We start from the raw sequence: 72,089 nt of genomic DNA on the forward strand, positions 1-72,089 counted from the left end.
TGATGCTACAGTCATGGAGTGAGAGTTGCTACTAACCTCAAAATGATGCTGACAGTAATGTACTGAGAGTTTCTGCTTACCTCAAAATAAGGCTACAGTGATGTAGTGAGAATTGCTACTCATCTCAAAATGATGCGAAAGTGATGTAATGAGAGTTGCTACTAATTTCAAAATGATGCTAAAGTGATATAATGAATGTCGCTACTAACCTAAGAAATGATGCTTACAGTGATGTCGTGAGAGTTGCTACGAACCTCAAAATGATGCTAAAGTGATGTAATGAGAGTTGCTACTAACCTAAGAAATGATGGTACAGTGATGTGGTAAGAGTTGCTACTGTGCTAAAATGATGCTGACGGTCATGTAGTGAGAGTTATTAAAACCTAAAAATGATGCTACAGTCATGTAGTGAGAATTGCTACTAATTTCAAAATGATGCTAAAGTGATGTAATGAGAGTTGCTACTAATTTCAAAATGATGCCAAAGTGATGTAATGAATGTCGCTACTAACCTAAGAAATGATGCTACAGTAATGTAGTGAGAGTTATTAAAACCTAAAAAATGATGCTACAGTCATGTAGTGAGAGTTGATACGAACCTAAAAATGATTCTACAGTGATGTGGTGGGAGTTGCTACGAACCTCAAAATGATGCTGACAGTAATGTAGTGAGAGTTTCTGCTTAACTTAAAAAGAAGCTACAGTGATGTTGTAAGAGTTGCTACTAACCTAAAAATGATGCTACAGTGATGTACTGAGAGTTGCTACTCATCTCAAAATGATGTTAAAGTGATGTAATGAGAGTTGCTACTAATTTAAAAATGATGCTTAGTGATGTCATGAATGTCGCCACTAACCTAAGAAATGATGCTACAGTGATGTAGTGAGAGTTGCTACTAATCTCAAAATGATGTTAAAGTGATGTAATGAAAGTTTCTTCTCACCTAACAAATGATGCTACAGTGATGTGGTAAGAGTTGCTACTATGCTAAAATGATGCTGACGGTAATGTAGTGAGAGTTGCTACTAACCTCAAAATGATGCTTACAGTGATGCCGTGAGAGTTTCTACGAACCTCAAAATGATGGTAAAGTTATGTAATGAGAGTTGCTACTAACCTAAGAAATTATGCTCCAGTGATGTTGTGAGAGTTGCAAAAAACCTCAAAATGATGCCACAGTAATGTAGTGAGAGTTGCGACAAACCTCAAAATGATGCTTACAATGATGTCGTGAGACTTGCTACGGACCTCAAAAAGATGCTACAGTGATGTGGTGAGAGTTGCTACTAACCTCAAAATGATGCTGACAGTAATATAGTGACAGTTTCTGCTTACCTTAAAATGAAGCTACCATGATGTGGTAAGAGTTGCTACTATGCTAAAATGATGCTGACGGCAATGTAGTGAGAGTTATTAAAACCTAAAAATGATACTGCAGTCATGTAGTTAGAGTTGCTACGAACCTCAGAAATGATTCTCCAGTGATGTAGAGAGAGTTGCTTAAAACCTAAAAATAATGCTATAGTCATGTAGTGAGAGTTGCTACTATCCTCAAAATGATGCTGACAGTGATGTGCTGAGAGTTGCTACTAACCTAAGAAATGATGCTACAGCGATGTCGTGAGAGTTTCTACTACTTTCAAAATGATGCTGAAGTAATGTAATGTATGTCGCTACTAACCTAAGAAATGATGCTGCAGTGATGGAGTGAGACTTGCTACTAACCTTAAAATGATGCAGAAAGTAATGTAATGAGGGGAGTTCCGGTTTAGCTGATGGAGAGGTGAGACGCACGAGGAGTCGCTCTCCCAGACTTTTCGCAAATTACCCGCAAACTAACTCGAAAACTTAACACAAGCTGGAGGAAAAGATAGATGAGCGGGAGAAGGAAAATCAGAGGCCAAAAAACCAACGAAAATAAACTCGAAAGACCGGCTGGATGTGATGAGACGACTAAAGCTAACAATAATATAGCAGATCAAGCTAGCCCTGACGGCAGCCCTGGGACGAGCACGGAGTCCGCAGAAATCGTCAAGGCCATTAACGAGTTAAAAACTAAACTCAAGGGGGACAACGACTGCCTGAGACAAGAATTCAATCACTGGGGTCAGGAAATCAACGGCAAACTCGACAACCTTGTGGCCGAAATTCAGACTGTGTCTCACCGAGTCGGAGAAGCGGAGTCCCGTATTGAGCAGGTGGAGGGATGGGCGGAGGAGGCGACAGCGGCGCTGTGCTCCTGCCTGGACCAGCAAAGGGCTTTGCAGTCTAAACTAACTGATCTTGAGTCTCGATCCAGACGAAACAACATACGTATCTTTGGTGTGGCGGAAGGAGAAGAGGGAGAAAACTCAGTACCAGAGTTTATTGAGTCACTCCTGAGAAGCAAGCTGCCTATACCGGAGGAGCTGAACCTGAAAATACAACGCGCGCACCGGTCCCTGGCGCAGAAGCCCCCTCCCGATAAACTCCCGAGACCTATTATCATCAACTTCCAGGAATTCACAACTAAGGAGTTGGTGCTGAAAGAAGCATGGAAGAACAGTAAGACGGGAAAAATAGAGCTGAACAACAGGATCCTTTACTTCGACCACGACTACGCGGCAGAGATCGTCAAGAGGCGCAAAGAATATAACGGGATAAAGAAGGCACTAAAAGCGGGAGGGATCCGTTTTCAAACTCCATACACAAGTATGAAGATCCACGGGGATACGGGAGTCCGGACCTATAGCAGCGCACAGGAGGCTTGGCTGGAGTTGAAGAGACGCAGACTAGCAGCAGGGCTGCCGGAGCCGACCGAGGGAGACAGCCGACTGGGAGCACGGTTGCGCGAGAAGTTGGGATCCTGGCAAAAGGCGGTGGACCAGCGCAAGGGAGGATCAGATGTGGCCCAAAGAGCGCGAGACAAACTACAGAGTTTCCAAAGTGAGCGCACCGGTCAGAGAGGAGGTAACTAGAGGAGGAGAAGCCTCATGGAAAAGGAAAATATAAAGATACAATATAGACTGTTAGGATGACAGTGTTCAGAATGACTGATAGATTTGCATCTTTGCCTCATAACGTTCATTACTGAATGTCTGTGAGTAGCGGCTCCATATAAGAGAGGATACGTTGGACTTTTAGGATGGTGAGGTTAGTTAATTTAGACTGTCCAGCCACCCTATCCTTAGGGCCCTCTTTTAGTGAGAGGCTTTACCCTCGACTCGCCAACGGAGTCAGAGATGAGGAGGTAAGACATCCTCCTCGTAGCCTGGAGGTCTGTTCATATTTTTGTTCAACTGTTACTGTTCATGTTAAAGTTTTGTTTTGGGAGGTTGACACTACTAACAAACTCTGTGCTTGGAACATGTATGACAATGTCATATGACTTAAAATTTGCTTCTTTAAATGTGAATGGTTTGAGTAATCCGGTCAAGAGGAGTCGGGTGCTTGCGAAAATAAGAAGAGATAAGACACAAGTCGCATTTCTACAGGAGACACATATGACACAACAAGAAGACGAAAAATTTAAAAAATTTGGCTATCTAAATTCGCATTTTAGTTCATGTAGAAATAGTTGAAAGAGAGGGGTGGCCATATTAATTTCTAACTCACTTAATTTCAACCCGATCAACGAAAAAAGAGATAGAGAAGGTAGATACATAATAGTTAAAGGCAGGATAGATAATATTTTGGTCACATTTGTAAATGTGTACGCCCCACCGGAGAGCGATAGAAAATTCTTTAAATTACTGATTGAGACTATAATCTCAGAAAGCGAGGGAATCCTAGTTTGTGCCGGTGATTGGAACACAATTCAGAATTACTATTTAGACACAACTAGCACAAACAGGTGTAGAACTCAAAGATCAAAAGACCTGAGAATCCTGATAAAAGAGTCAGGCTTATTTGATGTCTGGAGAAATTTACATGCCCAAAATAAAGAGTACACTCATTATTCAGCTACTCATCAAGTGCACTCCAGATTGGACTTTTTTCTAATGAATATCATAGATAGGCATAGAGTAAAAGAGTGCTCAACAGGAACAGCCGATGTATCGGATCATCATATAGTTTACTTAAACATTCAATTAAGTAACAGGCCAAAAAACACACTTTGGAGACTAAATACATGAATTTTAAATAATAAAAACCTGGTAGATGAAATCAAGAAAGAAATTGGTCAATGTATAACTGATAAAAAGAATGGCCAGGTTGATCCAACTATCTTATGGGACACGGTCAAAGCGATAATGAGAGGGAAGCTAATCTCAAGAACAGCATTTTTAAAAAAACAGAGGGCAAAATATGACGAACTAGAGAAAGAACTGAGGAAACTGGAGAAACAACAACATAGAGACAAGAACAAGGACTCAACATCTCAAATCAAAGAGATTAAAAAACAAATAGAAGGTATTGTCACCGACGAACTAGAAAAGAAATTGAGATTTACTAAACAAACTTTCTATGAATCAGGCCCAAGGGCGACAAGATTGTTGGCAAGGCGTCTCAGGATACAACAAATTACAATTTCAATACACAAGATCAGAGACCCCTTAACAAACAATATAACATATGAACCAGAAGAAATTGATAAGATCTTCAAAGGTTACTATGAGACTCTCTACTCACAACCTGAGATGACCAATGAAGACACTATAGGACAATTCTTAGCATCACTGGACCTCCCCTCTATAGGGAGGGTTCAGAATGAGAACTTAATTGCACCAATCACAAAAGATGATTTAGATAAAGCCATAGGTAGGTTGAAGGCTAAAAAGAGTCCGGGGAGTGACGGCTTTCCGAGTGAGTGGTATAAGATGCTTAAAGAAGAACTAGCCCCAGTAATGTTAGAATCATTTAATTGGACACTTGAAAAAGCAGTGGCTCCACCATCATGGAGGGATGCCCTTATATCAGTTATTCCTAAAGAAGGTAAAAATAAAGAACATTGCGAATCCTTTCGTCCGATCTCTATTTTGAATGTGGACTATAAACTGTTCACATCTATCTTAACCAAAAGACTGGAATGTTTCCGACCTGACTTGATACACGAGGATCAGACAGGATTTATAAGGGGTCGACAAACACATGATAATATCAGACGAACGCTTCATATCATAGAACATGCCAACAAACATAATTTGAATGCTGCTCTTATCAGTCTTGACGCGGAGAAAGCATTTGACCGGGTCAATTGGCTTTTTCTATATAAAGTGCTAGAGAGAATGGGGTTTCATGTACAATTTATTAGGTGTTTACAGTCCCTGTATTGCAACCCGTCTGCCAGAATAAAGATTAATGGCCACCTGACAGACAGCTTTAAGCTGTTTAGAGGCACCCGCCAAGAATGTTGCGCTAGCCCCGCCCTCTTTGCAATTTTCATAGAGCCGCTTGCCCAAACCATTAGACAGGACGAAGAGCTCACAGGAATCTCCATATCAGGAGACGAACACAGGATAGGGCTTTTTGCGGATGACATTATCGCATACCTCCAAAACCCAAATACAACATTTCCCAAACTTCTAAAAATCATGGAGGACTATGGGCTAATGTCAGGGTATAAACTGAATATCACCAAGACACAGGTCCTCTCTTTAAATTACAAACCAAATAAAGCCATAAGAAAGCAGTATAAATTAGGATGGGACGCAAAATCAATAAAATATCTGGGAGTAATCATTACTCAGGAAGTCGATACTATTTATAATACTAACTACAAGGTAATGAATGATAAAATACAGAGGGACATGACAAAATGGTCTCCATTAATACTGGATTTCAGTTCAAGGATTGAAGTGGTAAAAATGAACGTATTACCAAGGTTGCTGTATCTTTTCCCATCTCTCCCAGTTCGAGTACCACATTCACAATTCGAAGTTTGGGATAAACTGATATCCAGGTTTATTTGGGCAGGAGCTAGGCCGAGGATAAAACTGAGGACCCTCCAAATAGACAAGGAAAATGGGGGACTAGCGCTGCCGAAATTAAAAGAGTATTATTACGCGGCCCAATTGAGGTATATTGTTCATTGGTGCTCCCCTCATTATCAAGCTAGATGGAAGGACATTGAGATGAAACTGGGTCAAGCCCCTCCCCAAGCCAGGCTAGGTGGAAAAGAACACATACATTTCAGAGAAGAAAATTCAATACTGAAAGAAACATTTAGAATATGGTATGAGGTGGTTAGAAAATACAACCTGACAGACGATAGTAAACTTCTAATATGGCCATTTCAAAGTCATACATTTAAACCTGCAGAACTTGATAGGACCTTTGGAAGGTGGGAAAACAAAGGAATGACAGCTATGTGTACCATTGTAGAGGGACAACATCTCAAACCCTTTGGAAAACTTCAGAAGGAGTTTGATCTAGATAACGGAGACCTTTTCCGATATTTACAATTAAGAAATTTTTTTGACTCAGAGATTAAGAAAGGAATTTCAATAGAAGGAAACAAGTTTATAGGGGTTTTTACAGGTGCATATAAACAATTACCTTCAAGAATTGTCTCTAAATTGTACCAAGGTCTGCAGGAACTAAATGGAAATAACACACTACATATAAAAATGAAGTGGGAGTTAGAATTGTATTCTGAATTGTCTGTGAGTGACTGGCAGTCTATGTGCAGGACCCAACACACTTCAACCAGCTCTAAACGATGGAGGGAATTCGGATGGAAAAATTTAATTCGCTTCTTTATTACACCTCACATCAAATCTAAACAAGTGGGCAAATAGCAAAACTGGTGGAGACAATGCGGACATCAGAGTGCCAGTCATCTACACATCTTTTGGTCATGTGTGATAATAAAAACATTTTTGGAAATGGTCCTTCAAAACGTGGAGGAAATCTTGGGCTATGGAATTCCTTGTGACCCCCGAGTTGTTTATCTGGGACTGATACCAGAGGGTATGGTAGGAAAAGAGGACATTTACTTGTTCAAAATTCTGACACTTGCGGCTAAAAAAGCCATCACAAAGAACTGGCTGAAAAGTGACCCTCCTGGGCAGTCACTATGGATGGATATTGTGTATCAATTATGTTCCATGGAAAGACTGACATATTGTCTGAGGACTAAAGAAGGGATCCATCAACAACGATTTAAAAAATGGTATTTAGTTAAGAAAAAGTAGTGTCCCCCCCACCTCCCCCTTTTGTTGTTCCCCTTTCTTTTTTTGTTTTGTTCTTCTGAATGTTTTTTCTACTGTTATATGCAAAATGAAAAATAAAGTTTAAAAAAAATAAAAAAAAAACCTCAAAATGATGCTAACAGTCTTGTGAGCTTCATCAAGACACAGGCCACTATTTGTGGTCATGCATCATTGTGTCTGACCAATGGTCCAACTTCATCAGTCAGTCAGTCAGAGACATTAGCATTTGTCGGCCTGGCCTGCTGCCAAAGACTAACACTGCTTTAGTTGATTTACCTGTGCAGCCATGTCACGGTCCTCTCGGCCACCTCCACGGTCAGACGCCAGGTTAAACCAGCCAATGGCGTAAGAATCACTCTCAGAATCTGAAGCGCTCGTAGCTGCAGGGTTTTTCCACACAGCTTTTGTTGAGAGACAAAGTCCATCACTTGATTAACTCTCACCAACAGAAATGTGCAGTTTTCCACTCAGGACAGCTGCTGCATGCTGCTGTTTGTAAAAAGAAGGTCCAGTGGATCCGTTCAGTTCTACATTATTCAGCAGAGAGATGTCACCATTGAATAATGACCATATTTCCTAAAATTATAGCTCAACCACAGAGGGACCAGGCTACTAGAATGACCTCTGTTTACTAGAAGTGCTTCTCCTATGGTGGTGAACTCCTCAGCTGTCAGTGGAGTCAAATCTGTCTTAGAGAGGCCAGAGGTTCCCACACTGGTTCCCTCTCATCATGCAGCCCTGACAGCTGTGTGTGCTGTTCCAGCGTGTTGGCACCTCACTGATGAGTTTCAGGGTTGGCCCTCCCATCTGTTGCTGCACCTGAGCCAGCTTCTCCTTGGCTGTAGTGCTGATCTGAAGGATGTGACAGTGTTCCTGGCTTTGTGTCTGATGATGGAAGTGGGGATCTGATCACAGGATTTTCTGACTCCTAGATTCAGACGATGTGCAGTGCAGACTGAGTGGTGAATTTGGAGCTGTCTAGTGGATGCTGTCATGTTTGGTGCTGCGTCGCTCACAAGACACTTCACTTTGTTGGTGATGGCCCAGTCCTCCATCATGCCTCTTTGGACTGGGGCCAAACTGTCAGCAGGGTGACTTTGTGGAAAGTCTTGCACTCCCAACACAATCATTCTCACGAATGCAGTGACAGGTCAGAGCCAAGGGAGCCTCCATGTCCACAGATGTCCACATGGCAGCTGGACTTCCTTTTTCACTCCTTCCCGTTCCTCCTGGTACTTTTTGGTCACCGTTTGTTTGATGGTCTGAAAATGACACCCAGAGTAAATCAATACATTGAAATTAGAGATGAAATAAACTGGAGATATCAACGACTGCTTTAGATCATTTCCACACAAACCTTTCTGGTTGGCAAACATATGAGGCTCAAGGACCTGAACCAGTTTCCTGAACCCTTCCCTCTCAACAGTGCTGAGGGGCTGGCAGTCCTTCAGGATGAAATTCAGCAGAGCCTCATCCAGCATCTGCTTCCTGGAAGCTGGATGGTTAAAGATGAAGGAGAGAAGAAATGAATAGGAATTAATGATCAATGAAGCAACTGTGAGTCAGTTGGAGAGTGGCTGTATACCTGAGTTCATCCTGGTGGATCTGGGACTTCATTCTCATGCCTGGCCCCATCATGCCTCAGCACTGAAGAGGTGCTTTTGTTGAGATGAGACGCTTCTGTCCAACAAATGCGACATTCAACCTGCAGAAAAGAACATGAGTACTCAGCTAAAAGTTCCTTTCTTCATGGTGACTGGTGTTTCTTAGTCTTAGACCACCAGGTTTCCAATGAGGTGTATCGGATACGTTGTTGTGTGCCGCTGAAATCCGTCCAATTCCGGCGTTGTTTCCTCATGAAATGTGTTTGCCTTAAAGCTCATTAAAGTGTTGAACCACAATATCGTTCACCATAACTGAGTCAACTTCAAGATAACCTACTTCTACATTCCAGTCCCGGCTGCTCCTGTTCTGCTGCAGTCCAGAAAACAACAACCCGATACAATTGGCGCTCCTTCCCACAGCTCCGGCCCGGATCCGCATGGTTCCGCTGACTGACTGTGAGACGCGCTCCCTCCAGAGTGGCACAGCCCGATGGGGGTCCTTATCTGGCACGGGGGCGTAAAACAGGTGCGACTGGAAAGCCTGGTTTATTCTGCGTTGAGGGAACGCGTTGCTCTGCAATTCACTGCCAAGCCGCTAGGGGGTGTGGCTTTGTCTTTGTGTTGTTTACGGGGCTCTTGTCGGATTCCTTGGTTTTCTTCCGGTCACAGACAACAATTGTTGGCCATTTGTCAGTCTTTGTAGTGCCGCGAATAATCCTTTCTTCAGCTTGGTCCATTTTTTCTTGAAGCTTTCACCACAGAAACTTTGAAAATGGCGGTGTTGTTGTGCTGCGACTGAACCGGAAATGACGTTTTGAGCGGACTAATCACAGTCCTCGACGTTAACGTCACCACACGTCAATGCGACACGGAGGCAGGATTTTGTTGGGGTTTGCGTCGACGCGACGCAGAAGCATAAATCAGGCTTTAGTGGTTTCGAATCTCACGCCAAGCCAGAGAACCAGGTCTTGAATCAGTCACGTGGTCACTGCCGGTTGGCGAGGCTTTGGACGTCACTAAATACGTCATCAATACGCGTTTTTCAAAACGAAATCCTGGATCACTCCACTCATCACTACCGCTGCTACCAGGTTAGCGAGTCTGGAGTGGCACAGAGAACAGAGCTTGGACTCTGCTCGTTTTGAAGAAGAAGAAGAAGAAAAGAAGCGGAAGGCCTCGGTCTTCGTCTCCTGAAGGCTGAGTGGCGCCGGTAGAACCTCAACATGTGCACCGCACAGCTGCTGCGGGTGTCGGTCCAGGAGCGGATCCTCGCCGCCGCTGAAGACTTCCTGCTGCAGCTGGGAGAAGGAGACTCAGCGGCTGGAGTCCCGGTGCTGAGAGCGCTAGGTTCTAGAGGAGGCTTCTGAAGCAGTGGTTTAATGACAGCTACCTTCAAGGACTGTGGTTCATATCCTGTTACTACAGACAGAGGAATCAGATTGAATAAAGAGGTGCTCACTGAGGGAAGACTTCCTTAGGCAGCCTAGTAGGAAACAATCTAAGAGACAGGATGAAGGTTTTGATGAGGTCATCATTGAATGAAGTTCTGGACTGTTAATTTGATGAAAGTGGTCTCAAGAAATATCTGGTTTAGCAGCAGTTTCTGTGTTTACTGAAGCGGCTCTGGCTTTACTGAGGACCTTCTTATGCATTTTAAGACGATTCTGCCTCTTTCTTTAGTTGCCAAGTGTTGAATTCTACCACAGAGTTGTTCTCTGTTGTTGAATGATCTTTTTGAAGGACCGATGGAGTCGTTAGTGTGGTGGTGTTTATTGTACTGCTGTGTTGGGATGTCGAAGTCTACGTCAAGCATTGTGACAGCCGCCAGTCACGAGCTCCAAGTCTCCAGTCACGAGCTGCTAGTCTCTAGCCTCCAGGTTTTCCTGGTCTCTCACCTCCAGTCTCTCATCTTCAGCCAAGTCTCCAGTCTCCAGTCTCTTTAACAAACCTCTTTTGTTCACCCTCCTTACCCTCCTCTTCATTTGGGTCTACTTCCCTTCACCCTGCCTCCTGCCAAACAAAGGAAATGCGTCACCAAACAAAGGAAAAAGCAAGTTTCTGCAGCAGTGAGCCTGCAGTTTTATCTACCATGAGATCAACCTCCAAATGACTCAACTCAGAAACAGGCATCTCTGTTGTTGTCATCCATCCAGTTACTTAACAGTGAACTTAGTTAACAGAAGAATAGAAAGTTTATTAAAAGACAAGTTTATGAGGACAGTTAATAAAAAGGTTGAAAGAGAGTATTTTTCTTAACTCGCTGTACAGTTTGAAAGCTGTCAGTGCTGTAGGGGAGAGTCTGCTTGCTCTTCTCTGGCTGGACGTAGGGGAGAGTCTGCTTGCTCTCCTCTGGCTGGACGTAGGGGAGAGTCTGTTTGCTCTTCTCTGGCTGGACGTAGGGGAGAGTCTGCTTGCTCTCCTCTGGCTGGACGTAGGGGAGAGTCTGCTTGCTCTTCTCTGGCTGGACGTAGGGGGGAGTCTGTTTGCTCTTCTCTGGCTGGACGTAGGGGAGAGTCTGCTTGCTCTCGTCTGGCTGGACGTATGGGAGAGTCTGTTTGCTCTTCTCTGGCTGGACGTAGGGGAGAGTCTGTTTGCTCTTCTCTAGCTGGACGTAGGGGAGAGTCTGCTTGCTCTTCTCTAGCTGGACGTAGGGGAGAGTCTGTTTGCTCTTCTCTGGCTGGACGTAGGGGAGAGTCTGCTTGCTCTCCTCTGGCTGGACGTAGGGGAGAGTCTGTTTGCTCTTCTCTGGCTGGACATATGAGAGCGTCTGCTTGCTCTTCTCTGACTGGACGTAGGGGAGAGTCTGCTTGCTCTTCTCTGGCTGGACGTAGGGGAGAGTCTGTTTGCTCTTCTCTGGCTGGACGTAGGGGAGAGTCTGCTTGCTCTTCTCTGGCTGGACATAGGGGAGAGTCTGCTTGCTCTTCTCTGGCTGGACGTAGGGGAGGGTCTGCTTGCTTTTCAGAAGTTTGCTGGACCTTCACTTGAAGGTCATGATTTTCCTCTTTCAAACAGCTTTTTAAATCATGAAGATTTCCCAGGATTTCCCACTGAGCACTGCTCCTTTTCTTCTTTTGTGTTCTCACTGCACATAGAAGACTCTGAACTTCACCGTTCAGACTGCCAGTCTTTGTGGGGTCCTGGTCCTTCCTTGATTCGAGGTGGGCCAACTCTGCAGTGAAGGTCTCTGTCGCCTGAGATGCAGTAGAAACTCGTCTCCTCAAACATCCATTTTCTGCCTGTCTCTCCTCACTCTGGGATCTCAGCTGTTCAAGAGTCGTCTTCTTCTCAGTGAGTTCTTCTCTCATATTGTTCTTCTCTGCCTGGATGGAGTTGAGCTCACACTTGAGGTCACACTTCTCCTTGTAAACCATCTTCACCTCAAGCTGAAGATTGTGGACTTGTGTGTTCAGAGCTGGAACCTTCCTCTTGTGTCAGCTTCCTGTTCCCATCTCTATGGTAACGGTCGGTTTTGACCCACGTCTTCAATCAGCTGTCAAATAAACTAAAACAATTTTCTATCCTCCAAGTTGTTTCCATCTCTTGGTGAACTTGTTAGGCTTCCTTATCCATGGAAATATTGATTGATTGATTGATTGTGTGTGTTTAGATTCATGTGTGACACTTCTGTGTGTTCTCTGCAGAGATGTTTCCTGCAGTTGAAGCACAATCCATTTGTCCTGCTGTCCTGACTGCTTGGGCAGTCCTGACACCTTTTTCTTCTGGAACCAGATCCTGAGTGGGGTTGTGGCTGTGGCTGTTCTGGTTGGTGTTGAGGCAGGGCTGCTGAGGAGGACGCTGTTGCACTCTTGGTGGATGTGGGTCCACAACACAAATGCATTCTATGCAGACACATCAAGGATGGTCTTTGTTGTGTTGTTGTGCAGGTCGATGGGAGAACGAGGCTGATGAGAGTCCCTGAAGCTCCCATGACTGGGAGAGGAGCTGCTGGCAGTGTTGCTGACAGTGCACTTCTGACTTCAGGTTTGGCTCTGATTGTTGCTTTATCATCTTATTTTGATAACTGGGTCTAAACCAATCCTTATGATTTTATAATTCAGTGAAAAACATTTTTTCTTTTATTTTTTTGAACTAGAGGTTCCTGACAAAGTCAAAAATCCTTGATACAATAAACAAATTGATGTGGTTCTTTGATGCATTTAAATCCTAAAACAGGTCACACAGGAGGAAGGTTAAATCATGTGACCATCATCATAACAGCTGCTGACCTTGTTTTAACTATTTGATGGTGCTTAATATTGCCAGCTTGCTAACATTAACTAGCTAACGTTGCTAGCTAGCTAATATTATTTTCTAACTTCAGGCCTAAATTTGGGATTGACTGTTAAAATTGTTCACCTCACCTTTGTAACACCAGGTTTTGTCTTGATGATGTCATTGTAACTGCCTTTCTGATTCTAAAATATAAATGCATCCAAGAATAAAAATGTAAAACTGCCCCTCCATGGAAACAACAAATTTAATATATTGACTTTAATGTCTGTCTTTGATCTCTAAACTCTGACTCTGATGTCATTGGTGGTGACTGAATTCTACCACCTGACAGACTGGGAAGGCTCATATTGGTGATGTCATCATAAATATATGAAGGTCTTGTTTCAAAGTAACTTGTTATTTTGTTCTCGTTGTCATGGTGACTCATGGTATCAGGGCTACATTGATGTCATTTTGTCGTGGTTGTGCACTTGTGACACTCAAAGTGAACACACTCAGTTGATGGAAGCAACTCAGCTCAGCTGTTCTGAACCTGATACTCAGAGTTTCCATCTCAGTGTCAACTCAGGAGTGACTGAGGAGAAGAGTTTCAGAACAGCCACAGTTGGGGGACTTCCGTCCAGCAGCCATTTTCTATCCCTGTAAGGGAGTGAAGGGATCTGGAGCTGCTGGGTTCAGGTGGATACAGAGCACAAGATGGAGGTCAGTCAGGACCCCAGAAGGAGACCAGCATCTGGAAGGTGGAGATGCTTTAATCTGACACCGTTGTGTCAACAGTTCTGAAATCAGAACAAAAATAAACAGTAGTATTTCCACCTGCTACTCCTGCATGTATTCAAGTGAACAGGAACACAGATTCATGCTCAACTTCTCCTGTGTGTTCATCCACAGTCACCAAACAACAACCAGACTGAAGAACTCCTTCATCCCCCGAGCCATTAAACTGTTAAACTCCTCACTGGAGGGGGGGAGGGCCAACAGAGGGACTGTAGGAGAGGGCTGAGCACCATTAGCTTGCCCCGATAACAACCGGACACTCGTGCAATATAAGAGACTGTACATTATTATTATGATGATGATGATTATTATTATTATATAATTATTGTTACCACTGCTATTATTATTATTATTATAACTATTATATTTTTTATTATATTATATCATCATCACCATTATTATATTATAACATCATCATTATTAGTGTGATAATTATTATTATTGTTATAATAACAATTAAGAACAATTAATATTATGATTATTCCTGTCACTATGCACATATACATAACCATCCAGGTACACACAGGCACACGCACATGTATATATGTATATATATATATATATATATATATATATATATATATATATATATATATAGTCTTTGTTTTCTCTTCTTTGCTATTTTTAGTCTAATCTATGGTAACAGTGCTGTGAATGTATGTTGAGGAGAGTGCAATTTCCCTCGCAGAACGTCCAAAAGGGATTAATAAAGTAGTCTGTCTGTCTGTCTGTCTGTCCAAACCAGACAAAAGGGGGTTTGCTAGCATGGCTGCTGAGGTAGAAAGGCTCTGTTTAAATTGAGTCCTTTTTCCATTTCTTTCCCGGCTTCTTCAAGCGGTGCTGTCGTCACTTCCTGTGACCACGGGAGGGAAGGGGTCACCTTTCAGAATAAGTTTGAAATCATTGTTACTTCCTGTTAAACATGCCTTTAGCAGACCAACTCACTGACCTGTTCAGTGAGGTAGTGTGGCTGAGTGGTCTAAGGTGCTGGATTAAGGCTCCAGTCTCTGAGGAGGTGTGGGTTCAAATCCCACCACTGCCATCATGTCCCAGGTCTCTGGAGAGGTGTGGCAGGTCTCTCCTCTCTGTGCTAGAGGTGTTGGCTGCTTTTATCACTCTGGGAAGAAAATGTCCTGAACTTGAGGTGTTCTCCTCATCTTGAACTCTCCAAAACACCAATGTGCAGTAACGCTGAGCTGCCTTCAAGCCAACAACATGGGCACAGTGTACCCAGAGCCACAGGCTCCTCCCAGTATATGCAGCACTGCCAGTGACCTCTGCTCCAGTGTAACGGAGACTCTCCAAACGGAAGCTGATCCAGGACCAGCTCAGGAGGAGCCATGGAGCAGACAGGCTCTCTGATTTAATGCTGCTGTCTGTTGAGAGGAACATCCCAGTTGACTCCAAAAAGGCTGCTGATGTCTTCAAACCCAGGACCAGAAGAAGAACCCTCCTCTGAGTCCACAGACCTGAGCACCGCTGCTCTGACTACCAGGTTACCTCCTGGTTATCAGGGTGAAGTCATGGTGAGGTCGTCAGTTGTTCCTTTGTTTTTATTCCAGAGGCCTGGGAGTTAAACACTAAATTAAATAATTTTAATTCTTTACTTGAAGTTTCCTGCTGTTTAGCTGGAAATGTTTGACAACTTCCTCCATGCTGGTGCCCCATCACACACAACAGGTGCACTTGTCCTCTTTTCACCTCTGACCCTCAAACATTCCACCAGTGAACGTCCAGAAATTGAAGCATCAACAGTTCAGCAACAATGAATTCTTCAAATCACCTCTGAAATAAGAGATGAATCTTTACCTGCTGAGGCTTCAGAGCCAAATTATGAACCTTCAACACTCACATTCGTGTTCTTGTCTCAGTCCTGCTCTCCTAAATCAAGACCTGTTCAATAAATGGTAGAGCAGAGTGGTGCAGAGGAAGAGAGCTGGGCCAGAACCCAGAGGTTGATGGATCAAAACCATCCTCTGCTAAAAGAAAGGAGCAAAATAAACCTGTTAGTTTAGAAATGTGGATCTGTTAAAAAGAGGTGGAAATCAGAATTCAAACCATTGAGAGAGTTAATAACATTCTACTTTACCACTGAAGCAAAAGTAGACTTCAGAAGGTTTTAGTGATTCAACATAGCAGCTAAGTTTCCATTTCTATACTGATTGTCTGCAATGGTTCGTGGGGGTGGAGCCTATCACAGCTGACATCAGGTGAGGAGGGGGTTCACCCTTGATGGGTCGCCAGTCCATCCCAGGACCAACACAGACAGACAGACAACCATTCACACTCACAGTCATTCAGAGTGTCCAGGTAACCACTACCCTCTTGATGTCTTTGGACTGTGGGAGGAAGCTGGAGAACCAGAGAGAACCCTCACAGAGACGGGGAGAACCTGCAGGAGGGGTGGAGATCGATGAGTCCTGGAGACGTTCAATAATGTCCACAACTTTGGCACCAGGAAGACAGCAGGTGATGGCACCTGGGAGTTCAACAGACCTGATGATTGAACCACCAATCACAAGGATTTCAGCCTCCATTGTAAACAGAGAGTTTAGATGAGAGAGAACCTGCTGTCAGCCTCACCAGTCAGGGCAGTGGCAGAGGCAGCAGAGTTGAATGAAGCAGGATCACCTGGCAGGTCTCAGCTGGAGGTGATGACATCACTGGCCTTAGTCCTCACCAGTGTTCTGCCTAGCAACAGGGACGATGGGGAGAAACCAGTAGAAGCACTCTGAGAGTTGGAGACAGCAGGAGAGAGACCACGACAGAGTCACCCATGGGAAACTGTTGGATCCACTCAGGACCGGCTGCTCCAGAGAGGTCCAGGCACCTGGAGCCACTGGATCAGTTTGATCTTTGAGCAGAGCAAAGTAGTTTGACACAGGAAGAAGGTCGTCTGGAGAGAAGAGAGGAAGAGAAATCAGTCTCCCTTCTCCTCAACGGACGAACACAGGAGAGGACTGACATCAGATGGACAGAGAGCAACACTGCTGGACTCTCAGAGCTGTTAAGGCGTCCAGCTGCAGCCAGGAGACAAACAGGGACGCTGTGAGGACATCATCCAGGAGGCTCTCCATGGTGTGGAGCTGGGGTCTCAGACTGGAAGCTCTGGCTGCTGAGTTGTCCAACCAGCCGTCACATCACCTCCTGAGCTCTCAGCCTCCTCTTGACCAGGTTCTGGATGCTGACTCAGCAGGAGACAGGAAAGTAATCAATGTTGAAGGAATTCTAAAGCGTCCATCAACCTGCAGGACAAACTCCTTCACTGTGTGGGAGGTTCAGAGTCCCTGGTTTGATTGCAGCTTTGACCTGAGCAGGTGTTCATCCTCATCTCAGTAACAGGGGACACTTTATCACAGCAGTGGACAAACATCAGCATTCATCACCCAGCAGCTCCTCTGATCAACAGAACAAGCTGAAGTATTCTGAGAAGGAGGGCATGGATCCCTCTACCTCTCACATGCTAAGCTAGCACTCTACCTTTGGAGCTAAGTCCCCTTTTGAGCTTCCATTTGAGTTTTCTGTTCCCATCTCTATGGTAACGGTCAGTTTTGACCCACATCTTCAATCAGCTGTAAAATTCACTAAAAACAATTTTCTATCATCCAAGTTGTTTCCATCTCTTGGTTTCCTTGTTAGGCTTCCTTATCCATGGAAATATTGGTTTGAATATTTTGTTGTGGGCCTCTGGACCTTTTTTTAGTCAGTAAACCCTCGATTTCAATTAAAAAATGATAAAATGAACCTTTGGGTTTGGCATAAAAGTCTTTTTTTCAGCAACAGAACTTTAATATAAACACTAAATGAAAAGCAGAACAGGCCAGAACACAAACTCTGCTCTGCCGTCCTTCCTGGTTACTGGGCATGGACTGCTGGAAGGGGCATTTTCCTCAGAAAGTGACAAGACGTTCATCCACTCTCACCTCTGGCCCTGGGTTGAATGTTGGTGCAAGGAGCTGCACCCATCTTTCCCAGACATCCCCAATGGGGGCAAGCTTGTCAGTTCTTGCTCCGGTGTCTCTGTCGTCAAATCTGAGGACTCTTGATGTTTGTTGAAAGTTCTGAAGTGGCCTTGTGGCCCAGAAAATATTTCTGCCTGTCGATGCGTCCCAGAGACGATCAGTGGCCTCACTGCAGGATCTGAACACTCCAGGAAGAAGAAGAACACCAATAGAAGCATCCAGGTGTCCCTCATCAATGTCTTTCCACTTGTCACCATGGACTTTTTTTCCTTTGAGGTTTGTCACAGCAATGCTGACTCTTTTTAGTGACAGTGGCATGAACAGAACCATCAACCATAAACAGCTCCAAACATGTCTTGATGTCAGTGCCTCTCGTCACAGCAAACCTTGTGATTCCAGGGCTCATTTTGATGACATCAGCAGCAGCTGCCCTGCCATGTACATCAGGAGACACTGAGCTCCAGCCAATGTTCCCTCTAGTTTTTCATGTGTCTGGTTATCCTCACAAGCTCCCTGAGCTCACTGAGGACCACTGTGAGCACCGTCTGAGGTAGGACCTGCATGGAGGGCAGAGAGAGAGAAGAATCAGGGACAAGGATCTGTCGGTTTGCTGCTTTATGAAAATATTGTAAATGATTATTATTCTTCATAATATTGTTTTAGTAACCTGCTTAGGAGTTGTGAATGATGCAGAGTCCATGGGAAACAGCTAATGCTGTGGTACCCCCCCCCCCAAGTTACTGTACAAACCTCAGAAACCTTTTGCCATAATAAGACAAGATGTTGTTATAGAGATGTAAAGATAAACCTATAGGGATGTACATGTATATAGATGTAGACAAGTCAAGTCAGTTTTATTTGTATTGAACCAAATCACAACAAAAGTTCTCTCATGACTCTTTACTAGTAGAGCAGGTCTCGAACCAAACTCCTTCAATGAACCTCCACCCAACAGTTCTCCACCAGCAGCACATCCTTCAACAGTGGTGACAAAAACCTTCCTTTTAACAGGCAGGAACATCGAGCAGATCCAGGATCAGTGGGGATGGCCTTCTGCTTTGACCGGTTGGGGGGAAAGAGAGCAGGAGAGCGGGGCAGAGACAAAGACAGAGAATGGAGGAAGACCGATATACAGAAGGAAAGAGAGGGACAGAGATAAAGAGAGAGAGAAGGGAAGAGACTGATGGACAGACGATGAGCAGGTGGAGCTACGGGTGGCAGCTTGAGCCTCTTCAGGTCTGCAGCCTCCTCCAGCAGCACCGACATCTGGGATGAAGGGAGAGGGAGTTAGTGACACATCTGAGTATGATTTATAAATGACAAATAAAGGAGGACAGAGAGGAGTAGAGAGAAGCCCAGTGCACCATGGGAGATCCCCCAGCAGCCTAAGCCTATAGCAGCATATCTAAGGGCCACCCTAAGCAGCCCAACTATAAGCCTGATCAAAAAGGAAGGTCTTTAGTCCGCTCTTAAAGGTCGAGAGGGTGTCTGCATCCTGGACTGAAACTGGGAGACGGTTCCACTGGAGGGGAGCCTGATAGCTGAAGGCTCTGGCTCCCAGTCTACTTTTAGAACTCTAGGAACCACCAGTAACCCTGCATCTTGGGAGCGAAGGGTTCTAGCTGGATAATAGGGGACTAGGAGCTCTGTCAGGTAGGAAGGAGCCTGATTGTTGAGGACTTTGTATGTTAGAAGGAGAATTTAGAATTCTATTCTAAATTTGACAGGTAGCCATGCAGAGAAGCCAGTACAGGAGTACTGTCTACTAGTTCTAGTCAACACACGGGCCGCAGCATTCTGGACCAGCTGGAGAGTTTTCAGGACCTACTTCTTCTTTTGGTCACAGGTTTGAAGATACCTGTGGAAGTGAAAGGAAAGGCTGTGAGAGCCACACCTCTCCAGTGACCTGGGACATGATGGCAGTGGTGGGATTTGAACCCACGCCTCCTTAGAGACTGGAGCCTTAATCCAGCGCCTTAGACCGCTCGGCCACACTACCTCACTGTGCTGCTCTCTGAGTTGGTCTGCTAAAGGCATGTTGAAGAGGAAGTAACAATGATATCAAACTTATTCTGAAGGGGGACCCCTTCCCTCCACGGTCACAGGAAGTGACGACAGCGCTGCTAGAAGCAGGAAAGAAATGGTAAAAGGACTCAGTTTGTACAGAGCCTTTCTACCTCAGCAGCACTCAAGGAGCTGAACAATGTCCTCTCATTCACACACTCACACACTGATGCTGAAGGCTGCCATGCAAGGAGCCAACCTACTCATCAGAAGTATTTAGGGGTTCAGTCTCTTACTCAAGGACACTTTGACATGGTCACTGGAGAAAGTGAGGATCAAACCAGCCACCCTTTGGTTGCCAGACGGCCACGCTACTCCTGAGTCATGTGACCTGGATAAGATGGTGAACTACAGCTGATCGCCACGCTAGCAAACCTCTTTTGTTTGGTTTGTTGTTGTTTAGTGACTGTGGATGAATACACAGGAGAAGTTGAGCATAAATTTGTGTTCCCTGTTCACTTGAATATATGTAGGAGTGTGAGGTGGAAATAATACTTGGAGGAGAATGAGAGTTCAGTCTCAGCGCTATGACCTGTGCTGACACTAAAACATGTCAGCCCACAGAACAAAGATGGCAGTCCTCTGGGAGAGCAGGTACACCACACATACATGAAGAAACCCTACAGGAAGCAAATATGTTGCCAGAGACTTTTACTCTGTTTTTGTTGTTTACCCAAGTACAGGATTGGAGGGAGACTGATGGTCGCTGTTTGGGTTTTTGGAAAACAAGGAGGCTGTGGGTTCAAGCTGGATTCTCAGAGATTTCCCCAACCTCTACATTTGCATCTACACTGTCATCTAGTCATGTGACTGAAGTCATCCAGTCACGTGACTGAAGTCATCCAGTCATGTCAGTGATGTCACTTGGCAGGACTGTCATTGCCGTCTCATTCTAGAAAAGAATCCAGACTCCACCTGTGGCTCCATGATAACTGATGGACCTCTGGTTGGAGGCTGGACGATGATGTTTGGACTGGAAGGAAAACTCCTTGTCCAAATTCCATTGTGTTCAAGTTTAAAGTCCCACAATCAGAAGTAGCTGAAGCTGACAGGTGGAGGTTTGGAACTACAAGATGGTGATGTTTTCTTGACTTGATGCTCTGACTGTCAGGGTGGATGACAGCTTCTTCTGCTGCTGCATCTGAGTGGCTAGGATTGGAGGTTTTACCTCCCAAGGTTGTCTGGTTCCAGGGGAAATTTTAAAATTCCAGTCCCCAACCTTGGCTGTTCTGAAACTCTTCTCCTGAATCACTCCTGAGCTGCAGCAAGAACAAATACCAGTGCCAACCAGATCAACTTAATGGCTGCTAACAGCCTCAGACACTTGATTTCCATCAATCTGGAGCCAAGAAGGCACTCACCTGTGGTTCTCCTCCAGGAGGGTCCAGGTTCTGCCATTGGGGCTCCTGGTGCCACTGCCAGAGAGCCTCAGCTGCACACTGCAACATTTCAACAGGAGATTGACATTCCTTCAAATGTCCTGACATCTTATTCCAATGGTTCTGTTCCATATTTATATTTCAAAATAAATCATACAATGAGGGGTGCACGGTGGTGCAGTGGTGCAGTGGTCAGCACTGTGGCCTCACAGCAAAAAGGTTCCGGGTTTGAGTCCCAGCTCTGGCACAGTATCTTTCTGTGTGAGTCTCCATGTTCTCCCTGTTCCTGTGTGGGTTCTCTCTGGTACTCCAGCTTCCTCCACAGTCCAAAGACATCAAGAGAGGACGAGGCTGATTGATTCTCTAAATTGACTGTAGGTATGAATGTGAGTGCGAATGGTTGTTTGTCTCTGTGTGTTGGCCCTGCGATGGACTGGCGACCTGTCCAGGGTGAACCCCACCTCTTGCCCGTAGATGCTGGTATAGGCTCCACACCCCGCGACCCTTACTAGTAAGGAATAAGTGGAAGATGACGACAACGATCACACAATGAAAGCTGCCACAGCTGGTTTAAGAGAGCGAACAAGCTAAGAGATCTGAAACCAGTAAAAAATGCTTTTCTGTGTGCAAACTAGTGAGGGGCATGGAAGGATATTTTACCACCAATACAGAACCCAGACTTTAGTCATGTGATGAGATGGCGACTCTGATTATGAAGTTCATGGACAAAATGTGAATTGAAAGAAAATACATTAAAAAATACGAACTAAACTAAATAAATAAATAAAGAAGCAGCACAAATAACGTTTTCTTCTGCACAAATTTACTGGAATTAGACTGTATTTTTGGTTAATGAGTAGATGAAAGAGTGTCACATATATATTATATACATGTGATACATGAACGTGGCTTTGGACAAAAGCTCAGTGAAACTGTAGGATTGTAGAATTATTTAAACGTACTAAGTGGACTGTTTCAGGTTTCTTGAAGACGCTTCAGCTCTCATCCAAGAGGTGTCTTCAGTTTTCTTCACTGATGGGAGGATTTTTGCTCTAAGGGGGCGGGACCTTCTCCAGAGGTGATTGACACATGCGAGCTCTGGATTTCAGAGTTGTTTTGGTCAGGTTATGTAAGGGAAGTTGACTCAACTGGTATCTGTGTCAGTTAAAAGCCTCACAGTAATTCCATAATCTAGGAGCAGAAACTAGAGACACTCGCGACGAGGATGGGATTCGAACCCACGCGTGCAGAGCACAATGGATTAGCAGTCCATCACCTTAACCACTCGGCCACCTCGTCTGCCGACAGCAACCCTGACCTCTGAAACAGCTGAACTCTTTGGAGCCCATTTGTCAGACATGGACCCAGCAGGAGCCACTGAACACAACTCTGACATCATCAGGCTTCTTCCCAGCAGCTTGGTGCTCCAGAAGGAAGAATCCAGACCATCGCTACATCATCAGAGTGAACACCAGCTGATGTTGACCAGTTTAACAAGCCTTTGACTGCTAAATGACATCCAAGCTCAGATTCTCTTGTCCTGGTAGAACAAGTCAATGTTGAAGAAGACGAGAGCACCAGTCTCTTTCATCCAATGCTGGAACAGCGTTAGACTGAAGGTCTGAAGGTCCCTGGTCTGGTCCAGGTTTCAACAGGGGACCAGCATCAGCCAGCATTTAAATGTGGACAACAGTGGAGGTGAAGCCCACATCAAGGAAACAAGCCTCCTATCACTGTCCTGTGCTGAGTTTCTTTAAAAAAAAGTGAGACAACCTCAAGATTTTCTGTTTCCTCTTGTAGGATTTTGCCACAGAGAATCAGAGCCAATCAAAAGCTTGTTGGACTTTAACGTTGGAGGACTGAACAAGTCATGACATCATCAGTTTTACCTTCACAGGTGCTCAATTTACTTTACTTTCAATTTTACAGAGGTAGAACCTGAAATCGAAGCTGTCTGTCCAAAGAAGTGAGAGCTTCCCAGGTTGTGATGTTCTTGTCTACAGACTCTGTCTTGTATGGAGCTTCAGTCTTTAATGAAAAGACTCCTCCATTAATAACATCACTGTGCCTCTGCAGTGAATCAGTCACTCCATCCATTTTCTGTACCACTGATTTGTTAAAGGTTATGGGGGGGGTGACATTTGGTGAGAAGCAGGGTTCACCCTGAACAGGTCACCAGTCCTCAGGTCCACTGAACAGGTCCCCCATGTGAGATGATGGCGTTGAAGGCAGAGGAGAAGTCCAGGAAGAGAAGGCGGACATAGGAGTTCCTGCTCTCCAGATGGGTGAGGGCTCTGTGGACCACTGGTGAAATGGCGTCATCAGTGGAGCGGTGTTGCCTGTAGGCGTACTGGTGGGGGTCCACAGAGACATTGATGGAGACCTCTATGTGGGCCTTGACCAGCCTCTCAAAGTACTTCATGACTACTGGGGTGAGTGCAATGGGTCGGTAGTCATTTTGGCCTGTCACTGTGGAGCACTTGGGGACAGGGACAATAGTGGCAGTCTTTAGGCAGGTGGGGACAGATGGCAGCGCCCGTGAGGTGTTGAAGATGTCCGCCAGCACCTTGGACAGCTGTTGTGCACAGTCCTTCAGTCCTCACCCTGGGATGTTGTCTGGGCCTGCAGCTTTGCGAGGGTTGATTCCCTGAAAGGTCTTCCTCACGTCTGCTGTGGTCACACTGAGGGGCGTGTCGTCAGGTGGTGGTGTGAGTCTGGTGCTGGGGGGGGGGTGTCAGGGTCCTCGAAGCGGAGAAGAAACTGATTGAAGGAGTGAGGCGCTGGACCTGCTCTACTTGTGAAGTGTCATGAGATAACATTTGTTGTGATTTGGCGCTGTACAAATAAAACTTACTACTTAAATGGAAACTGTCTGGGGGGGGGGGTGTAGCCTCCATCAGGGATGTGTTTGATGTCTGAATTCTGTCTTTGATGTCTGAATTCTGTCTTTGATGTCTGAATTTTGTTCATTGATCTCCTGCTTCAGTCTTTGATCTCTGAGTGATCCTAAACTCATCAAAGTATCACATCACCTTCACAATCTGTAAAGAACCTGGGTGTCATTTTGGACTCTGAGCTGAATTTCATTCCACACGTCAAGAACATAACTAAGAGAGGTTTTTATCATCTTAAGAACAGAGCCAGAATCGCCCGTTCCTCTCAGGCCAACACGGAGGTGCTGATGCATGCTTTTATTTCCAGTCGTTCAGATTCTTGTGGTACCCTGCTGCTCTCTGGTCTCCCCAAAACAACCATCTACAATCTGCAATGACTCCAGAATTCTGCAGCACGTGTGCTGACGAGGACCAGAGGGCGGGAGCTCATTACACCAGTTTTAAAGTCGCTGCATCGGCTCCCCGTGTGTTTCAGGATCAATTTTAAGGTTCTTTTAGTAGTTTTTAAGTGTCTTAATGGTCTTGGCCCACCTTATTTATCTGAACTGCTTTTGTCATATCAACCTTCGCGGACCCTGAGGTCCTCTGGCACCAGCCTTTTAGTCATTCCAAGAGTCAGAACTAAAACCCACGGGGAGGCTGCATCCAGCCATTATGGCCCAAAGTTCTGGAACAGCCAGCCAGAGAACATCAGGACAGCAGAGACTGTTGATGTTTTTAAAAGGAGGCTCAAGACTCCCCTTTTTAGCTTAGCTTTTAACTGACTTAGTCTCTCTTATCCTTTGGTAAGAGAGCTCTTAAAACTTTTAGATTTTATATATATTTTATGTCATTCTGATACTTTAATATGATTGTAATTTCTGTTCTTTCCTATTCTACCTTCTTTTAGTCTTTTAGTTTTTAGCTCCAGTGTTTCCTGGTGGGGGCCCTCCACACTGGGAGGTGTGTCTGGTCCGCCTGCGGGGGCGTCGTCCTTGGGATCGTCCAGGCCCGGAGAGCTGGGGGGCTCTGCATTATATGTGGAGTGTACCCGGTCTGTCCGGGTCGGGGGGTCTGGGTGGCGGCGCTCCCTGTGGTTGTGGGCTGTGGCACCTCCTGGTGAGGATGGCTCCCATAGGTGGTCTTTCCTCACTAGGATTTTCAGTGCCCTGCCATGTTCCTACTGACAGTCAGTGTGTGGTTGTGTGTATGCGTGTGTGTGTGTGGGGGGTAGTGTGTGCATGTATGTGGTCATGTGGGTTGGGAAGGCCGGGTTCTTAACATGTATTTATTGTATTGTTTTATATTTTATTGAATGTTGCCTGTTTTCTCTCAGTTCTGTGAAGCACTTTGTGTTGCAGTCTCTGGATGAAAAGTGCTGTACAAATATAAATAAAGTAAACTAAAGCAGACGGACGACTCGAGAATGAGAGAGGAAAGAGTAAACAAAGCAGACTCTTTTGAGGTCTTCTCCTTGGTTCCTTCATTTTTTGAGAAGACACTGGACTCAACTGCTGTCCATGATTCTGGATTGTGTTGATTGCGTTGTGAACAAGGATTTGGCCAGGTTTTGTAGGCGGGATCACTGGTGTGCGAACACACCTGACGCTGTGGAGAAAAGATGGCGAGCCACCCACAGGAGAGAGACAGTCGGAGTGGAAAATGGCGCTGCAAACCTCACCCACCCAGGTGACACTGACCCTGACGGTGGGATTGTGGTAGGACAGAACTGACAGGTTTCACAGAGACACCTTGAATTTCTTTTGGACTGATAACGGACTGAACGAAAAGACTGGTGATGAACGGGAGAGACTCTGATCATTGATTTGTGAGATTGAGTTGTAAATTGAAATACTTTGGCCCTGAGTTTTATTTTTATAACTTTGTTTTGTTCACGTTTCCTGATTGTGTGCCAAATCGGTGTTCCATGAGTGGGTTTTTGAAAGGGAGTTCAAGCTTGGATAGAGCCGGTGAAACAACCCAACAGGAAGAGGGAACGTAGAACTAAAACTCATAAATAGGCTGAACCAAGATCAAATGAGAACCTAGACTGAGGAAACTCAAATAGACACCGTGAAGTAAACAAACAATCATAGAAATCCAGCCACCAAATTAAACCTCAACTCAAATAAGTTGGGTTAACTTCAAATAAGACTCAAAAGAGGTCAATAACCTGATTCTCCTGAGGTTTGGTTTCTGTCTGTTGGTTGGAGGGAGACTCCTTTATTGAATGTGTGTGGATGTAAAGGGTTTGGAACCAATAGTTTTTGTTTTTCTGACATTTTCTGTCTATAAAGAAGTCGGCAGTTTTATTCACTGACTAGTCTGTGGTCTGTTATTCTTGCATTAGAATCAACCACTCACGTGAGCCTAAAATCTCTGGTCCTCCACCTGAAGTGAGCCACATGGGAACTTTGACCCTCATCAACCATGCAGGGAGGAGTTCTCAGAGTCTGATTGTGCTGATGAATCATCAGAACTCTCCATCACGCCGTGACGAGGACATCTCAGTGTCAAATCTGTTATTTCCTGCTGCCAGTAGGTGGCGCTGTGGTCACTGCTGACCTGTAGATGTGTTCAGACTGGGATGTTGATCAAACCTGGAAGTTTCAAACAGATCTGACAGGTGGAGAGGATTCAGAAGAGTTGAAGCTTCATTTTAGTTGGAGCCTGAAAATGAGGTGAGACTGAGGGCTCACAGGAGTTGCAGGTAGGTGCTGCCCCCTAGTGACCCAGTGGAGAACAACATGTAATGACATGAACGTTCTACATTTTTCCAGTTCTTGACTTCATTCATCCTCCAACTTCTTCAAGCTGGAAGAGAGTGAGATCATTTAAAGTAGAGAGTCAATAATCAGCATCTCATCACTCATTTGTTCTCTGGTGGTGACCTCACGACTCAGCAGTGTGACATCACACATTTCACTGATGTCATCCTCAAGTGTGTCACTCAGTTCATGCAGCCTTCATTGTTTTATTTTATTATTTCCTTTCACTTTGATCTTCACAAAGACAAAGTGCGTCTGATGGAGGCAACACTGATAGAGTGGAATGTTTCAATGTTGCCATGACAACGTGAGGCCCCTCACCTCCTCTGTTCCTTCTGCCGGTCGGCGTCAGAAGAGCAAGATGGCTGCTTCTCCATCTGGGTGGATGAGCAGCTCCTCCCATCTCAGGCAGACGCTCCCTGGCTGCATGTCAGCAGCTCCTCAAAGCTCCTTCTGGTTTCTTTGCTCTCCTGATGCTGCGCTGGTGGATTTGTCCACCTCTCATTCTCCAGGGTTCTCAGCCTCATGTTCTCTCCCTCCTGTTCCAGCTCCTCCAAGTTTCCAGTGGAAGTTTGGCTTTTGTTTGCTACTTTGTCTTTTCTCCTCTGTTGGTGCTTTGAGTTCCTTTGTTGTTCTTTGTCTTTTCATCATTCAAGCCTCCTTTTGTTGAACGCTCCTCTCCCCCGTCTGTATTCGGGTCCTGTTCTCCTCCACTTTGGCCGAGAAGGCGGCCCAACAAGAGTCACCAGTGATGTCACAGCTCCTGGATGCCCCGCCCCTTCATCTGGTGCAGGTCGTGTGATGTCACTGAATCCCACTCAGACCAAACCAGTCAGAGATCAGTGTGTTTGTGTCAGTGATGTCATCGCTGCTGACATCACAGCCCTCCATCCACACACGCCAGACTGAGGTGGAGGAGGTGATGTTGGGGTTTTCAAGGTCTTCGTCATGAGTGGGAGGGGCTGAGCTGGTGAATGATCAGCTGACCAGGTCTGGGCTCAGTTCAGATGTTGAGCCACTGCTGACTGCCATTTGCCTGAGGAAGACCCAACGTTCCCCTCAAGAAATGGAGGGCAGTTTTTAGTGCAGCCTTCATTCTGGTTGGAGTTTTCCTTTCCTTTGCCCTGCACCTCTCTGGTGGGGAGGTGCTCCCTGTTGACAAGGACTCAGTGGAGAAGACTGGACCAGGACCTTCACTGGTTCAAGGAGCACCGAGGCAGAGGGAGGCCCAGACCAGCAGCCAGGTTGACCAGTTTGAAAAGCTGTTCCTCTTCCATGCTGACTTGTTGGTGTCTCCTCTTTTATTCCTGAGTGATTTTAATCTCAGCTCTCTGAACCTGAATGGAGCAGAACCAGGAAATCATTGCAGGAAATCATGGAGGAGAAATGAATGAATGAGACTTCCAGTCAAACTGAGACAAACGTCCAGGTTTGGTCATCAAAGATATCTGACATTCATCAGTAGACTGACAAAGATGCTCATTATTATTGCAGCAGATTAAACTAGAGAATAAAGAGGGTCTCACTTTGGAAAAAATATTGCAGGATATTTTTGTTTTATCAGAGAGGCTTTAATGTCTGTCTTTGATGTCTGAACTCTGACTCTGATGTCATTGGTGGTGACTGAATTCTACCCCCTGACAGACTGAAGGCTCATATTGGCGATACAGGTAGGTGCTGCCCCCTAGTGACCCAATGGAGAACGACATGTAATGACATGAAGATTCTACATTTTTCCACTTGTGAGATAAAAATACCTCACAGCAAGAAGGTTCAGGGTTCCAGTCCCGGCTGGAGCACAGGATCTTTCTGTGTGAGTCTCCATGTTCTCCCTGTTCCTGTGTGGGTTCTCTCTGGTACTCCAGCTTCCTCCCACAGTCCAAAGACATCAAGAGGGGACGAGGCTGATTGATACTCTAAATTGACTGTAGTTGTGACTGTGAGTGTGAATGGTTGTCTGTCTCTATGTGTTGGTCCTGTGATGGACTGGTGACCTGTCCAGGGTGAACCCCGCCTCTCGCCTGTAGATGCTGGGATAGGCTCCACCCCCATGACCCTTATCAGGAATAAGAGGAAGAGAATGGATGGATGGATATTGGAAACGACTACAATACAGTATATAAATATTCTAGTTCCATACATGGGAACCTGGTTCTTCTGCTCTTTAACATCCTCCAATAGGAATGGACCGTCTATGACAAAGCATCAATAAATCTATCAAGGAGGAAGAAGAATTCTGATCAAAGAACTGAAGTCAATCTGGAGATCAGTTGATCTCTGGAAGGAGGAGGAGGAGGCATCCTGTGCTTTTATCTCTCTGTTCATGTTTCCTGCTGAGTGTGTGTGTGTGTGTGTGTGTGTGTGTGTGTGTGTGTGTGTGTGTGTGTGTGTCCCAGCTGCAGCAGTCAGTTCAGGTTCCTTCAGTGTGACTGAGGGAGGTTTCTGTCCGATGGTTTCTCCCAGTGTGAACACAGCCTGACTGCTGATGCTGTGCCGACTCTGACAGTGGTTCAGTTTTTCTCAGTGGCTTTGTTGCTGCTCTCAGATCAGAATGAAAGTTCTCTCAACTCTGAGTTCAGCCTCCACAACATGGAGTCACTTGTTTCTCCTTCCTTTGATCAAATAGCGAACGCTTTTGGACGAGGAGGGAGGAAACCACGGCGTTTCACTGCTTTACATTTAGAATCTCACGCCAAGCCGGAGAAGCAGGTCCTGAATCAGTCACGTGGTCACTGCCGGATGGAGAGGCTTTGGACGTCACCACATACGTCATCAAAATGCGCTTCGAAAGAAGAAGAAGCGGAAGGTTTTCGTTTTCAAACAACAAGGAAAGAAGGAGAAGTCCGTGAACCCCCGGCCTCGGTCTTTGTCTCCTGAAGGCTGAGTGGCGCACGCACACACGCACACACACACATAAACACACACACACACACACACACACACACACACACACAGCCTGTCTTCAGTATAAAATGGTCTTTCACGTTCTCTCACGTTGGAAGATTTCTCTGACTCCATTGTGAATACAGAGATTCTTCATCTGCCACCTGAGTCTTGATCCACTGATTCCTCTGATCCACCTCTTTCTGCTCCAACAAGGCTGACATGGATCAGGTGGGTCCATGTCAGCCAATCAGGAGGTTTCTCCTCTCAGTTAATTTTCTTCATCCCAGTTTAGATTGATTCTTCTCAGCCTGATGAAGGAGCATCTGATCAGGTGTTTGACTGCTTGTTGGTTGTAATTCCATAGATTTTAATCTCAGATGTTATAGAATTAATAAGAACATCATAAAGACCTTTGTCCAACACTTGAAACTCTCCTGTCTGTGGAGGCCCAACTGGCCTTTGGTAGTGAGGTGGTGGATGCATGTGAATGAAATGAGGCTGGTGTTGCTGTGAGGAGCCACTAGAGGGAGACACCTGTCGTTCCTCCCAGCTGACAACGAGGCTTCACAGCTGCATTGGAAGCTGTCCTTTATTGGTCCCAACTGTCTTGAGCTCAGGAGCCAAACTCACCAACAACACTTCCTCCTGGTCATGTGGTCTGTTTGTCAGGAGATTCCCAATCCAAAGTTGTTGACACACAAGAGAAGAAAACACGTCAAAGTTTGTTCATTTTTATGAATCAAACTGAAAATGAACAGAAGAGTGACGATGAAAATGGATTCAAAAATAATAAATAATCATGAATAATGAATAAATACTCAGAATTTACTGGCATTTGACTGCATTTTGTGGTTAATCAGTCGATGAAAGAGGAACATATATGTTATATACATGTGATGTACGTACGTGGCTGTGGACAAAAGCGTCTGCTCAATGAAATTGTAGGATTGTAGACTTCTATAAATGTAGAATATAATTGTAGAAATGCTCTCTCTCACCACCCCCAACGTCTGTGCCAGGGTCTCTGGCCAGTGGTCAGTGGCTCCTATCACCTGCCCAGGATGGATCCAGCTTGCTTGTCTTTGTAATTCTGCACTTATTAGAGACCTGGAAACAAAGGAATGCTGAAAAAGAGAAAATAGGACCTCACACAAATGGGCTTGTGACAGAAATTAAGATCATTTTGTGAATTTCCATCCTCTTCAAATGTGTGTGTGAATGTGGTCGTTGTGGCTGAGTGGTGAAGGCGATGGACTAGAAATCCATTAGGGTCTCCCTGCTCAGGTTGGAGTCCTGCCAGCAACGTTAAGCTGTTGATGTTCCATGTCAGGGTGAACGTCCTACCTGTGCCTGATTCAGTGTGGTGGCTCACACCTGAATTTATCCTAACAAGCTAACTTCTTAACGCCAATCTACACAGTTTGAATCATCAAAACCTCAAACTGCAGTAAGAATTTTCAATTCTCTCATCCACAACAATCCTCATCAATAAAATCTGGAAGAAGGAACCGCAGAAAGTCTGCAGGAGAACGTAGACGAGTGCTGCCACCGACCCGTCATGGGGAGGACCGGTAACGTGGCGACCCCACTTCCCAAAAGAAGCCGACCGTCCAGCGCACCCTCATCACCCAATAAGGACCTCGGGGACATCCTGGACTCAGTTGACAGGAAACTAACAAGTTCCGATGCTTGACTCTCTCGTGGAAATCCTCCACAAAGAGCCTCCATGAGTCTCTGGGACTCAGCCAGCAAAAGGTGGCTTCACTGGCCGCTAGAAATCAAGCCCTTCAAGCCTCCAGCCTCCCATCACTGTTTCCTCCCTCTCAAATATGTATCCTGAAATATGGATTTGAGTCTTTAGATGCTGTAACGTCCAAAGATCATATTCTTATTGACCCTCCCCCTTCTTTGTTCCACCATGGAAAGAGGAGAACTTTATTCTAGTTTAGTGGATGAACATAGAGGGACTACACCTGGATCTCTGTGTTTAACAAACAATTGAGTTAAACATCAGGAGTCATGAGTTTGCTCAAAACTAATGACTTGGACTGAGTTCAGTGAGTTCATAGCCAACAATTCTCCATCAGCCAGCACATCCTGCAAAAGCAATGATGACAATTTTCCTTTTAAAAAGCAGGAACGTTGCGCAGATCCAGGATCAGTGGGAACGGCTGTTTGCTTTAAACGGTTGGGGGGAAAGAGTCGATTTATTGTCGAGTCAATGTTATTTATATTGTGCCACATCACAACAAAAGTTCTCTCAAGACACTTGACAGGTAGAGCAGGTCCAGAACCACACTCCTTCAATGAATTCACGTATGTGAAGATATTCAACTGATGTGACAAATTCTCATGACAATGAGTCCAGAGAGCCTGTCAGCATTGACATTCCCCTGGTGTCAGGGAAGTCATGTCAACGGACCTGGAGCCTGTAGTTGGTGTCCATCCTTGATATCCTCACAAACAGGTCATCAAACTTGGCCCTCGTCAGCTTGAAGGACAGCTGGAAACGGCCTTCGTCCAGGCACAGTTCTTGGAGAAAGTGAGTTAAGAAGTTTAGAGTTCCAAGAAGCTTCTTCAGTTCGTTCAGTTTGGTCCTGGAGAACTGTTCAATGTGTCAGGACTTCAGAAGCTCCAATCCTCTCTAAGGTCCAGAAGCGTGGAAGAGATTATAAATGAGAGAAGCAGGGCCCTCCCTCAGAACTGAACCAGCTCAGTTGGGAGAGCCTTAGACTGAAGATCTAAAGGTCCCTGGTCCGATCCCAGGTTTCAGCAGAGGAGCAGCATTGACTTTACTTTCCAGTGGAGGAACTGCAGACATGAAGGAAACTAACATCTTGTCCTGTGCATTCTTGTGACATTCAGGACATTTTTGGAGCCTCTTGTTGGATTTTGCCACAGAGAATCAGAGCCAATCAAAAGCCTGGTGGACTTCAACATGGAGGATTGAACAAGTCAAGAAAGCATCAGTTTGACCTTCACAGGTGTTTCTGTTCCTGTCTCAATGCTGTAGAAAGAGCCTGAGGAGCTCAGACGGTAGAGCATCAGACTTTTAATCTGAGGGTCCAGGGTTCAAGTCCCTGTTCAGGTGCTGTGGAGGTTCCACTGTTTGACAACATGGTACTGGATGAAGTTTAGTGTTGAACAAACTGTCATCATCAAAAGTAGAAGTGTTCTTGTCTTGACGCTGTGAGACTGTTGCTAGAAAAGTGACCAACAATAATTTCATGTGGCATGCAATTAACAAAAGACCACAAATGACACTGGTCAAGTTAATTTTATTTGTATTGCACCAAATCACAACAAAGTTCTCTCGTGACTCTTTACGAGAAGAGCAGGTCCAGCACCAAACTCCTTCAATGAACCTCCACCCAACAATTCTCCATCAGCAGCACATCCTGCAACAGTGGTGATGAAAACCTTCCTATTAACAGGCAGGAACGTCGAGCAGATCCAGGATCAGTGGGGACGAGGTTACAAACAAAGGTACCTCAAAACCTCAAAATAATGCTACAGTGATGTCGGAAGAATTGCTCATGATCTCAAAATGATGCGACAGTAATGGAAGAAGAGTTGCTAATAACCTCAAAATAATGCTACAATGATGTTGTAAAAATTGCTATTGAACTCAAAATGATGCTAACAGTAATGTAGTGAAAGTTTCGAATAACCTCAAAGTGATGCTGACAGTCATGTAGTAAGAGTTGCTACTAACCTCAAAATAATGCTACAGTAATGTAGTAAAAGTTGCTACGAACCTCAAAATATTGCTACAGTGATGTCGGAAGAATTCCTAATGATCTCAAAATGATGCGATAGTGATGTCATAAGAATTGCTAATGAACTCAAAATGATGCTAACAGTAATGTAGTGATAGTTGCTAATAAACTCAAAGTGATGCTGACACTAATATAGTAAGAGTAGCTACCAACCTCAAAATGATGCGACAGTGATTTAGTATGAATTGCTAATGAACTAAAAAAGATGCTAAATGTAATGTAGAAAGTGTTTCGAACAACCTCAAAGTGATGCTGACAGTCATGTAGTAAGAGTTGCTACTAACCACAAAATAATGATACAGTGATGTCGGAAGAATTGCTAATGAACTCAAAGTGATGCTAACAGTAATGTAGTGAAAGTTTCGAATAACCTCAAAGTAATGCTGACAGTGATGTAGTAAGAGTTGCTTCGAACCTCAAAATGATGCGACAGTGATGGAGTAAGAATTGCTAATAAACTCAAAATGATGCTAACAGTAATGTAGTGATAGTTGCTATAAACTCAGTGATTCTTTCAGCAATGAAGTGAAAGTTTCGAACAACCTCAAAGTGATGCTGACAGTCATGTAGTAAGAGTTGCTACGAACCTCCAAAAAATGCGACAGTAATGTAGTAAGAGTTACTACGAACCTCAAAATATTGCGACAGTGATGTCAGAAGAATTGCTAATGATCTCAAAATGATGCGACAGTGATGTAGTAAGAATTGCTAATGAACTCAAAATGATGCTAACAGTAATGGAGTGAAACTTTCGAATAACCTCAAAGTGATGCTGACAGTCATGTAGTAAGTGTTGCTACGAACCTCAAAATATTGCGACGGTGATGTCGGAAGAATTGCTAATGAACTCAAGATGATGCTAACAGTAATGTAGTGGTAGTTGCTAATCAAGTCAGTGATGCTTACAGTAATGTAGTAAGAGTTGCTACGAACCTCAAAATAATGCGACAGTGATGTCAGAAGAATTGCTAAAGATCTTAAAATGATGCGACAGTGATGTAGTAAGAATTGCTCATGAACTTAAAATGATGCTAACAGTAATGTAGTGATAGTTGCTAATCAAGTCAGTGATGCTTACAGTAATGTAGTAAGAGTTGCTACGAACCTCAAAATAATGCGACAGTAATATAGTAAAAGTTGCTACGAACCTCAAAATATTGCGACAGTGATGTCGGAAGAAATGCAAATGAACTTAAAATGATGCTAACAGTAATGTCGTGATAGTTGCTAATCAACTCAGTGATGCTTATAGTAATGTAGTAAGTGTTTCGAATAACCTCACAGTGATGGTGACAGTCATGTAGGAAGAGTTGCTACGAACCTCAAAATATTGCGACAGTGATGTCGGAAGAATTGCTGATGAACTCAAAATGATGCGAACAGTAATGTAGTGATAGTTGCTAAGAAACTCAGTCATGCTTACAGTAATGTAGTAAGAGTTTTGAATAACCTCAAAGTGATGCTGACAGTCATGTAGTAAGAGTTGCAACGAACCTCAAAATAATGCGAAAGTAATGTAGTAAAAGTTGCTACGAACCTCAAAATATTGCGACAGTGATGTCAGAAGAATTGCTAAAGATCTTAAAATGATGCGACAGTGATGTAGTAAGAATTGCTCATGAACTTAAAATGATGCTAACAGTAATGTAGTGATAGTTGCTAATAAACTCAAAGTGATGCTGACAGTAATGTAGTAGGAGTTGCTACGAACCTTAAAATAATGCAACAGTAATGTACTAAGAGTTGCTACGAACCTCAAAATATTGCGACAGTGATGTAGGAAGAATTGCTAATGAACTTAAAATGATGCTAACAGTAATGTAGTGATAGTTGCTAATCAACTCAGTGATGCTTACAGTAATGTAGTAAGTGTTTTGAATAACCTCAAAGTGATGGTGACAGTCATTAGGAAGAGTTGCTAAGAACCTCAAAATAATGTGACAGTGATGTCAGAAGAATTGCTAATGATCTCAAAATGATGCTACAGTGATTTAGTAAGAATTGCTAATGAACTCAAAATGATGCTAACAGTAATGGAGTGAACGTTTCGAATAACTTCAAAGTGATGCTGACAGTCATGTACTAAGAGTTGCTACGAACCTCAAAATAATGCGACAGTAATGTAGTTAAAGTTGCTACGAACATAAAATATTGCGACAGTAATGTCGGAAGAATTGCTAATGAACTCAAGATGATGCTAACAGTCATGTAGTGATAGTTGCTCAGAAACTCAGTGATGCTTACAGTCATGTAGTAAGAGTTTCGAAGAACCTCAAAGTGATGCTGACAGTCATTTAGTAAGAGTTGCTAATGAACTCAATTCAATGCTACAGTGATGTCGTGAGAATTGCTGATAAACTCAAAATGATGCTAACAGTAATGTAGTGATAGTTGCGAATAAACTCAAAGTGATGCTGACAGTAATGTAGTGATAGTTGCTAATGAAGTCAGTGATGCTTACAGTAATGTACTAAGTGTTTCGACACAACCTCAAAGTGATGCTGACAGTAATGTAGTAAGAGTTGCTACGAACCTTAAAATAATGCAACAGTAATGTAGTAAGAATTGCGAATGAACTCAAAATGATGCCAACAGTAATGGAGTGAAACTTTCGAATAACCTCAAACTGATGCTGACAGTCATGTAGTAAGTGTTACTACGAACCTCAAAATAATGCGACAGTAATGTAGTAAACGTTGCTACGAACCTCAAAATATTGCGACAGTGATGTCGGAAGAATTGCTAATGAACTCAAAATGATGCTAACAGTAATGTAGTGATACTTGCTAACCACCTCAGTGATGCTTACAGTAATGTAGTTAGTGTTTCGAATAACCTCAAAGTGATGCTGACAGTCATGTAGTAAGAGTTGCTACGAACATCAAAATGTTGCGACAGTGATGTAGGAAGAATTGCTCATGAACTTAAAATGATGCTAACAGTAATGTAGTGATAGTTGCTAATCAACTCAGTGATGCTTACAGTAATGTAGTAAGTGTTTTGAATAACCTCAAAGTGATGCTGACAGTCTTGTACTAAGAGTTGCTACGAACCTCAAAATAATGCGACAGTGATGTCAGAAGAATTGCTCAAGATCTCAAAATGATGCGACAGTGAATTAGTAAGAATTGTCATGAACTCAAAATGATGCTAACAGTAATGGAGTGAACGTTTCGAATAACCTCAAAGTGATGCTGACAGTCATGTACTAATAGTTGCTACGTACCTCAAAATAATGCCACAGTAATGTAGTAAAAGTTGCTACGAACCTCAAAATATTGCGACAGTGATGTCGGAAGAATTGCTAATGAACTCAAGATGATGCTAAAAGTAATGGAGTGATAGTTGCTAAGAAACTCAGTGATGCTTACAGTAATGTAGTAAGAGTTTCGAACAACCTCAAAGTGATGCTGACAGTAATGTAGTGAGTGTTGCTAGGAACCTTAAAATAATGCAACAATAATGTAGTAAGAGTTGCTACGAACCTCAAAATAATGCGACAGTGATGTCAGAAGAATTGCTAAAGATCTCAAAATGATGCGACAGTGAATTAGTAAGAATTGTCATGAACTCAAAATGATGCTAACAGTAATGGAGTGAACGTTTCGAATAACCTCAAAATGATGCTGACAGTCATGTACTAAGAGTTGCTACGAACCTCAAAATATTGCGACAGTGATGTCGGAAGAATTGCTAATGAACTCAAGATGATGCTAACCGTAATGTAGTGATAGTTGCTAATCAAGTCAGTGATGCTTACAGTAATGTAGTAAGTGTTTCGAATAACCTCTAAGTGATGCTGACAGTCATGTAGTAAGAGTTGCTACTAACCTCAAAATAATGCGACAGTGATGTCGTGAGAATTGCTCAACAACTCAAAATGATGCAAACAGTAATGTAGTGATAGTTGCTCATAAACTCAAAGTGATGCTGACAGTAATGTAGTAAGAGTTGCTACGAACCTTAAAATAATGCAACAATAATGTAGTAAGAGTTGCTACGAACCTCAAAATAATGCGACGGTAATGTAGTAAAAGTTGCTACGAACCTCAAAATATTGCGACAGTGATTTCGCAAGAAATGCTAATGAACTCAAAATGATGCTAACAGTAATGTAGTGATAGTTGCTAATCAAGTCAGTGATGCTTACAGTAATGCAGTAAGAGTTTCGAACAACCTCAAAGTGATGCTGACAGTCATTTAGTAAGAGTTGCTAATGAACTCAATTGAATGCTACAGTGATGTCGTGAGAATTGCTCAACAACTCAAAATGATGCTAACAGTAATGTAGTGATAGTTGCTAAAAAACTCAAAGTGATGCTGACAGTAATGTAGTAAGAGTTGCTCGGAACCTTAAAATAATGCAACAATAATGTAGTAAGAGTTGCTACGAACCTCAAAATATTGCGACAGTGATGTCGGAAGAATTGCTCATGAACTCATGATGATGCTAACAGTAATGGAGTGAAACTTTCGAATAACCTCAAAGTGATGCTGACAGTCATGTAGTAAGAGTTGCTACGAACCTCAAAATAATGCGACAGTAATGTAGTAAAAGTTACTACGAACCTCAAAATATTGCGACAGTGATGTCAGAAGAATTGCTAAAGATCTAAAAATGATGCGACAGTGATTCAGAAAGAATTGCTCATGAACTCAAAATGATGCTAACAGTAATGGAGTGAACGTTTCGAATAACCTCAAAGTGATGCTGACAGTCTTGTACTAAGAGTTGCTACGAACATCAAAATAATGCGACAGTGATGTCAGAAGAATTGCAAATGATCTCAAAATGATGCGACAGTGATGTAGTAAGAATTGCTAATGAACTCAAAATGATGCTAACAGTAATGGAGTGAAACTTTCGAATAACCTCAAAGTGATGCTTACAGTCATGTAGTAAGTGTTATTACGAACCTCAAAATAATGCGACAGTAATGTAGTAAAAGTTGCTACGAACCTCAAAATATTGCGACAGTGATGTCGGAAGAATTGCTCATGAACTCAAGATGATGCTCACAGTAATGGTGTGAAACTTTCGAATAACCTCAAAGTGATGCTGACAGTCATGGAGTAAGTGTTGCGACGAACCTCAAAATAATGCGACAGTTATGTAGTAAAAGTTGCTACGAACCTCAAAAAAATGCGACAGTAATGTAGTGATAGTTGCTAATCAACTCAGTGATGCTTACAGTAATGTAGTAAGTGTTTCGAATAACCTCAAAGTGATGCTGACAGTCATTTAGTAAGAGTTGCTAATGAACTCAATTCAATGCTACAGTGATGTCGTGAGAATGGCTCATAAACTCAAAATGATGCGTTGCTAATAAACTCAAAGTGATGCTGACAGTAATGTAGTAAGTGTTGCTACGAACCTTAAAATAATGCAACAATAATGTAGTAAGAGTTGCTACAACCTCAAAATATTGCGACAGTGATGTCGGAAGAACTGCTAATGATCTCAAAATGATGCTAACATTAATGTAGTAAGAATTGCTAATGAACTTAAAATGATGCGAACAGTGATGTCGTGAGAATTGCTCATAAACTCAAAATGATGCTAAAAGTAATGTAGTGATAGTTGCTAATAAACTCAAAGTGATGATGACAGTAATGTAGTAAGAGTTGCTACGAACCTTAAAATAATGCAACAATAATGTAGTAAGAGTTGCTACGAACCTCAAAATAATGCGACAGTGATGTCAGAAGAATTGCTAATGATCTCAAAATGATGCAACAGTTATTTAGTAAGAATTGCTAATGAACTCAAAATGATGCTAACAGTCATGTAGTAAGTGTTTCGAACAACCTCAAAGTGATGCTGACAGGCATGTACTAAGAGTTACTACGAACCTCAAAATAATGCGACAGTAATGTAGTAAAAGTTGGTACGAACCTCAAAATATTGCGACAGTGATGTCGGAAGAATTGCAAATGATCTCAAAATGATGCGACAGTGATGTAGTAAGAATTGCTAATGAACCCAAAATGATGCTAACAGTAATGGAGTGAAACTTTCAAATAACCTCAAAGTGATGCTTACAGTCATGTAGTAAGTGTTGCTACGAACCTCAAAATAATGCGACAGTAATGTAGTAAAAGTTGCTACGAACCTCAAAATATTGCGACAGTGATGTCGGAAGAATTGCTAATGAACTCAAGATGATGCTAACAGTAATGTAGTGATAGTTGCTAATAAACTCAGTGATGCTTACAGTAATGTAGTAAGTGTTTCGAATAACCTCAAAGTGATGCTGACAGTCATGTAGTAACAGTTGCTACGAACCTCAAAATAATGCGAAAGTAATGTAGTAAAAGTTGCGACGAACCTCAAAATATTGCGACAGTGATGTCGGAAGAATTGCTACTGAACTCAAAATGATGCTAAAAGTAATGGAGTGAAAGTTTCGAATAACCTCAAAGTGATGCTGACAGTCATGTAGTAAGTGTTTCGAACAACCTCAAAGTGATGCTGACAGGCATGTCATAAGAGTTGCTACTAACCTCAAAATGATGCTAACAGTAATGTCGTGATAGTTGCTCATGAACTCAAAGTGATGCTGACAGTAATGTAGTAAGTGTTTCGAACAACCTCAAAGTGATTATGACAGTCATGTAGTAAGGGTTGCTACGAACCTTAAAATAATGCAACAGTAAAGTAGTAAGAGTTGCTATGAACATCAAAATAATGCGACAGTGATGTCAGAAGAATTGCTAATGATCTCAAAATGATGCGACAGTGATGTAGTAAGAATTGCTAATGAACTCAAAATGATGCTAACAGTAATGGAGTGAAAGTTTCGAATAACCTCAAAGTGATGCTGACAGTCATGTACTAAGAGTTGCTACGAACCTCAAAATAATGCGACAGTAATGTAGTAAAAGTTGCTACGAACCTCAAAATATCGCGACAGTGATGTCAGAAGAATTGCTAATGAACTCAAAATGATGCTAACAGTAATGTAGTGATAGTTGCTAATAAACTCAGTGATGCTTACAGTAATGTAGTAAGTGTTTCGAAAAACCTCAAAGTGATTCCGACAGTCATGTAGTAAGAGTTGCCACTAACCTCAAAATAATGCGACAGTGATGTCAGAAGAATTGCGAAAGATCTCAAAATGATGCGACAGTGATTTAGAAAGAATTGCTAATGAACTCAAAATGATGCTAACAGTAATGGAGTGAACGTTTCGAATAACCTAAAAGTGATGCTGACAGTCATGTAGTAAGTGTTGCTACTTACCTCAATTTAATGGTACAGTGATGTCTATGAATTGCTAATAAACTCAAAATGATGCTAACTGTAATGTAGTGATAGTTTCTAATAAACTCAAAGTGATGCTGACAGTAATGTAGTAAGAGTTGCTACGAACCTTTTAATAATGCAACGGTAATGTAGTAAAAGGCAAGGCAATTTATTTAAAAGTTGCTACGAACCTCAATTTAATGCGACAGTGATGTGGTGAGAGTTGATAGTAATTTCAAAATCACGCTAAAGTGATGTAATGAGAGTTGCTTCATACCTAAGAAATGATGCTAAAGTGATGTGGTGAGAGTTGCTACTTACCTAATAAATGATGCTACAGTGATGTGGTGAGAGTTGCTACGATCCTCAAAATGATGCTAAAGTGATGTAATGAGAGTTGCGACAAACCTAAGAAGTGATGCTACAGTGATGTCGTGAGAGTTGCTACATACCTAAGAAATGATGCTACAGTAATGTCGTGAGAGTTGCGACTATCCTCAAAATTATGCTACAGTGATGTAATGAGAGTTGCTACAAATGTCCAAATGATGCTCGAGTGATGTAATGAGAGTTGCTAAAAAACCTAAGAAATGATGCTGCAGTGATGTCATGAGAGTTACTACAAACCTAAGAAATGATGCTACAGTGATGTGGTGAGAGTTGAAAGTAATTTCAAAATCACGCTGAAGTGATGTAATGAGAGTTGCTACGAATCTCAAAATGATGCGACAGTAATGTCGTGAGAGTTGCTACGAATCTCAAAATGATGCTTCAGTAATGTCGTGAGAGTTGCGACTATCCTCAAAATGATGCGACAATGATGTAGTGAGAGTTGCTACGATCCTCAAAATGATGCTACGGTGATGTTATGACAGTTGCTACTAACCTAAGAAATTATGCTGACAGTGTTGTGGTGAGAGTTGATAGTAATTTCAAAATCATGCTAAAGTGATGTCATGAGAGTTGCTTCTAACCAAACAAATGATGCGATAGTGATGTGGTGAGATTTGCTACGAACCTCAAACTGATACTTCCAGAAATGTCGTGAGAGTTGCTACAAACCTCAAAATGATGCTGCAGTGATGTCATGGGAGTTGCTACTAACCTAAGAAATGATGCTCCAGTGATATAATGAGAGTTGCTACAAATGTCAAAATGATGCAACAGTGATGTAGTGAGAGTTACTACGATCCTCAAAATGATGCTACAGTGATGTGGTGAGAGTTGATAGTAATTTCAAAATCACGCTAAAGTGATGTCGTGAGAGTTGCGAATAACCTAAGAAGTGATGCTACAGTGATGTGGTGAGAGTTGATACTAATTTCAAAATAATGCTAAAGTGGTGTAGTGAGAGTTGCTACGAACCGCAAAATGATGCTACAGTGATGTAATGAGAGTTGCTACAAACCTAAGAAGTGATGCTACAGTGATGTGGTGAGAGTTGATAGTAATTTCAAAATGATGCTAAAGCGGTGTAATGAGAGTTGCTACTTCCCGAAGAAATGATGCTACAGTGATGTCGTGAGGTTTGCTACGAACCGCAAAATGATGCTACAGTGATGTAATGAGAGTTGCTACGAATCTCAAAATGATGCTAGAGTGATGTAGTGAGAGTTGCTACAAACCTCAAAATGATGCTACAGTGATGTAATGAGAGTTGCTACAAACCTAAGAAGTGATGCTACAGTGATGTGGTGAGAGTTGACAGTAATTTCAAAATGATGCTAAAGCGGTGTAATGAGAGTTGCTACTTCCCTAAGAAATGATGCTACAGTGATGTCGTGAGGTTTGCTACGAACCGCAAAATGATGCTAGAGTGATGTAGTGAGAGTTGCTACAAACCTCAAAATGATGCTACAGTGATGTCATGGGAGTTGCTACTAACCTAAGAAATGATGCTACAGTGATGAAATGAGAGTTGCTACGAATGTCAAAATGATGCTTCCAGTAATGTAGTGAGAGTTGCTACAAACCTCAAAATGATGCTACAGTGATGTCATGGGAGTTGCTACTAACCTAAGAAATGATGCTACAGTGATGAAATGAGAGTTGCTACGAATGTCAAAATGATGCTTCCAGTAATGTCGTGAGAGTTGCTACTTACCTCAAAATGATGTGACAGTGATGTAGTGAGAGTTGCTACTTACCTCAAAATGATGCTACAGTGATGTTATGACAGTTGCTACTAACCTAAGAAATTATACTGACAGTGTTGTGGTGAGAGTTGATAGTAATTTCAAAATCATGCTAAAGTGATGTAATGAGAGTTACGACTTACCTAAGAAATGATGCTACAGTGATGTAGGCAGAGTTGCTACTGACCTAAGAAATGATGCTACAGTGATGAATTGAGAGTTGCTACGAACCTCAAAATGTTGCAACAGTGATGTAATGAGAGTTGCTTAAAACCTCAAAATGATGCTACAGTCATTTCGTGAGAGTTGCGACAAACCTCAAAATGATGTTGAAAGTGATGTAGTGAGAGTTGCTAAAAACCTCAAAACGATGCAGGGTGACTTTGTGGAAAGTCTTGCACTCCCAACACATTCATTCTCACGAATGCAGTGACAGGTCAGAGCCAAGGGAGCCTCCATGTCCACAGATGTCCACATGGCAGCTGGACTTCCTTTTTCACTCCTTCCCGTTCCTCCTGGTACTTTTTGGCCACCGTTTGTTTGATGGTCTGAAAATGACACCCAGAGTAAATCAATACATTGAAATTAGAGATGAAATAAACTGGAGATATCAACGACTGCTTTAGATCATTTCCACACAAACCTTTCTGGTTGGCAAACATATGAGGCTCAAGGACCTGAACCAGTTCCCTGAACCCTTCCCTCTCAACAGTGCTGAGGGGCTGGCAGTCCTTCAGGATGAAATTCAGCAGAGCCTCATCCAGCATCTGCTTCCTGGAAGCTGGATGGTTAAAGATGAAGGAGAGAAGAAATGAATAGGAATTAATTCTCCATGAAGCAACTGTGAGTCAGTTGGAGAGTGGCTGTATACCTGAGTTCATCCTGGTGGATCTGGGACTTCATTCTCATGCCTGGCCCCATCATGCCTCAGCACTGAAGAGGTGCTTTTGTTGAGATGAGACGCTTCTGTCCAACAAATGCCACATTCAACCTGCAGAAAAGAACAGGAGTACTCAGCTAAAAGTTCCTTTCTTCATGGTGACTGGTGTTTCTTAGTCTTAGACCACCAGGTTTCCAATGAGGTGTATCGGATACGTTGTTGTGTGCCGCTGAAATCCGTCCAATTCCGGCGTTGTTTCCTCATGAAATATGTTTGCCTTAAAGCTCATTAAAGTGTTGAACCACAATATCGTTCACCATAACTGAGTCAACTTCAACATAACCTACTTCTACATTCCAGTCCCGGCTGCTCCTGTTCTGCTGCAGTCCAGAAAACAACAACCCGATACAATTGGCGCTCCTTCCCACAGCTCCGGCCCGGATCCGCATGGTTCCGCTGACTGACTGTGAGACGCGCTCCCTCCAGAGTGGCACAGCCCGATGGGGGTCCTTATCTGGCACGGGGGCGTCAGACAGCTGCGACTGGAAAGCCTTGTTTATTCTGCGTCGTTGCTCTGCAATTCACATCCAAGCCGCTAGGGGGTGTGGCTTTGTCTTTGTATTGTTTACGGGGCTCTTGTCGGATTCCTTGGTTTTCTTCCGGTCACAGACAACAATTGTTGGCCATTTGTCAGTCTTTGTAGTGCCGCGAAGAGGCGTTGTAGAGGTGGTCGTACTTGAGCACCTCCTCGATAATCCTTTCTTCAGCTTGGTCCATTTTTTCTTGGAGCCTTCACCACAGAAACTTTGAAAATGGCGGTGTTGCTGTGCTGCGACTGAACCGGAAATAACGTTCTGAGCGGACCAATCACAGTCCTCGACGTTGACGTCACCACGCGTCGACGCGATGCGTAAGTAGGATTTTTTGGAGGCGCGTTTCAGGCTACGGCGTACGGTCTGCGACGACGGCGTAGGTACGAATACTACTCGACACAGAAGCATAAATCAGGCTTAAATCAGGCTTCATAGTCCAACAGGAAGTTAGCATGTCAGGGATGAGACACCCTCATAGTCCAAAAGGAAGTTAGCATGTCAGGGATGAGACACCCTCATAGTCCAACAGGAAGTTAGCATGTCATCATGGAAAAGTTGATTGTTCAACTCAATGTTTTTCCCATTGGGAGGAGATTTGTTGTTCCACCATGAAGTCTTTTCTGGTGATGAGTTTGTGTGTTGTAGTAGCATGAAGATATCTTGTTATCATGATCAACTCCTCTGGCCTGGTGGAAGAACGCTGCTGTGTTTGGATTCAGAAGAGTCAAATCTGAACCAGGGACTTGGAGTTTTATCCTCGGTCTCCGGACTCATAAAATGGAGACCGGCCCAGTTTGACACTTTTGAACTCCTCCATGATGTTCAAATCTCATGACTGAGATTCGTGATTGGAAACATCGGCGGTTCAGGAAAGAAAACATGTACCATTGAACATCGCTCTCATCCTTCTACTCAGAACGCTGCGGTGGACTCCACCGTGTCCAGGCTTTGGGCAGATACGTCTTCATCCTCCACCACCACCAGCCGCTCCACCCCACCCACCCTGTGCAGGTCTACATTACCAGGGTCGGATCTGGCAGGGTGGAGGATCTTTGATTCATCTTAGCTTTCCTGCTCCGGCTGTTTGAGAAACATTCAAATGGAGATGGTTGTTTGTGTCTTTCAGGCCACGCCAACGCCTCCTTCTGTCCCCACGCTTACGGCTGCCGAAACGTGCCGGTGTCTGAAAACCAGATCATTCTGGATGTGCCGGACCACCAGGTCCTCCTCACCTGCAGGTTCCTGCAGGCAGAGCCCTGTGGTGGTAGGTTTCCTGCTCCTCTGCTGGACTGATACCCTCTCCCTTTCCCCACACGTATCTGCTGTTTCTACTCTGTGCCTCCTTCTCCTCTGTCAGGCCTGGACTTCTTCCTTCTGTCTCTCCAGGATCACGTCCTGGTGGTGCCTGAGAGCAGCTCCAGCTCCAGCTCCCTGAACCAAGAACCACTGGAGAAATCTGACCACTTCATCAGCAACTGTGGCCTCAACAGCTTTCATGTCAAGTCGGTGTTTCTCAGCCTGAGTTGGTCCATGTTCTGTATCCCTGAATGTTCTAGAGGAACTAAACTGGGCCTGACTGGGACGCTTCTGTCTGCTCAGATTTGGGTTGTGAATGCATTCAGATGTCATTTACAAGCATTGGAACTAAAGACCTGAGCCTCAAGAATATTTAGTTCTTGATTTACTTTCTCTTGCAGGGTTTCATTTTGTGCTAATTTTCTTTTTAAGATCTTTTTTGTTGTCCTGCCATTTAGCAAGTTTGGCTAATAACCTTTTCCCCACTAAACTAATTTTCCTAAAATGTCTCGCTAACGTTTCCTTTTTCTCTGTCGTCCCTCCTGTCCTTCGTCTCCATTCTGTCTCAGCTATGCTGTGTCTCTTGGGCTCTCTTCACCAACAGCGCCCTGCCTTGTGCCTGCCATGAGGTTGGAGCTGAGAGTGACACCTGCGAGTCATTTGGTGGTCGGTGCCGCTGCAGGCCCCACGTGATTGGCCGAGACTGCTCCATGTGTGCCGCGGGCTGCTGGGGATTCCCCACTGCAGACGTGAGTGTCAGATTGGATGAAGGATGAGTAATAAGGGCTTTTAATGATGAGTGAGAGGACGGACCAAACCAACCTGTCCAACCATCAGAGGACAGTTTGTTGTTCTAGTTTTAACACTTACTACATTACTGTAAGCATCACTGAGTTGATTAGCAACTATCACTACATTACTGTGAGCATCATTTTGAGTTCATTAGCAATTCTTCCGACATCACTGTCACGTCATTTTGACATCATTAGCAATTCTTCCTAAATCACTGTAGCATTATTTTGAGGTTATTAGCAACTCTTACTACATGACTGTCAGCATCACTTTGAGGTTATTCCAAACTTTCACTCCATTACTGTTAGCATCATTTTGAGTTCATTAGCAATTATTACAACATCACTGTCGCATCATTTTGAGATCATTAGCAATTCTTCCGACATCACTGTCGCATTATTTGGAGGTTCGTAGCAACTCTTACTACATTATTGTTGCATTTTTTAAGGTTCGTAGCAACTCTTACTACATTACTGTTGCATTATTTTGAGGTTCGTAGCAACTCTTACTACATGACTGTCAGCATCACTTTGAGGTTATTATAAACTTTCACTACATTACTGTTAGCATCATTTTGAGTTCATTAGCAATTCTTCCGACATCACTGTCAGCATCATTTTTAGGTTACTCGCAACTCAAACCACATGACTGTCAGCATCACTTTGAGGTCATTCAAAACTTTCACTACATTACTGTTCACATCATTTTGAGTTTATTTGCAATTCTTCCGACATCACTGTAGCATTATTTTGAGGTTATCAGCAACTATCACTACATCACTGTGCCATCATTTCAGATCATAAGCAATTCTTACGACATCACTGTCACATCATTTTGAAGTTCGTAGTAACTCTTACTACATTACTGTTGCATTATTTTAAGGTTTGTAGCAACTCTTCCTACATGACTGTCAGTACATTTTGAGTTTATTGGCAACTTTCACTACATTACTGTTAGCATTATTTTGAGTTCATTAGCAATTCTTACTCCATCACTGTCGCATCATTTTGGGGTTCGTTGCAACTCTTACAACATGACTGTCAGCATCACTTTGAGGTTGTTCGAAACTTTCACTTCATTACTGTTAGCATCATTTTGAGTTCATTAGCAATTCTTACTCAATCACTGTCGCATCATTTTGAGGCTCGTAGCAACTCTTACTCCATTACTGTCAGCATCAATTTTAGGTTACTCGCAACTCTGACCACATGACTGTCAGCATCACTTTGAGGTTGTTCAAAACACTGACTACATTACTGTAAGCATCACTGAGTTTATTAGGAACTATCTCTACATTACTGTTAGCATCATTTTGAATTTAATTGCAATTCTTACGACATAACTGTAGCATCATTTTGAGGTTAGTTTCAACTCTTCCTCCATTACCGTCAGCATCATTTAGAGTTTATTAGCAATTCTTACGAAATAACTGGCGCATTATTTTGAGGTTCGTAGCAACTCTTAGTACATGACTGTCAGCATCACTTTGAGGTTGTTCGAAACTCTTACTACATTACTGTAAGCATCACTGTGTTTCTGAGCAACTTTCACAACATTACTGTTGGCATCATCTTGAGTTCATTAGCGATTCTTCCGACATCACTGTCGCAATATTTTGAGGTTCGTAGCAACTTTTACTTCATTACTTTCGCATTATTTTGACGTTTGTAGCAACACTTACTACATGACTGTCAGCATCACTTTGACGTTTTTCGAAAGTTTCACTCCATTACTGTTAGCATCATTTTGAGTTTATTAGCAATTCATAGACATCACTGTCGCAATATTTTGAGGTTCGTAGCAACTTTTACTACATTACTGTAGCATTATTTTAAGGTTCGTAGCAACTCTTAGTACATGACTGTCAGCATCACTTTGAGGTTATTCGAAACGTTCACTCCATTACTTTTAGCATCATTTTGATTTCATTAGCAATTCTTACTAAATCACTGTCGCATCATTTTGAGATCATTAGCAATTCTTCTGACATCACCGTCACATTATTTTGAGGTTCGTAGCAACTCTTACTACATTATTGTTGCATTATTTTAAGGTTCATAGCAACTCTTACTACATTACTGTCAGCATCACTTTGAGTTCATTAGCAACTATCACTACATTACTTTTAGCATCATGTTGAGGTTAGAAGCAACTCTTACTACATGACTGTCGGCGTCACTTTGAGGTTGTTCGAAACACTTACTACATTACTGTAAGCATCACTGAGTTTCTTAGCAACTTTCACAACATTACTGTTAGCATCATCTTGAGTTCATTAGCGATTCTTCCGACATCACTGTCGCAATATTTTGAGGTTCGTTGCAACTCTTACTACATTATTGTTGCATTATTTTAAGGTTCGTAGCAACTCTTACGACATTACTGTCAGCATCACTTTGAGTTTATTAGCAACTATCACTACTTTACTTTTAGCATCTTTTTGAGATCTTTAGCAATTCTACTGACATCACTGTCGCATTATTTTGAGGTTCGTAGCAACTCTTACTACATGACTGTAAGCATCATTTTGAGGTTATTCGAAAGTTTCACTCCATTACTGTTAGCATCATTTTGAGATCATTAGCAATTCTTCTGACATCACTGTCGCATTTTTGAGATCTTTAGCAATTCTTCCGACATCACTGTCGCATTATTTTGAGGTTCGTAGCAACTCTTAGTCCATGACTGTCAGCATCACTTTGAGGTTATTCGAAACACTTACTACATTAGTGTAAGCATCACTGAGTTGATTAGCAACTATCACTACATTACTGTTAGCATCATTTTAAGTTCATTAGCAATTCTTCCGACATCACTATCGCAATATTTTGAGGTTCGTAGCGACTTTTACTACATTACTGTCGCATTATATTGAGGTCCGTAGCAACTCTTACTACATGACTGTCAGCATCACTTTGAGGTTATTTTAAACACTTACTACATTACTGTAAGCATCACTGAGTTGATTAGCAACTATCACTCCATTACTGTTAGCATCATTTTGAGTTCATTAGCAATTCTTACTAAATCACTGTCGCATCATTTTGAGATCATTAGCAATTCTTCTGACATCACTGTCACATTATTTTGAGGTTCGTAGCAACACTTACTACATTACTGTTGCATTATTTTGAGGTTCGTAGCAACTCTTACTACATTACTGTCAGCATCACTTTGAGTTTATTAGCAACTATCACTACATTACTGTTAGCATCATTTTGAGTTTATGAGCAATTCTCACGACATCACTGTAGCATTGAATTGAGTTCATTAGCAACTCTTACCAAATGACTTTCAGCATCACTTTGAGGTTGTTCGAAACTCTTACTACATTACTGTAAGCATCACTGAGTTTCCTAGCAACTATCACTACATTACTGTTAGCATCATCTTGAGTTCATTAGCAATTCTTCCGACATCACTGTCGCAATATTTTGAGGTTCCGAGCAACTTTTACTACATTACTTTTGCATTATTTTGAGGTTCGTAGCAACACTTACTACATGACTGTAAGCATCACTTTGAGGTTATTCGAAACGTTCACTCCATTACTGTTAGCATCATTTTGAGTTCATTAGCGATTCTTACTAAATCACTGTCGCATCATTTTGAGATCATTAGCAATTCTTCTGACATCACTGTCACATTATTTTGAGGTTCGTAGCAACTCTTACTACATAATTGTTGCATTATTTTAAGGTTCGTAGCAACTCTTACTACATTACTGTCAGCATCACTTTGAGTTTATTAGCAACTATCACTACATTACTGTTAGCATCATTTTGAGTTCATGAGCAATTCTCACGACATCACTTTAGCATTGAATTGAATTCATTAGCAACTCTTTCTAAATGACTGTCAGCATCACTTTGAGGTTGTTCGAAACTCTTACTACATTACTGTAAGCATCACTGAGTTTCTTAGCAACTATCACTACATTACTGTTAGCATCATCTTGAGTTCATTAGCAATTCTTCCGACATCACTGTCGCAATATTTTGAGGTTCGTAGCAACTTTTACTACATTACTGTCGCATTATTTTGAGGTTCGTAGCAACTCTTACGACATGAGTGTCAGCATCACTTTGAGGTTATTCGAAAGTTTCACTCCATTACTGTTAGCATCATTTTGAGTTCATTAGCAATTCTTACTACAACACTATCGCATCATTTTGAGATCATTAGCAATTCTTTCGACATCACTGTCGCAATATTTTGAGGTTCGTAGCAACTATTATTACATTACTGTTGCATTATTTTAAGGTTCGTAGCAACTCTTACTACATTACTGTCAGCATCACTTTGAGTTTATTAGCAACTATCACTACATTACTGTTAGCATCATTTTGAGTTTTTGAGCAATTCTCACGACATCACTGTAGCATTAAATTGAGTTCATTAGCAACTCTTACTAAATGACTGTCAGCATCACTTTGAGGTTATTCGAAAGCTTCACTCCATTACTGTTAGCATCATTTTGAGTTCATTAGCAATTCTTACTACATCACTGTCGCATCATTTTGAGATCATTAGCTAGTCTTCCGACATCACTGTCGCATTATTTTGAGGTTCGTAGCAACTCTTAGTACAAGACTGTCAGCATCACTTTGAGGTTATTCGAAACGTTCACTCCATTACTGTTAGCATCATTTTGAGATCATTAGCAATTCTTCTGACTTCACTGTCGCATTTTTGAGATCTTTAGCAATTCTTCCGACATCACTGTCGCATTATTTTGAGGTTCGTAGCAACTCTTACTACATTATTGTTGCATTATTTTGAGGTTCGTAGCAACTCTTAGTACATGACTGTCAGCATCACTTTGAGGTTATTCGAAACACTTACTACATTAGTGTAAGCATCACTGAGTTGATTAGCAACTATCACTACATTACTGTTAGCATCATTTTAAGTTCATTAGCAATTCTTCCGACATCACTATCGCAATATTTTGAGGTTCGTAGCGACTTTTACTACATTACTGTCGCATTATATTGAGGTCCGTAGCAACTCTTACTACATGACTGTCAGCATCACTTTGAGGTTATTTTAAACACTTACTACATTACTGTAAGCATCACTGAGTTGATTAGCAACTATCACTCCATTACTGTTAGCATCATTTTAAGTTCATTAGCAATTCTTACTGAATCACTGTCGCATCATTTATAGATCATTAGCAATTCTTCTGACATCACTGTCACATTATTTTGAGGTTCGTAGCAACACTTACTACATTACTGTTGCATTATTTTGAGGTTCGTAGCAACTCTTACTACATGACTGTCAGCATCACTTTGAGGTTATTCGAAACGTTCACTCCATTACTGTTAGCATCATTTTGAGTTCATTAGCAACTCTTACTAAATGACTTTCAGCATCACTTTGAGGTTGTTCGAAACTCTTTCTACATTACTGTAAGCATCACTGAGTTTCCTAGCAACTATCACTACATTACTGTTAGCATCATTTTGAGTTTTTGAGCAATTCTCACGACATCACTGTAGCATTAAATTGAGTTCATTAGCAACTCTTACTAAATGACTGTCAGCATCACTTTGAGGTTATTCGAAAGCTTCACTCCATTACTGTTAGCATCATTTTGAGTTCATTAGCAATTCTTACTACATCACTGTCGCATCATTTTGAGATCATTAGCTAGTCTTCCGACATCAATGTCGCATTATTTTGAGGTTCGTAGCAACTCTTAGTACAAGACTGTCAGCATCACTTTGAGGTTATTCGAAACGTTCACTCCATTACTGTTAGCATCATTTTGAGTTCATGAGCAATTCTTTCGAAATCACTGTTGCATCATAGTGAGATCTTTAGCAATTCTTCTGACATCACTGTCGCATTAATTTAAGGTTCGTAGCAACTCTTCCTACATGACTTTCACCATCACTTTGAGGTTATTCGAAACATTCACTCCATTACTGTTAGCATCATTTTGACATTTTTAGCAACTCTCATTTCATCACTGTAGCATCATTTCTTAGGTTAGTAGCAACTCCCATGACATCACTGTCGCATTATTTTGAGGTTCGTAGCAACTTTTATGACATTACTGTCGCATTATTTTGAGGTTCGTAGCAACTCTTAGTACATGACTGTCAGCATTACTTTGAGGTTATTCGAAACACTTACTACATTACTGTAAGCATCACTGAGTTGATTAGGAAGTATCACTACATTACTTTTAGCATCATTTTGAGTTCATTAGCAATTCTTACTACATCACTGTCGCATCATTTTGAGATCATAAGCAATTCTTCCGACATCACTGTCGCAATATTTTGAGGTTCGTTGCAACTCTTACTACATTATTGTTGCATTATTTTAAGGTTCGTAGCAACTCTTACTACATTACTGTCAGCATCACTTTGAGTTTATTAGCAACTATCACTACATTACTGTTAGCATCTTTTTGAGATCTTTAGCAATTCTACTGACATCACTGTCACATTATTTTGAGGTCCGTAGCAACTCTTACTACATTACTGTCAGCATCACTTTGAGGTTGTTTTAAACACTTTCTACATTACTGTAAGCATCACTGAGTTTATTAGCAACTATCACGACATTACTGTTAGCATCATTTTGAGTTCATTAGCAATTCTTCCGACATCACTGTCGCAATATTTTGAGGTTCGTAGCAACTTTTACTACATTACTGTCGCATTATTTTGAGGTTCGTAGCAACTCTTACTACATGACTGTAAGCATCATTTTGAGGTTATTCGAAAGTTTCACTCCATTACTGTTAGCATCATTTTGAGATCATTAGCAATTCTTCTGACATCACTGTCGCATTTTTGAGATCTTTAGCAATTCTTCCGACATCACTGTCGCATTATTTTGAGGTTCGTAGCAACTCTTACTACATTATTGTTGCATTATTTTGAGGTTCGTAGCAACTTTTACTACATTACTGTCGCATTATATTGAGGTCCGTAGCAACTCTTACTACATGACTGTCAGCATCACTTTGAGGTTATTCGAAACACTTACTACATTAGTGTAAGCATCACTGAGTTGATTAGCAACTATCACTACATTACTGTTAGCATCATTTTAAGTTCATTAGCAATTCTTCCGACATCACTATCGCAATATTTTGAGGTTCGTAGCGACTTTTACTACATTACTGTCGCATTATATTGAGGTCCGTAGCAACTCTTACTACATGACTGTCAGCATCACTTTGAGGTTATCTTAAACACTTACTACATTACTGTAAGCATCACTGAGTTGATTAGCAACTATCACTCCATTACTGTTAGCATCATTTTAAGTTCATTAGCAATTCTTACTGAATCACTGTCGCATCATTTATAGATCATTAGCAATTCTTCTGACATCACTGTCACATTATTTTGAGGTTCGTAGCAACACTTACTACATTACTGTTGCATTATTTTGAGGTTCGTAGCAACTCTTACTACATTATTTTTTCATTATTTTGAGGTTTGTAGCAACTCTTACTACATTACTGTCAGCATCACTTTGAGTTTATTAGCAACTATCACTACATTACTGTTACCATCATTTTGAGTTTTTGAGCAATTCTCACGACATCACTGTAGCATTAAATTGAGTTCATTAGCAACTCTTACTAAATGACTGTCAGCATCACTTTGAGGTTATTCGAAAGCTTCACTCCATTACTGTTAGCATCATTTTGAGTTCATGAGAAATTCTTTCTAAATCACTGTCGCATCATTTTGAGATCTTTAGCAATTCTTCTGACATCACTGTCGCATTAATTTAAGGTTCGTAGCAACTCTTCCTACATGACTTTCACCATCACTTTGAGGTTATTCGAAACACTTACTACATTACTGTGAGCATCACTGAGTTGACTAGCAACTATCACTACATTACTGTTAGCATCATTTTAAGTTCATTAGCAATTCTTCCGACATCACTGTCGCAATATTTTGAGGTTCGTAGCGACTTTTACTACATTACTGTCGCATTATATTGAGGTTCGTAGCAACTCTTACTACATGACTGTCAGCATCACTTTGAGGTTATTCGAAACACTTACTACATGACTGTAAGCATCACTGACTTGATTAGCAACTATCACTACATTATTGTTAGCATCATTTTGAGTTCATTAGCAATTCTTCCGACATCACTGTCGCAATATCTTGAGGTTCGTAGCAACTTTTACTACATTACTGTCCCATCACTTTGAGGTTCGTAGCAATACTTACTGCATGACTGTAAGCATCACTTTGAGGTTAATTGAAAGTTTCACGCCATTACTGTTAGCATCATTTTGAGTTCATTAGAAATTCTTACGACATCACTGTCGCATCATTTTGAGATCATTAGCAATTCTTCCGACATCACTGTCGCAATATTTTGAGGTTCGTAGCAACTCTTACTACATTACTGTCAGCATCACTTTGAGTTTCTTAGCAACTATCACTACATTACTGTTAGCATCATCTTGAGTTCATTAGCAATTCTTCCGACATCACTGTCGCAATATTTTGAGGTTCGTAGCAACTTTTACTACATTACTGTCGCATTATTTTGAGGTTCGTAGCAACTCTTACTACATGACAGTCAGCATCGCTTTGAGGTTATTCGAAAGTTTCACTCCATTACTGTTAGCATCATCTTGAGTTCATTAGCAATTCTTCTGACATCATTGTCACGTTATTTTGAGGTTCGTAGCAACTCTTACTAAATTATTGTTGCATTATTTTAAGGTTCCTAACAACTCTTACTACATTACTGTCAGCATCACTTTGAGTTTATTGGCAACTATCACTACATTACATTTAGCATCATTTTGAGTTCATGAGCAATTCTCACGACATCACTGTAGCATTGAATTGAGTTCATTAGCAAATCTTACTAAATGACTGTCAACATCACTTTGAGGTTGTTCGAAACTCTGACTACATTACTGTAAGCATCACTGAGTTTCTTAGCAACTATCACTACATTACTGGTAGCATCATCTTTAGTTCATTAGCAATCCTTTCGACATCACTGTCGCAATATTTTGAGGTTCGTAGCAACTTTTACTACATTAGTTTCGCATTATTTTGAGGTTTGTCGCAACATTTACTACATGACTGACAGCATCACTTTTAGGTTATTTGAAAGTTTCACTCCATTACTGTTAGCATCATTTTGAGTTCATTAGCAATTCTTCTGACATCACTGTCGCAATATTTTGAGGTTCGTAGCAACTTTTACGATATTACTGTCGCATTATTTTGAGATTCGTAGCAAGTCTTAGTACATGACTGTCAGCATCACTTTGAGGTTATTGGAAACGTTCACTCCATTACTGTTAGCATCATTTTGAGATCATTACCAATTCTTCTGACATCACTGTCGCATCATTTTGAGATCTTTAGCAATTCTTCCTACATCACTGTCGCATTATTTTGAGGTTCGTAGCAACTCTTACTACATGACTGTCAGCATCACTTTGAGGTTGTTCGAAACAGTTACTACATTACTGTAAGCATCACTGACTTGATTAGCCACTACAACTACATTACTGTTAGCATCATTTTAAGTTCATTAGCAATTCTTCCGACATCACTGTCGCATTATTTTGAAGTTCGTAGCAACTCTTACTACATGACTGTCACCATCACTTTGAGGCTATTCGAAACGTTCACTCCATTACTGTTAGCATCATTTTGAGTTCATGAGCAATTCTTAGTAAATCACTGTCGCATCATTTTGAGATCTTTAGCAATTCTTCTCACATCACTGTTGTATTATTTTGAGGTTCGTATCAACTCTTCCTAATGACTGTCACCATCACTTCGAGGTTATTCGAAACACTTACTACATTAGTGTAAGCATCACTGAGTTGATTAGCAACTATCACTACATTACTGTTAGCATCATTTTAAGTTCATTAGCAATTCTTCCGACATTACTGTCGCAATATTTTTAGGTTCGTAGCGACTTTTACTACATTACTGTCGCATTATATTGATGTTCGTAGCAACTCTTCCTACATGACTGTCAGCATCACTTTGAGGTTATTCGAAACACTTACTACATTACTGTAAGCATCTGTGAGTTGATTAGCAACTATCACTACATTACTGTTAGCATCATTTTAAGTTCATTAGCAATTCTTCCGACATCACTGTCGCAATATTTTGAGGTTCGTCGCGACTTTTACTACATTACTGTCGCATTATATTGAGGTTCGTAGCAACTCTTACTACATGACTGTCAGCATCACTTTGAGGTTATTCGAAACACTTACTACATTACTGTTAGCATCACTGACTTGATTAGCAACTATCACTACATTATTGTTAGCATCATTTTGAGGACAGCAATTCTTCCGACATCACTGTCGCAATATTTTGAGGTTCGTAGCAACTTTTACTACATTACTGTCCCATCACTTTGAGGTTCGTAGCAACACTTACTACATGACTGTAAGCATCACTTTGAGGTTAATTGAAAGGTTCACGCCATTACTGTTAGCATCATTTTGAGTTCATTAGAAATTCTTACTACATCACTGTCGCATCATTTTGAGATCATTAGCAATTCTTCCGACATCACTGACGCAATATTTTGAGGTTCGTAGCAACTCTTACTACATTACTGTCAGCATCACTTTGAGTTTATTAGCAACTATCTCTACATTACTGTTAGCATCATTTTGAGTTGTTGAGCAATTCTCACGACATCACTGTAGCATTAAATTGAGTTCATTAGCAACTCTTACTAAATGACTGTCAGCATCACTTTGGGGTTGTTCGAAACTCTTACTACATTACTGTAAGCATCACTGAGTTTCTTAGCAACTTTCACTACATTACTGTTAGCATCATCTTGAGTTCATTAGCAATTCTTCCGACATCACTGTCGCAATATTTTGAGGTTCGTAGCAACTTTTACTACATTACTGTCGCATTATTTTGAGGTTCGTAGCAACTCTTAGTACATGACTGTCAGCATCAATTTGAGGTTATTCGAAACGTTCCCTCCATTACTGTTAGCATCATTTTGAGATCATGACCAATTCTTCTGACATCACTGTCGCATCATTTTGAGATCTTAAGCAATTCTCACGACATCACTGTCGCATTATTTTGAGGTTCGTAGCAACTCTTACTACATGACTGTCAGCATCACTTTGAGGTTGTTCGAAACACTTACTACATTACTGTAAGCATCACTGACTTGATTAGCAACTACCACTACATTACTGTTAGCATTATTTTAAGTTCATTAGCAATTCTTCCGACATCACTGTCGCAATATTTTGAGGTTTGTAGCAACTTTTACTACATTACTGTCGCATTATTTTTAGGTTCGTAGCAACTCTTAGTACATGACTGTCAGCATCACTTTGATGTTTTTTAAACACTGACTACATTACTGTAAGCATCACTGAGTTGATTTGCAACTATCACTACATTACTGTTTGCATCATTTTAAGTTCATTAGCAAGTCTTCCGACATCACTGTCGCAATATTTTGAGGTTCGTAGCGACTTTTACTCCATTACTGTCGCATTATATTGAGGTCCGTTGCAACTTTTACTACATTACTGTCACATTATTTTGAGGTTCGTAGCAACTCTTACTACATGACTGTCAGCATCACTTTGAGGTTATTCGAAAGTTTCACTCCGTTACTGTTAGCATCATTTTGAGTTGTTGAGCAATTCTCACGACATCACTGTAGCATTAAATTGAGTTCATTAGCAACTCTTACTAAATGACTGTCAGCATCACTTTGAGGTTATTCGAAAGTTTCACTCCATTACAGTTAGCATCATTTTGAGTTCATTAGTAATTCTTACTAAATCACTGTCGCATCATTTTGACATCATTAGCAATTCTTCTGACATCACTGTCACATTATTTTGAGGTTCGTAGCAACTCTTACTACATTATTGTTGCATTATTTTTAGGTTCCTAGCAACTCTTACTAAATGACTGTCAGCATCACTTTGAGGTTGTTCGAAACTCTTACTACATTACTGTAAGCATCACTGAGTTTCTTAGCAACTATCACTACATTACGGTTAGCATCATCTTGAGTTCATTCGCAATTCTTCCGACATCACTTTCGCAATATTTTGAGGTTCGTAGCAACACTTACTACATGACTGTTAGCATCACTTTGAGGTTATTCGAAAGTTTCACTCCATTACTGTTAGAATCATTTTGAGTTCATTCGCAATTCTTACTACATCACTGTCGCATCATTTTGAGATCATTAGCAATTCTTCCGACATCACACTCACATTATTTTGAGGTTCGTAGCAACTCTTACTACATTATTGTTGCATTATTTTTAGGTTCCTAGCAACTCTTACTACATTACTGTCAGCATCACTTTGAGTTTATTAGCAACTATCACTTCATTACTGTTAGCATCATTTTGAGTTATTGAGCAATTCTCACAAAATCACTGTAGCACTGAACTGAGTTCATTAGCAACTCTTACTAAATTACTGTCAGCATCACTTTGAGGTTTTTCGAAATTCTTACTACATTACTGGAAGCATCACTGAGTTTCTTAGCAACTATCACTACATTACTGTTAGCATCATCTTGAGTTCATTAGCAATTCTTCCGACATCACTGTTGCAATATTTTGAGGTTCGTAGCAACACTTACTACATGACTGTAAGCATCACTTTAAGGTTATTCGAAACACTTACTACATTACTGTTAGCATCACTGAGTTGATTAGCAACTATCACTACATTACTGTTGGCATCATTTTGAGTTCATTAGCATTTCTTCCGACATCACTGTCGCAATATTTTGAGGTTCGTAGCAACTTTTACTACATTACTGTCGCATTATTTTGAGGTTCGTTGCAACTTTTACTCCATTACTGTCACATTATTTTGAGGTTCGTAGCAACTCTTACTACATGACTGTCACCATCACTTTGAGGTTATTCGAAACGTTCACTCCATTACTGTTAGCATCATTTTGAGTTCATGAGCAATTCTTACTAAATCACTGTCGCATCATTTTGAGATCTTTAGCAATTCTTCTCACATCACTGTCGTATTATTTTGAGGTTCGTAGCAACTCTTCCTAATGACTGTCACCATCACTTTGAGGTTATTCGAAACACTTACTACATTAGTGTAAGCATCACTGAGTTGATTAGCAACTATCACTACATTACTGTTAGCATCATTTTAAGTTCATTAGCAATTCTTCCGACATTACTGTCGCAATATTTTGAGGTTCGTAGCGACTTTTACTACATTACTGTCGCATTATATTGAGGTTCGTAGCAACTCTTCCTACATGACTGTCAGCATCACTTTGAGGTTATTCGAAACACTTACCTCATTACTGTAAGCATCAGTGAGTTGATTCGCAACTATCACTACATTACTGTTAGCATCATTTTAAGTTCATTAGCAATTCTTCCGACATCACTGTCGCAATATTTTGAGGTTCGTAGCGACTTTTACTACATTACTGTCGCATTATATTGAGGTTCGTAGCAACTCTTACTACATGACTTTCAGCATCACTTTGAGATTATTCGAAACACTTACTACATTACTGTTAGCATCACTGACTTGATTAGCAACTATCACTACATTATTGTTAGCATCATTTTGAGTTCATTAGCAATTCTTCCGACATCACTGTCGCAATATTTTGAGGTTCGTAGCAACTGTTACTACATTACTGTCGCATTATTTTTAGGTTCGTAGCAACTCTTAGGACATGACTGTCAGCATCAATTTGAGGTTCTTCGAAACGTTCACTCCGTTACTGTTAGCATCATTTTGAGTTGTTGAGCAATTCTCACGACATCACTGTAGCATTAAATTGAGTTCATTAGCAACTCTTACTAAATGACTGTCAGCATCACTTTGAGGTTATTCGAAAGTTTCACTCCATTACAGTTAGCATCATTTTGAGTTCATTAGTAATTCTTACTAAATCACTGTCGCATCATTTTGACATCATTAGCAATTCTTCTGACATCACTGTCACATTATTTTGAGGTTCGTAGCAACTCTTACTACATTATTGTTGCATTATTTTTAGGTTCCTAGAAACTCTTACTAAATGACTGTCAGCATCACTTTGAGGTTGTTCGAAACTCTTACTACATTACTGTAAGCATCACTGAGTTTCTTAGCAACTATCACTACATTACTGTTAGCATCATCTTGAGTTCATTCGCAATTCTTCCGACATCACTTTCGCAATATTTTGAGGTTCGTAGCAACACTTACTACATGACTGTTAGCATCACTTTGAGGTTATTCGAAAGTTTCACTCCATTACTGTTAGAATCATTTTGAGTTCATTCGCAATTCTTACTACATCACTGTCGCATCATTTTGAGATCATTAGCAATTCTTCCGACATCACACTCACATTATTTTGAGGTTCGTAGCAACTCTTACTACATTATTGTTGCATTATTTTTAGGTTCCTAGCAACTCTTACTACATTACTGTCAGCATCACTTTGAGTTTATTAGCAACTATCACTTCATTACTGTTAGCATCATTTTGAGTTGTTGAGCAATTCTCACAAAATCACTGTAGCACTGAACTGAGTTCATTAGCAACTCTTACTAAATTACTGTCAGCATCACTTTGAGGTTTTTCGAAATTCTTACTACATTACTGGAAGCATCACTGAGTTTCTTAGCAACTATCACTACATTACTGTTAGCATCATCTTGAGTTCATTAGCAATTCTTCCGACATCACTGTTGCAATATTTTGAGGTTCGTAGCAACACTTACTACATGACTGTAAGCATCACTTTAAGGTTATTCGAAACACTTACTACATTACTGTTAGCATCACTGAGTTGATTAGCAACTATCACTACATTACTGTTAGCATCATTTTGAGTTCATTAGCATTTCTTCCGACATCACTGTCGCAATATTTTGAGGTTCGTAGCAACTTTTACTACATTACTGTCGCATTATTTTGAGGTTCGTTGCAACTTTTACTCCATTACTGTCACATTATTTTGAGGTTCGTAGCAACTCTTACTACATGACTGTCACCATCACTTTGAGGTTATTCGAAGCGTTCACTCCATTACTGTTAGCATCATTTTGAGTTCATGAGCAATTCTTACTAAATCACTGTCGCATCATTTTGAGATCTTTAGCAATTCTTCTCACATCACTGTCGTATTATTTTGAGGTTCGTAGCAACTCTTCCTAATGACTGTCACCATCACTTTGAGGTTATTCGAAACACTTACTACATTAGTGTAAGCATCACTGAGTTGATTAGCAACTATCACTACATTACTGTTAGCATCATTTTAAGTTCATTAGCAATTCTTCCGACATTACTGTCGCAATATTTTGAGGTTCGTAGCGACTTTTACTACATTACTGTCGCATTATATTGAGGTTCGTAGCAACTCTTACTACATGACTTTCAGCATCACTTTGAGATTATTCGAAACACTTACTACATTACTGTTAGCATCACTGACTTGATTAGCAACTATCACTACATTATTGTTAGCATCATTTTGAGTTCATTAGCAATTCTTCCGACATCACTGTCGCAATATTTTGAGGTTCGTAGCAACTGTTACTACATTACTGTCGCATTATTTTTAGGTTCGTAGCAACTCTTAGGACATGACTGTCAGCATCAATTTGAGGTTCTTCGAAACGTTCACTCCATTACTGTTTGCATCATTTTGAGATCATGACCAATTCTTCTGACATCACTGTCGCATCATTTTGAGATCTTAAGCAATTCTTCCGACATCACTGTCGCATTATTTTGAGGTTCGTAGCAACTCTTACTACATGACTGTCAGCATCACTTTAAGGTTATTCTAAACACTTACTACATTACTGTAAGCATCACTGACTTGATTAGCAACTACCACTACATTACTGTTAGAATCATTTTAAGTTCATTAGCAATTCTTCCGACATCACTGTCGCAATATTTTGAGGTTTGTAGCAACTTTTACTACATTACTGTCGCATTATTTTGAGGTTCGTAGCAACTCTTAGTACATGACTGTCAGCATCACTTTGAGGTTGTTCGAAACTCTTCCTACATTACTGTAAGCATCACTGAGTTTCTTAGCAACTATCACTACATTACTGTTAGCATCATCTTGAGTTCATTAGCAATTCTTCCGACATCACTGTCGCAATATTTTGAGGTTCGTAGCAACTTTTACTACATCACTGTCGCATCATTTTGACATCATTAGCAATTCTTCCGACATCACTTTCGCAATATTTTGAGGTTCGTAGCAACTCTTACTACATTATTGTTGCATTATTTTAAAGTTCGTAGCAAATCTTACTACATTACTGTAAGCATCACTGTGTTTCTTAGCAACTATCACTACATGACTGTTAGCATCATTTTAAGTTCATTAGCAATTCTTACTACATCACTGTCACATCATTTTGAGATCATTAGCAGTTCTTCCGACATCACTGTCGCAATATTTTGAGGTTCGTAGCAACTTTTACTACATTACTGTCGCAATATTTTGAGGTTCGTAGCAACTCTTACTACATTACTGTCAGCATCACTTTGAGTTTATTTGCAAATACAAATAGAACAAATACCAGTGCCAACCAGATCAACTTAATGGCAGTTTTTGTAGTGATTTGATGCCTCATGAGGAGATGATGATGCTAAATGATGCTAAAGTGATGTAATGAGGGTTGCTTAAAACCTCAAAATGATGCTACAGTGATGTAGTGAGAGTTGCTAGAAACCTCTAAATGATGCTACAGTGATGTAGTGAGAGTTGCTACTAATCTAAAAATGATGCTTCAGTGATGTCATGAGAGTTGCTACATTTTTCCAAATGATGCTAAAATGATGTAATGACAGTTGCTAAAAACCGAAGAAATTATGCTACAGTGATGTAGTGAGAGTTGCTACTATGCTAAAAATGATGCTGACAGTGATGTAGTGAGAGTTGCTACGAACCTCAAAATGATGCTCCAGTGATGCAGTAAGAGTTGCTTAAAATCTCAAAATGATGCGACAGTGATGTGGTGAGAGTTTCTTAAAAAACTCAAAATGATGCGACAGTGATGTGGTGAGAGTTGCCACTATCCTCCAAATGATGCTACAGTGATGGAGTGAGAGTTGCTACGGACCTCAAAATGATGCTCCAGTGATGTAGTGAGAGTTGCTAAAAACCTCAAAATGATGCTGACAGGAACGTAGTGAGAGTTGTGAAGAACCTCAAAATGATGCTACAGTGATGTAGTAAGAGTTGCTAAAAACATCAAAATGATGCTGACAGTAATGTAGTGAGAGTTGCTACGAATCACAAAATGATGCTGCAGTGATGTAATGAGAGTTGCTACTAATCTAAGAAATGATGCTCCAGTGATGTAATAAGAATTGCTACGTACCTAAGAAATGATGCTACAGTATTGTAGTGAGGGTTTCTACGAACCTCAAAATGAAGCTACAGTAATAGAGTAGGAGTTGCTAAAAATGTCAAAATGATGCTAAAGTGATGTGGTGAGAGTTGCTACGATCCTCAAAATGATGCTACAGTAATTTATTAGGTTTCTAAAAACCTCAAAATGATGCAACAGTGATGAAGTGAGAGTTGCTACGAACCTAAAAATGATGCTGACAGTCATGAAGTGACATTTGCTACTATCCTCAAAATGATGCTACAGTAATGTAGTAAAAGTTGCTAAAAATCTCAAAATGATGCTGACAGTTATGTAGTGAGAGTTGCTACGATCCTCAATATGATGCTACAGTGATGTATTAAGTTGCTAAAAACCTAAAAATGATGCTACAGTGATGTAGTAAGAGGTGCAAAAAACCTCAAAATGATGCTCCAGTGATGTAGTGAGAGTTGCTACGAACCTCAAAATGATGCTACAGTAATGAAGTAGGAGTTGCTACGAACCTTAAAATAATGCAACAATAATGTAGTAAGAGTTGCTACGAACCTCAAAAAAATGTGACAGTGATGTCAGAAGAATTGCTAATGATCTCAAAATGATGCGACAGTGATTTAGTAAGAATTGCTAATGAACTCAAAATGATGCTAACAGTAATGGAGTGAACGTTTCGAATAACCTCAAAGTGATGCTGATAGTCATGTAGTAAGAGTTGCTACGGACCTCAATATAATGCGACAGTAATGTAGTAAAAGTCGCTACGAACCTCAAAATATTGCGACAGTGATGTCGGAAGAATTGCTAATGAACTTAAAATGTTGCTAACAGTAATGTAGTGATAGTTGCTAATCAACTCAGTGATGCTTACAGTAATGTAGAAAGTGTTTCGAATAACCTCAAAGTGATGGTGACAGTCATGTAGGAAGAGTTGCTACGAAACTCAAAATAATGCGACAGTGATGTCAGAAGAATTGCTAAAGATCTCAAAATGATGCTAACAGTAATGGAGTGAACGTTTCGAATAACCTCAAAGTGATGCTGACAGATTTGTACTAAGAGTTGCTACGAACCTCAAAATAATGCGACAGTGATGTCGGAAGAAATGCTAATGATGTCAAAATGATGCGACAGTGATGTAGGAAGAATTGCTAATGAACTCAAAATGATGCGAACAGTAATGGAGTGAACGTTTCGAATAACCTCAAAGTGATGCTGACAGTCATGTCGTAAGTGTTGCTACAAACCTCAAAATAATGCGAAAGTAATGTAGTAAAAGTTGCTACGAAACTCAAAATATTGCGACAGTGATGTCGGAAGAATTGCTAATGAACTCAAGATGATGCAAACAGTAATGTAGTGATAGTTGCTAATCAACTCAGTGATGCTAACAGTCATGTAGTAGGTGTTTCGAATAACCTCAAAGTGATGGTGACAGTCATTAGGAAGAGTTGCTACGAACCTCAAAATGATGCGACAGTGATGTCGGAAGAATTGCTAAAGATCTCAAAATGATGCGACAGTGATGTCGAAAGAATTGCGAACAAACGCAAAATGATGCTAACAGTAATGTAGTGAAAGTTGCGAGTAACCTAAAAATGAGGCTGACAGTAATGTATTAAGAGTTGCTAATAACCTCAAAATGATGCGACAGTGATGTCGGAAGAATTGCTAATGAACTCAAAATGATGCTAACAGTAATGGTGTGAAAGTTTCAATAACCTCAAAGTGATGCTGACAGTCGTGGTTAGAGTTGCAAGTAACCTAAAAATGATGCTGACAGTAATGTAGTAAGAGTTGCTAATAACCTCAAAATGATGCTAAAAGTAACGTAGTGGTAGTTGCTAATAAACTCAGTGATGCTTACAGTAATGTAGTAAGAGTTGCTACTAACCTCAAAATAATGCGACAGTGATGTCGGAAGAATTGCTAATGATCTCAAAATGATGCGACAGTGATGTAGTAAGAATTGCTAATGAACTCAAAATGATGCTAACAGTAATGGAGTGAAAGTTTCAAATAACCTCAAAGTGATGCTGACAGTCATGTTGTAAGAGTTGCTACGAACCTTAAAATAATGCAACAGTAATGCAGAGAAAGTTGCTACGAACCTCAAAATAATGCGACAGTGATGTCGGAAGAATTGCTAATGATGTCAAAATGATGCGACAGTGATGGAGAAAGAATTGCTAATGAACTCAAAATGATGCTAACAGTAATGTAGTGAAAGTTTCAATAAACTCAAAGTGATGCTGACAGTCATGTCGTAAGAGTTAATACGAACCTCAAAATAATGCGACAGTGATGTAGTAAAACTTGCTAAAAACCTCAAAATAATGCTACAGTGATGTCGGAAGAATTGCTAATCATCTCAAAATGATGTGACAGTGATGGAGTAAGAATTGCTAATGAACTCAAAATGATGCTAACAGTAATGGAGTGAAAGTTTCAAAAAACCTCAAAGTATTGCTGACAGTCATGTGGTTATTGTTGCTACGAACCTTTAAATAATGCAACAGTAATGCAATGAAAGTTGCTACGAACCTCAAAATAATGCGACAGTGATGTCAGAAGAATTGCTAATGATCTCAAAATTATGCTAACAGTAATGTAGTGAAAGTTTCGAATAACCTCAAAGTGATGCTGACAGTCATGTCGTAAGTGTTTCTACGAACCTCAAAATATTGCAACAGTGATGTCGGAGGAATTGCTAATGATCTCAAAATGATGTGACAGTGATGTCAGAAGAATTGCTAATGAACTCAAAATGATGCTAACAGTAATGTAGTGATAGTTGCTAATAACCTCAAAGTGATGCTGACAGTCATGTACTAAGAGTTGCTACGAACGTCAAAATAATGTGACAGTAATGTAGTAAAAGTTGCTACGAACCTCAAAATATTGCGACAGTGATGTCGGAAGAATTGCTAATGAACTTAAAATGATGCTAACTGTAATGTAGTGGTAGTTGCTAATCAAGTCAGTGATGCTTACAGTGATGTAGTAAGTGTTTCGAACAACCTCAAAGTGATTGTGACAGTCATGTAGTAAGAGTTGCTACGAACCTCAAAATAATGCGACAGTGATGTCGGAAGAATTGCTAAAGATCTCAAAATGATGCGACAGTGATGTCAGAAGAATTGGTAATGATCTCAAAATGATGCTAACAGTAATGGAGTGAATGTTTCAAATAACCTCAAAGTGATGCTGACAGTCATGTACTAAGAGTTGCTACGAATCTCAAAATAATGCAACAGTAATGTAGTAAAAGTTGCAACGAAACTCAAAATATTGCGACAGTGATGTCGGAAGAATTGCTAATGAACTCAAGATGATGCGAACAGTAATGGAGTGAAACTTTCAAATAACCTCAAAGTGATGCTTACAGTCATGTAGTAAGAGTTGCTAATGAACTCAATTGAATGCAACAGTGATGTGAGAATTGCTCAAAAACTCAAAATGATGCTAACAGTAATGTAGTGATAGTTGCTAATAAACTCAAAGTGATGCTGACAGTAATGTAGTAAGAGTTAATACGAACCTTAAAATAATGCAACAGTAATGTAGTAAGAGTTGCTACGAACCTCAAAATATTGCGACAGTGATGTCGGAAGAATTGCAAATGATCTCAAAATGATGCGACAGTGATGTAGTAAGAATTGCTAATGAACTCAAAATGATGCGAACAGTAATGGAGTGAAAGTTGCGAGTAACCTAAAAATGAGGCTGACAGTAAAGTATTAAGAGTTGCTAATAACCTCAAAATGATGCGACAGTGATGTCGGAAGAATTGCTAATGAACTCAAAATGATGCTAACAGTAATGTAGTGAAAGTTTCAATAACCTCAAAGTGATGCTGACAGTCATGTGGTTAGAGTTGCAAGTAACCTAAAAATGATGCTGACAGTATTGTAGTAAGAGTTGCTAATACCCTCAAAATGATGCTAACAGTAACGTGGTGGTAGTTGCTAATAAACTCAATGATGCTTACAGTAATGTAGTAAGAGTTGCTACTAACCTCAAAATGATGCGACAGTGATGTCGGAAGAACTGCTCATGAACTCAAAACGATGCTAAAAGTAATGGAGTGAAAGTTTCAAATAACCTCAAAGTGATGATCACAGTCAAGTAGTAAGAGTTGCTACGAACCTCAAAATAATGCGACAGTGATGTCGGAAGAATTGCTAATGAACTAAAAATGATGCGACAGTGATGTAGTAAGAATTGCTAATGAACTCAAAATGATGCTAAAAGTAATGGAGTGAAAGTTTCAAATAACCTCAAAGTGATGATCACAGTCAAGTAGTAAGAGTTGCTACGAACCTTAAAATAATGCAACAGTAATGCAGAGAAAGTTGCTACGAACCTCAAAATAATGCGACAGTGATGTCGGAAGAATTGCTATTAAACTCAAAATGATGCTTACAGTAATGTCGTGAAGGTTTCAAATAACCTCAAAGTGATGCTGACAGTCATGTCGTAAGAGTTGCTCCGACCCTCAAAATAATGCGACAGTGAGGTCGGAAAAATTGCTAATGATGTCAAAATGATGCGACAGTGATGGAGTAAGAATTGCTAATGAACTCAAAATGATGCGAACAGAATGTAGTGAAAGTTTCAATAAACTCAAAGTGATGCTGACAGTCATGTAGTAAGAGTTAATACGAACCTCAAAATAATGCGACAGTCATGTAGTAAAAGTTGCTAAAAACCTCAAAATAATGCTACAGTGATGTCGGAAGAATTGCTAATCATCTCAAAATGATGTGACAGTGATGTAGTAAGAATTGCTAATGAACTCAAAATGATGCTAACAGTAATGGAGTGAAAGTTTCAAAAAACCTCAAAGTATTGCTGACAGTCATGTGGTTATTGTTGCTACGAACCTTTAAATAATGCAACAGTAATGCAATGAAAGTTGCTACGAACCTCAAAATAATGCGACAGTGATGTCAGAAGAATTGCTAATGATCTCAAAATGATGCTATCAGTAATGTAGTGATAGTTGCTAATAACCTCAAAGTGATGCTGACAGTCATGTCGTAAGTGTTGCTACGAATGTCAAAATAATGCGACAGTAATGTAGTAAAAGTTGCTACGAACCTCAAAATATTGCGACAGTGATGTCGGAAGAATTGCTAATGAACTTAAAATGATGCTAACTGTAATGTAGTGGTAGTTGCTAATCAAGTCAGTGATGCTTACAGTGATGTAGTAAGTGTTTCGAACAACCTCAAAGTGATGCTGACAGTCATGTAGTAAGAGTTGCTAATGAACTCAATTTAATGCTACAGTGATGTCGTGAGAATTGCTCAAAAACTCAAAATGATGCTAACAGTAATGTAGTGATAGTTGCAAAAAAATCAAAGTGATGCTGACAGTAATGTAGTAAGAGTTGCTACGAACCTTAAAATAATTCAACAGTAATGTAGTAAGAGTTGCTACGAACCTCAAAATATTGCGACAGTGATGTCGGAAGAATTGCAAATGATCTCAAAATGATGCGACAGTGATGTAGTAAGAATTGCTAATGAACTCAAAATGATGCTAACAGTAATGGAGTGAACGTTTCGAATAACCTCAAAGTGATGCTGAATGTCATTTAGGAAGAGTTGCTACAAACCTCAAAATAATGCGACAGTGATGTCGGAACAATTGCTAATGATCTCAAAATGATGCGACAGTGATGTTGGAAGAATTGCTAATGAACTCAAAATGATGCTAACAGTAATGGAGTGAAACTTTTGAATAACCTCAAAGTGATGCTGACAGACATGTAGTAAGTGTTGCTACAAACCTCAAAATAATGCGAAAGTAATGTAGTAAAAGTTGCTACGAACCTCAAAATATTGCGACAGTGATGTCGGAAGAATTGCTAATGAACTCAAGATGATGCTAACAGTAATGTAGTGATAGTTGCTAATCAACTCAGTGATGCTTACAGTAATGTAGAAGGTGTTTCGAATAACCTCAAATTGATGGTGACAGTCATTAGGAAGAGTTGCTACGAACCTCAAAATAATACGACAGTGATGTCAGAAGAATTGCTAAAGATCTCAAAATGATGCGACAGTGATTTAGTAAGAATTGCTCATGAACTCAAAATGATGCTAAAAGTAATGGAGTGAACGTTTCGAATAAATTCAAAGTGATGCTGACAGTCATGTAGTAAAAGTTGCTATGAACCTTAAAATAATGCAACAATAATATAGTAAGAGTTGCTACGAACCTCAAAATATTGCGACAGTGATGTCGTAAGAATTGCTAATGATCTCAAAATGATGCGACAGTGATGTAGTAAGAATTGCTAATGAACTCAAAATGATGCTAACAGTAATGGAGTGAAACTTTCGAATAACCTCAACGTGATGCTTACAGTCATGTAGTAAGAGTTGCTACGAATCTCAAAATAATGCGACAGTAATGTAGTAAAAGTTGCAACGAACCTCAAAATATTGCGACAGTGATGTCGGAAGAATTGCTAATGAACTCAAGATGATGCTAACAGTAATGGAGTGAAACTTTCGAATAACCTCAAAGTGATGCTGACAGTCATGTAGTCAGTGTTGCTACGAACCTCAAAATAATGCGACAGTAATGTAGTAAAAGTTGCTACGAACCTCAAAATATTACGACAGTGATGTCGGAAGAATTGCTAATGAACTGAAAATGATGCTAACAGTAATGTAGTGATAGTTGCTAATAGACTCAGTGATGCTTACAGTAATGTAGGAAGAGTTTCGAACAACCTCAAAGTGATTCTGACAGTCATGTAGTAAGAGTTGCTACGAACCTCAAAATAATACGACAGTGATGTCAGAAGAATTGCTAAAGATCTCAAAATGATGCATCAGTGATGTAGTAAGAATTGCTCATGAACTCAAAATGATGCTAACAGTAATGGAGTGAACGTTTCGAATAACCTCAAAGTGATGCTGACAGTCATGTAGTAAAAGTTGCTACGAACCTCAAAATATTGCGACAGTGATGTCGGAAGACTTGCTAATGAACTTAAAATGATGCTAACAGTAATGTAGTGGTAGTTGCTAATCAAGTCAGTGATGCTTACAGTATTGTAGTAAGTGTTTCGAAAAACCTCAAAGTGATGCTGACTGTCATGTAGTAAGAGTTGCTATGAACCTGAAAATAATGCGACAGTGATGTCGGAAGAATTGCTAAAGATCTCAAAATGATGCGACAGTGATGTCAGAAGAATTGGTAATGATCTCAAAATGATGCTAACAGTAATGGAGTGAACGTTTCGAATAACCTCAAAGTGATGCTGACAGTCATGTACCAAGAGTTGCTACGAATCTCAAAAAAAAATGCGACAGTAATGTAGTAAAAGTTGCTACGAACCTCAAAATATTGCGACAGTGATGTCGGAAGAATTGCTAATGAACTCAAAATGATGCTAACAGTAATGTAGTGATAGTTGCTAAGAAACTCAGTGATGCTTACAGTAATGTAGTAAGTGTTTCGAATAACCTCAAAGTGATGCTGACAGTCATGTAGTAAGAGTTGCTACGAACCTAAAAATAATGCAACAATAATGTAGTAAGAGTTGCTACGAACCGCAAAATAATGCGACAGTGATGTCAGAAGAATTGCTAATTATCTCAAAATGATGCGACAGTGATTTAGTAAGAATTGCTAATGAACTCAAAATGATGCTAACAGTAATGTAGTGATAGTTGCTAATCAACTCAGTGATGCTTACAGTAATGTAGTAAGTGTTTCGAATAACCTCAAAGTGACGCTGACAGTCATGTAGTAAGAGTTGCTACGGACCTCAATATAATGCGACAGTAATGTAGTAAAAGTCGCTACGAACCTCAAAATATTTCGACAGTGATGTCGGAAGAATTGCTAATGAACTAAAAATGATGCTAACAGTAATGTAGTGATAGTTGCTAATCAACTCAGTGATGCTTACAGTAATGTAGTAGGTGTTTCGAATAACCTCAAAGTGATGCTGACAGTCATGAAGGAAGAGTTGCTACGAACCTCAAAATAATGCGACAGTAATGTAGTAAGAGTTGCTACGAACCTCAAAATAATGCGACAGTGATGTCAGAAGAATTGCTAAAGATCTCAAAATGATGCGACAGTGATGTCAGAAGAATTTGTAATGATCTCAAAATGATGCTAACAGTAATGGAGTGAACGTTTCGAATAACCTCAAAGTGATGCTGACAGTCATGTACTAAGAGTTGCTACGAATCTCAAAATAATGCAACAGTAATGTAGTAAAAGTTGCTACGAACCTCAAAATATTGCGACAGTGA

General features: G+C 41.0%; 2 non-coding genes across 2 annotated transcripts; both read right to left on the reverse strand.

Moving 5' to 3' along the window:
* Window positions 1-19,627: 19,627 nt before the first annotated feature.
* On the reverse strand, window positions 19,628-19,709 carry trnal-aag (transfer RNA leucine (anticodon AAG)). Its single transcript has one exon. It is a non-coding gene; the product is annotated as a tRNA-Leu (tRNA).
* A 2,661-nt stretch (window positions 19,710-22,370) lies between these two features.
* Window positions 22,371-22,452, reverse strand: trnas-gcu (transfer RNA serine (anticodon GCU)). Its single transcript has one exon. It is a non-coding gene; the product is annotated as a tRNA-Ser (tRNA).
* Window positions 22,453-72,089: the final 49,637 nt, after the last annotated feature.

This window comes from Aulostomus chinensis, chromosome 1 (genome assembly GCF_037954235.1).
Source record: "Aulostomus chinensis isolate RoL2024-O1b breed Wild chromosome 1, RoL_Achi_v1.0, whole genome shotgun sequence".
NCBI lineage: Eukaryota > Metazoa > Chordata > Actinopteri > Syngnathiformes > Aulostomidae > Aulostomus > Aulostomus chinensis.